At 47.1% G+C, this 72,089-nt stretch overlaps 2 protein-coding genes across 3 annotated transcripts in view; both read left to right on the forward strand.

Annotated features, from left to right (window-relative positions):
* The window catches only part of ddx6 (DEAD (Asp-Glu-Ala-Asp) box helicase 6), a 24,767-nt gene extending 17,745 nt beyond the window's left edge, over window positions 1-7,022 (forward strand). The window contains 6 exon segments of the mRNA XM_045724937.1: window positions 2,816-2,840; window positions 3,200-3,250; window positions 3,703-3,734; window positions 6,157-6,322; window positions 6,420-6,613; window positions 6,940-7,022. Coding sequence (XP_045580893.1) covers window positions 2,816-2,840; window positions 3,200-3,250; window positions 3,703-3,734; window positions 6,157-6,322; window positions 6,420-6,595 — 450 coding nt within the window. The 3' untranslated portion in view covers window positions 6,596-6,613; window positions 6,940-7,022.
* A 7,471-nt stretch (window positions 7,023-14,493) lies between these two features.
* treh (trehalase (brush-border membrane glycoprotein)) lies at window positions 14,494-37,371 on the forward strand. Of its 2 annotated transcripts, XM_045724938.1 has the most exons (15): window positions 14,494-14,767; window positions 15,167-15,267; window positions 15,706-15,850; window positions 16,633-16,720; window positions 18,711-18,811; window positions 25,563-25,655; window positions 28,286-28,402; window positions 30,228-30,350; window positions 30,505-30,554; window positions 30,679-30,879; window positions 31,430-31,647; window positions 35,275-35,386; window positions 35,516-35,628; window positions 36,061-36,114; window positions 37,010-37,371. In XM_045724938.1, exons 1-15 carry the CDS (start codon window positions 14,640-14,642, stop codon window positions 37,163-37,165), a joined length of 1,800 nt encoding a protein of 599 aa, XP_045580894.1. In that variant the 5' UTR covers window positions 14,494-14,639; the 3' UTR covers window positions 37,166-37,371. The 2 variants fall into 2 exon arrangements, with proteins under 2 accessions (XP_045580894.1, XP_045580895.1); XM_045724939.1 differs by lacking the exons at window positions 18,711-18,811; window positions 25,563-25,655; window positions 28,286-28,402 and adding an exon at window positions 28,849-28,910.
* Window positions 37,372-72,089: the final 34,718 nt, after the last annotated feature.

Below are 72,089 nucleotides of genomic sequence, written 5' to 3' on the forward strand. Positions count from 1 at the left end.
TGATGCACTTGAAGCTAGTGATTGAGGTGGTTTACTCAATGCCATCAGCAAAAGACTGGAACATATCCTGTCCTAGTTAAACCGTCCTGTAGCTTAGCATCTGCGTCATCTGACCACTTCCGTGCTGAGTGAGTCACTGGTACTTCCTGCTTTAGTTTTTCGCTTGTAAGCAAGAATCAGGAGGATAGAATTAGTCAAATTTGCCAAATGGAAGGCGAGGGAGAGCTTTGTGCAGGTCTTTGTGTGGTGTAAAGGTCTAGATTTTTCTCTCCTTTGCTTGCACATGTAACATGCTGGTAGAAACGAGGTAAACCAGTTTTTAGTTTTCCCTGCATTAAATTCTCCGACCACTAGGAGCGCTGCCTCTGGATGATCGCCTCTTTTCCTGAATCCACTCCTGTGTTGTCTTGGCAGTGTGCTTAGGGTTGTTGTCCTGTTGGAAGGTGAAACTTCGCCCCAGTTTGAGATCCCGAGTGCTCTGGAGCAGGTTTTCATCAAGGATCTCGCTGTACTTTGCTCCGTTAATCTTTTCAGAGTTCAATCTTGATTACATCAGACCAGAGTATCTTGTTTCTCATGGTCAGAGTCCATTAGGTGCCTTTTGGCAATCTCCAAGCGGGCTGTCGTGTGCCTTTTACTGAGGAGTGGCTTCCATCTGGCCCCTACCATAAAGTCCTGATTTAATGGAGTGCTATAGAGATGGTTGTCCTTCTGGAAGGTTCTCCCATCTCCACAGAGGAACTTTGGAGTTCTGTCAGTGACCATCGGGTTTTTGGTCACCTCCTTGACCAAGGCCCTTCTCCCCTGATCGCTCAGTTTGGCCGGGCGGCCAGCTCTGGGAAGAGTCCTGGCGGTTCCAAACTTCCATTTCAGAATGCTGGATGCACCTGTGTTCTTGGGGACCTTCAATGCCGCAGAAATGTTTTGGTACCCTTCCCCAGATCAGTGCTTAACACAATCCTGTCTTGGAGATCTGCGGACAATTACTTCAACCTCATGGCTTGGATTTTGCTCTGACATGCGCTGAGAACTTTGGGAACTTAAATAGACAGGTGTGTGTGCCTTTCCAAATCATGTCCAATCAATTGAATTTACCACAGGTGGACTCCAATCAATTTGTAGAAACATGTCAAGGATGATCAATGGAAACAGGAAGCACCGGAGCTGTGTCGAGTCTCATAGCAAAGGGTCTGAATACTTGTCACTTTTTTTTTTATACATTTGCAAACATTTCTAAACCTGTTTTTGCTTTGTTATTATGGGGTATTGTGTGTAGATTGATGATGAAAGAAATTCATTTAATCAGTTTTAGAATAAGATTGTCACATAACAAAATGTGGAAAAATTGAAGGGGTCTGAATACCTTCCGTAAAGTTACACTTCCATTAACTCCTCCAGATTAGAGGCAGTAGGGATGACCAGGGATGTTCTCTGTTTAGTGAGTCCTCCAGATTAGAGGCAGTAGGGATGACCAGGGATGTTCTCTGTTTAGTGAGTCCTCCAGATCAGAGGCAGTAGGGACGACCAGGGATGTTCTCTGTTTAGTGAGTCCTCCAGATCAGAGGCAGTAGGGATGACCAGGGATGTTCTCTGTTTAGTGAGTCCTCCAGATCAGAGGCAGTAGGGACGACCAGGGATGTTCTCTGTTTAGTGAGTCCTCCAGATCAGAGGCAGTAGGGATGACCAGGGATGTTCTCTGTTTAGTGAGTCCTCCAGATCAGAGGCAGTAGGGACGACCAGGGATGTTCTCTGTTTAGTGAGTCCTCCAGATCAGAGGCAGTAGGGACGACCAGGGATGTTCTCTGTTTAGTGAGTCCTCCAGATCAGAGGCAGTAGGGACGACCAGGGATGTTCTCTGTTTAGTGAGTCCTCCAGATCAGAGGCAGTAGGGATGACCAGGGATGTTCTCTGTTTAGTGAGTCCTCCAGATCAGAGGCAGTAGGGACGACCAGGGATGTTCTCTGTTTAGTGAGTCCTCCAGATCAGAGGCAGTAGGATACAGGGATGTTCTCTGTTTAGTGAGTCCTCAGATCAGAGGCAGTAGGGACGACCAGGGATGTTCTCTGTTTAGTGAGTCCTCCAGATCAGAGGCAGTAGGGACGACCAGGGATGTTCTCTGTTTAGTGAGTCCTCCAGATCAGAGGCAGTAGGGATGACCAGGGATGTTCTCTGTTTAGTGAGTCCTCCAGATCAGAGGCAGTAAGGATGACCAGGGGATGTTCTCTTGAAGTGTGTGAATTGGATCGTTTTCCTCTCCTGCTAAGCATTCAAAGTGTAACGAGTGCTTTTGGGGTCATGGAAAGATGTATGGAGTAAAAAGTACATGATTGTCTTTAGGAGTGTAGTGAAGTAAAAGTTTTAAATAATTTAAGTACGCATTTTTTTTTTAAATTGTTGCTTGTAGGCAATGTCATGTCGGCGCCGGCTGGGGAAAGGGGGGCGCCGGCTGGGGAAAGGGGCGCGCCGGCTGGGGAAAAGGGGCGCGCCGGCTGGGGAAAGGGGCGCGCCGGCTGGGGAAAGGGGCGCGCCGGCTGGGGAAAGGGGCGCGCCGGCTGGGGAAAGGGGGCCATCGGGTCTAACGGTTGTGTTGTGCAGAACTGCAGCTCTGTGGGAAGGCACTGCTTCCATACATTTGTTTATGACTAAAATGAAAACGTGTCCGTTTGTGCATCTCAACTTAATTCATTTTAAATTCAGGCTTTAACGAAACTAAATGTGAAAATTCAAGGGGTGTGAATACTTTCTAAAGCCACTGTGTGTATATACTTGTATGACTATTCAATTATTATTTTCTGTTTCCTCTCTCCCCATGCAGCTCCAGATCAACCAGTCTATAATCTGTTTCCTCTCTCCCCATGCAGATCAACCAGTCTATAATCTGTTTCCTCTCTCCCCATGCAGCTCCAGATCAACCAGTCTATAATCTGTTTCCTCTCTCCCCATGCAGCTCCAGATCAGTCTATAATCTGTTTCCTTTCTCCCCATGCAGATCAACCAGTCTATAATCTGTTTCCTCTCTCCCCATGCAGCTCCAGATCAACCAGTCTATAATCTGTTTCCTTTCTCCCCATGCAGATCAACCAGTCTATAATCTGTTTCCTCTCTCCCCATGCAGATCAACCAGTCTATAATCTGTTTCCTCTCTCCCCATGCAGCTCCAGATCAACCAGTCTATAATCTGTCCTGTCTCCCCATGCAGTCAATCAGAGTAATCTGCTGGCCAAGAAGATAACTCAGTCTGGGATAATCTGTTCTCTACCCATGCAGATAACAGATCAGATCAGGTCTATATCTGTTTAATATATCCCCATGCCAAGATCAGACAGGTCAGGTCTACGTGTGTTAATATATCCCATGCCAAGATGAGACGGTCAGGTCCTAGTCTGTTAATATCTCCCATGCCAAGATGAGACAGGTCAGGTCCTAGTGTGTTAATATATCCCATGCCAAGATGAGACAGTCTAGGTCCTAGTGTGTTAATATATCCCCATGCCAAGATGAGACAGGTCAGGTCCTAGTGTGTTAATATATCCCATGCCAAGATCAGACAGGTCAGCCTAGTGTGTTAATATATCCCATGCAGCAAGATGAGACAGGTCTATAGTCCTAGTGTCTCAGAGGGTGGATCCATGCCAAGATGAGACAGCTCAGGTGCTAGTGTGTTAATATATCCATGCCAAGATGAGACAGCCCAGGTCCTAGTGTGTTAATATATCCATGCCAAGATGAGACAGGTCAGGTCCTAGTGTGTTAATATATCCATGCCAAGATGAGACAGGTCAGGTCCTAGTGTGTTAATATATCCATGCCAAGATGAGACAGGTCAGGTCCTAGTGTGTTAATATATCCATGCCAAGATGAGACAGGTCAGGTCCTAGTGTGTTAATATATCCATGCCAAGATGAGACAGCCCAGGTCCTAGTGTGTTAATATATCCATGCCAAGATGAGACAGGCCAGGTCCTAGTGTGTTAATATATCCATGCCGAGATGAGGCAGGTCAGGTCCTAGTGTGTTAATATATCCATGCCGAGATGAGACAGGTCAGGTCCTAGTGTGTTAATATATCCATGCCAAGATGAGACAGCCCAGGTCCTAGTGTGTTAATATATCCATGCCAAGATGAGACAGCCCAGGTCCTAGTGTGTTAATATATCCATGCCAAGATGAGACAGGTCAGGTCCTAGTGTGTTAATATATCCATGCCAAGATGAGACAGGTCAGGTCCTAGTGTGTTAATATATCCATGCCAAGATGAGACAGGTCAGGTCCTAGTGTGTTAATATATCCATGCCAAGATGAGACAGGTCAGGTCCTAGTGTGTTAATATATCCATGCCAAGATGAGACAGGTCAGGTCCTAGTGTGTTAATATATCCATGCCAAGATGAGACAGGTCAGGTCCTAGTGTGTTAATATATCCATGCCGAGATGAGGCAGGTCAGGTCCTAGTGTGTTAATATATCCATGCCGAGATGAGACAGGTCAGGTCCTAGTGTGTTAATATATCCATGCCGAGATGAGACAGGTCAGGTCCTAGTGTGTTAATATATCCATGCCGAGATGAGACAGGTCAGGTCCTAGTGTGTTAATATATCCATGCCAAGATGAGACAGGTCAGGTCCTAGTGTGTTAATATATCCATGCCAAGATGAGACAGGTCAGGTCCTAGTGTGTTAATATATCCATGCCGAGATGAGACAGGTCAGGTCCTAGTGTGTTAATATATCCATGCCGAGATGAGACAGGTCAGGTCCTAGTGTGTTAATATATCCATGCCGAGATGAGACAGGTCAGGTCCTAGTGTGTTAATATATCCATGCCGAGATGAGACAGCCCAGGTCCTAGTGTGTTAATATATCCATGCCAAGATGAGACAGGTCAGGTCCTAGTGTGTTAATATATCCATGCCAAGATGAGACAGGTCAGGTCCTAGTGTGTTAATATATCCATGCCGAGATGAGACAGCCCAGGTCCTAGTGTGTTAATATATCCATGCCGAGATGAGACAGCCCAGGTCCTAGTGTGTTAATATATCCATGCCGAGATGAGACGGGTCAGGTCCTAGTGTGTTAATATATCCATGCCGAGATGAGACAGGTCAGGTCCTAGTGTGTTAATATATCCATGCCAAGATGAGACAGGTCAGGTCCTAGTGTGTTAATATATCCATGCCGAGATGAGACAGGTCAGGTCCTAGTGTGTTAATATATCCATGCCGAGATGAGACAGGTCAGGTCCTAGTGTGTTAATATATCCATGCCAAGATGAGACAGGTCAGCCCAGGTCCTAGTGTGTTAATATATCCATGCCAAGATGAGACAGGTCAGGTCCTAGTGTGTTAATATATCCATGCCAAGATGAGACAGGTCAGGTCCTAGTGTGTTAATATATCCATGCCGAGATGAGACAGCCCAGGTCCTAGTGTGTTAATATATCCATGCCAAGATGAGACAGGTCAGGTCCTAGTGTGTTAATATATCCATGCCAAGATGAGACAGGTCAGGTCCTAGTGTGTTAATATATCCATGCCAAGATGAGACAGGTCAGGTCCTAGTGTGTTAATATATCCATGCCAAGATGAGACAGGTCAGCCCAGGTCCTAGTGTGTTAATATATCCATGCCAAGATGAGACAGGTCAGGTCCTAGTGTGTTAATATATCCATGCCAAGATGAGACAGGTCAGCCCAGGTCCTAGTGTGTCTCTACTGCTTCCTCACTACCCCTGGAGCAGCTGACTAAGCTTAGCATCCCAAATGGACCCTACGTAGTGCACTACTTTAGACCACAGCCCTATGGGTAGTGCCAGGCTCGGCGGCCCCAGTCGTCGTGGTGTGCCGGACTCGGCGGCCCCAGTCGTCGTGGTGTGCCGGGCTCGGGGGCCCCAGTCGTCGTGGTGTGCCGGGCTCGGGGGCCCCAGTCGTCGTGGTGTGCCGGGCTCGGGGGCCCCAGTCGTCGTGGTGTGCCGGGCTCGGGGGCCCCAGTCGTCGTGGTGTGCCGGGCTCGGCGGCCCCAGTCGTCGTGTTTTTATTAGGACGACACCCTGGAGAACAAGCCTTTCTTAGGACCAGATTAGACAGTACCAGACTTTCATTCTGTTTTGACCCTACCCAACATGACCATGGTTAATTTAGTCTACTTGTCTGTCTCTCTACAGGAGCACCGTAACAGAGTGTTCCACGACTTCAGAAACGGCCTCTGCCGGAATCTCGTCTGCACAGACCTCTTCACGAGAGGTATCGACATTCAGGCTGTGAATGTTGTGATCAACTTTGACTTCCCCAAGCTGGGAGAGACGTACCTGCATCGCATTGGCAGATCTGGTGAGAAACCCTGGCTTTTCTCAAGCAGGACTTAATAAAATGTGATTTTGAAGGAGATCATCGGCAGTTTTAACCTTGACTACTCGCCCCCCTCCAGGTCGTTTTGGTCACCTGGGTCTGGCCATCAACCTGATCACATACGATGACCGCTTCAATCTCAAGGGCATCGAGGAACAGCTGGGAACAGAGATCAGGCCCATCCCCGGCAGCATAGACAAGAGCCTGTATGTTGCAGAGTACCACAGTGAGAATGGAGAGGAGGTCAAGCTGTGAGGAGGACGAGGAACAGAGGTGAGACGGTCTCTTCAATCAAATTTATTTTATGAAAGCCATTTTTTACATCGAATAGTTTTGAAAACCGCAAGCGAGGCAGAGGCACTGCTTGGAAATGAAGCGTTCATTTATTTATTTTGTTTATTTAACCGGACAAGTTCTTTTGAGGTTGAAATGTATTTTGAGGAATGCTTAGCAAGTATGATGTTAGCTACTTCACATGGGTTTGAGATGAATTGGTTGTACTCACTGAAAGCAGGAGGAGAAATGGCTTGGATGAAATGTTTTTGAGGGTATGTTTGTTTGACTAAACACAACAGTTATACTGTTTCTCTCCTCTGCAGATCAGATGAGAACCCCGTCCCCGTCGCCCCTCCCCTTTTGATGTTACTCCGCCCTTCTGTGTTTATTTTTTTTGGATATCCAACTTCCCGTCGGTCTTCCTTCCTGTTTTTGGGTGCCACCTCATGGAAACGTGTACGATCTGTGAGAGACAACAAACCTGCAGAGGAACTCGTGATGTCCCTGTTCTAGGGTCCTCTCTCTGCTGCGATGCACTGAAGACTACGGCTACTAACTACCACAGTACTGGGAGGAGGAAGGCGGGGAACGCGGAGGAACACAGTCTTTCAATGGAGATGGACTTGATCGTTTCCATCTTTCTCCTGCTCCAATCTACCCTGAGCACTTCCTGATCCCTCCCTCCCTCCCTCCTGAGCCCTCTCTCCCTCCCTCCCTGAGCCCTCTCTCCCTCCCTCCCTCCCTGAGCCCTCTCTCCCTCCCTCCCTCCCTGAGCCCTCTCTCCCTCCCTCCCTCCCTGAGCCCTCTCTCCCTCCCTCCCTCCCTGAGCCCTCTCTCCCTCCCTCCCTCCCTGAGCCCTCTCTCCCTCCCTCCCTCCCTGAGCCCTCTCTCCCTCCCTCCCTCCCTGAGCCCTCTCTCCCTCCCTCCCTCCCTGAGCCCCTCTCTCCCTCCCTCCCTCCCTGAGCCCTCTCTCCCTCCCTCCCTCCCTGAGCCCTCTCTCCCTCCCTCCCTCCCTGAGCCCCTCTCTCCCTCCCTCCCTCCCTGAGCCCCCTCTCTCCCTCCCTCCCTGAGCCCCTCTCTCCCTCCCTCCCTGAGCCCTCTCTCTCCTCCCTCCCTGAGCCCTCTCTCTCCCTCCCTCCCTGAGCCCTCTCTCCCTCCCTCCCTCCCTGAGCCCTCTCTCCCTCCCTCCCTCCCTGAGCCCTCTCTCCCTCCCTCCCTCCCTGAGCCCTCTCTCCCTCCCTCCCTCCCTGAGCCCTCTCTCCCTCCCTCCCTCCCTGAGCCCTCTCTCCCTCCCTCCCTCCCTGAGCCCTCTCTCCCTCCCTCCCTCCCTGAGCCCTCTCTCCCTCCCTGAGCCTCTCTCCCTCCCTGAGCCCCTCTCTCCTCCCTGACCCCCCTCCCTCCCTGAGCCCCCCCTCCCTCCCTGACCCTCTCTCCCTCCCTGAGCCCTCTCTCCCTCCCTGAGCCCTCTCTCCCTCCCTGAGCCCTCTCTCCCTCCCTGAGCCCTCTCTCCCTCCCTGAGCCCTCTCTCCCTCCCTGAGCCCTCTCTCCTTTCCAGTCCAGCACCTCTACCCACCTTTTATCTCATCCCTTAATTTCTCCACCTCTTTTATTTTGTCCTTTTTTTGTTTTTAGCTCTTTGTATGAAGTGCCTTAACAAGCAGCTGAACTTGTTCTGAAGTAATAACCCGTTCTCCGTCTCATCTCGTCCCTGCGGAAACATCCGTCCACCCACGGTGTGACTCCTCACGTAACAACACTTTTATGTTCCACACTTTGAATCAACACCCATCCTTACCCACCTTTTTGATGTTCAGTGAGACACATTGCATTAAGGCATCAAGGTTTAGGCTGTTTTTCTATAGTTGGATAAGAGGGTGGATGATGTATGTTCCGCTGTTGGCTTGGCTGCAGTGCCCCAGAATAAATGACAACTATATGAAGATAAACCGCGGTGGAGAAAAGCCCCTGCATGAAGATGACCAAGGAGCACGATGTTCAGAGGCTCCTATTGGAAGGCAGCCAGAGTGCAGACTAGTTCATTATAAGAACCCCTCTAACGTTCCTCCCCCTCCAAGCTTCACAATCAGAACACTAAGAACTGATCTATTCTAGAACTGGAACGTAAAGTAGCTCCACCCTTCCGGAGTCTCCGGGGATTCCTTCCTGTTCAGGAGGACTTTACCTACCTACCGTACGATGCAAAACGAGAAGAAATGGGTGTTGTCCCGTTGCAGTTTGACGTTCTTCTGGATGGGCAGTTGGTCACTCCACTTTATTCTCGTTGATGTGCCACCTGCTAAACCATCTTGGCACCCTGTACACTTTGTATATACTTAATTTCATTTTTAATAGATTGTTTTAAAAAAAAAAAACAAGTTTGAAAGGCTGGTTGACATGTTGAGGATGACGATGTGAGATTAAGCATCTTTTTTTAAGTTTTTGAATCTGGTCAGTACTGGAGGAGATGTTTTTCCCTTTACTCAAATCTCCCTTCACTGAATGAGCGGATTTCTGATTTTTATTTTTATTTTAGAAGGGCGCTCGGTGTTCATACAGTTTGGATGTAATCTACAACCATTTCACTGTCACACTGTGCACGATGAAATATGTTCCTTATGCTTTAGCCAAGCACGGATTAAACTACAGTTTCAGCCTAGAAATGTGATAAATCAACGCAGTTGTTCAAACACGTTACATTTTAGTTTTAGATTTATTGTTTAAATAATATTCCTCTTTATTTTCCTTCCAGTGTTGACAAGATGTCCCTCTAGTAGACAGGTGGAATAACGACCAGAGAAGCATAATGTTATTTTGATCACCAGCCTTTTCTTGTTCTACTGACTCAACAAGCCACTCCCCACAATTCCTGCAAAGAGAGTGACTGTTATTGTTATTATTATAAAAAAGAAGGTAAATGAATATTGTATCATGTAGTTGAAGCTACTTGCTGCAGTGCAGCTCAGACTGGCTACGAGGAGGAGTAATGTAAACGAATTGGGTATCTGATCTACACTGTAGCTGTTAGGTTGGTCTGTTGTGTGATGTCTTCGGCAATGGGAAGTCACTATAATAGCTGCAAAGTATTAGAGAAAATCAGACGTTTAGCTTTCTTCCCTTACAAAGCAACTGGTGTTTTTTTTTTTTTTTCATTTAAATTTATCTGAACCAACACATCAGACCCCAACTGTAGCAGGGAAATTAAGTGTTTCTGTGAGTCAGAATTACACACCAGTTAAACATTTTGTTGTTGTTGTACAATATGAAGTAAAAAATGATTTTGTAGTGTGGATGGACTGCGTTTCAGTGTAGTGTTGAGTTATTATGGTGACAGTCAGGGAAACAGGCCAACACACTGACTGCTAGCCTATCACTGCACTGAAACCAGCCTGCTGGGCTAAAGATATGCTTAGTGTTTACATGTTGTTTTTGTTGTGGCTGGGAGGGGAACCCTAAACAGGAGGATTATAGACTTGCAGTTTGGGAGAGGGGTGTATTTAAAACCCATGTTTTGACCTCTTTACACCAGAGTTGGGTGAAGATCCCTGTCGGGGCCGAGCTAAGGTGAAAGCCTGGAAGGATTTCTGATGTTGTAGGCCACATGGGGAGAATATTAGAGCTTTACGCTACAGCAGCTCTGAGCACAGCATCTAGGAGGGGTGGTCTCCTGGCCGAGGGGGGGGGTCTCCTGGCCGAGGGGGGGATTGGGGGGTTGGTCTCCTGGCCGAGGGGGGGAGATTGGGAGGGTTGGTCTCCTGGCCGAGGGGGGGAGATTGGGAGGGTTGGTCTCCTGGCCGAGGGGGGGAGATTGGGGGGGTTGGTCTCCTGGCCGAGGGGGGGATTGGGAGGGTTGGTCTCCTGGCCGAGGGGGGAGATTGGGGGGGTTGGTCTCCTGGCCGAGGGGGGAGATTGGGAGGGTTGGTCTCCTGGCCGAGGGGGGGAGATTGGGAGGGTTGGTCTCCTGGCCGGGGGGATGGGGGGGGGTCTCCTGGCCGAGGGGGGTTGGGGCGGGTCGGGGTCTACTGGCCGAGGGGGGGATTGGGAGGGTTGGTCTACTGGCCGAGGGGGGGTAGAGATTGGGAGGGTTGGTCTACTGGCCGAGGGGGGGGAGATTGGGAGGGTTGGTCTCCTGGCCGGGGGGGATTGGGAGGGGGGTCTACTGGCCGAGGGGGGATTGGGAGGGGGGGTCTACTGGCCCTGGGGAGGGGGGGGTCTATTGGGGTGGGGGGCATTGGGGAGGGGGGGGTCTACTGGCCCTGGGGAGGGCTGGGGGGGTCTACTGGCCCTGGGGAGGGGGTGGGGGGGGTCTACTGGCCCTGGGGAGGGGTGGGGGGTATTGGGGTGGGGGGGTCTACTGGCCCTGGGGAGGGGTGGGGGGGTCTACTGGCCCTGGGGAGGGGTGGGGGGGTCTACTGGCCCTGGGGTGGGGGGGTCTACTGGCCCTGGGGTGGGATGGGGGGTATTGGGGTGGGGGGGTCTACTGGCCCTGGGGTATTGGGAGGGGGGGGTCTACTGGCCCTGGGGATTGGGAGGGGGGGGTCTACTGGCCCTGGGGAGGGAAGGGGGGGTCTACTGGCCCTGGGGAGGGGTGGGGGGGTCTACTGGCCCTGGGTATTGGGAGGGGGGGGTCTACTGGCCCTGGGTATTGGGAGGGGGGGGTCTACTGGCCCTGGGTATTGGGAGGGGGGGTCTACTGGCCCTGGGGGGGTGGGGGGGGTCTACTGGCCCTGGGGAGGGGGTGGGGGGGTCTACTGGCCCTGGGTATTGAGGGGGGGGTCTACTGGCCCTGGGGAGGGAAGGGGGGGGTCTACTGGCCCTGGGTATTGGGAGGGGGGGGGTCTACTGGCCCTGGGGAGGGGTGGGGGGGTCTACTGGCCCTGGGGAGGGTCTACTGGCCCTGGGGAGGGGTGGGGGGGTCTACTGGCCCTGGGGAGGGGTGGGGAGGGTCTACTGGCCCTGGGGAGGGGTGGGGGGGGTCTACTGGCCCTGGGGAGGGGTGGGAAGGGAAGGTGGGTGTTTGTCATAGCTCTTGGTATTGTAATTTCTAAACTTTCCCCAGAACAACCTCTGAACAGTCTAGTCCACAAGGTTGTGTGTTTAGCTGGTTAATGTTGCTTTGGGGATCCCTGAAAAACAAGATGTTGAGATGCTCTTTCTGGTTCGCTTCTTTTCCAATGACGAATATCAGATGTCTACAAATGTCTGTATCTTACATGCTGTTGTCCAAAAGAAATTCAATCTGTACCAGAGTTTTGAACTACAGTGTTGTGGGAGAGTCTACATGCTGCGGTCATTCTGCTTTCTCTGGTGTTTTATTCTGGGGCTACAATAAAGACATCTAGCTTTTGGGATGATTTTTAAGGGTTATATTGGAAAGGGTTGGGCACTGTGTGCAGTAAGGGGGTTAAATTAAATGTCTATGTGACTGTAGGTGAGAAAACAGGGGTCAAACCACAGGCACTTTGGCAGCTGCCTCTTTTTTTTGTTTTTATTTAATTAATTTTTCTTCCCCTCTGGCAACGGTAGCCACAGCCCATCCCCCTAGTCCATCACCTGGTTGTGTCCCTACACATAGTGCACAAAACCATAGGGCTCTGGTCAAATGTAGTGCACTACATAAAGAATTGGGGCGCTATTTGGCAAGCAGCCTCTGACATGCTCTCGTTTTACCGTGACTCTACTGTGATTGGCTGTGGCTGTCCCTCCCAGTGGAGTAGGGTTTCTGATCTTGAAGGAGGAGACGAGGAGCATCTTGCCTTATTTTTTATTTTTTAAAGATATGATACACCAGGAAATGGTCTCCTCCTTCAAGGGGTTTTTATTTTGGGGTTGGGAGGGTTACTGCTAGCTGCCCTGATGCATCAGTTAACACCCCCCTTCACGTAATACCACGTCCCCCTTCCAGAATCAACCCCTAACTGTACCCCCCCTCCCTCTCGGCGATAGCCTGGTTACCAGTCTGTTCCTGCTCAGGTTTAGGAGTGATGAGTAGACCGGGGGCAGAAACAGGTCTTGGACCAGGCTCTCCTCTACCCTTGTGCAGGTCTGAACATGGCAGGACAGGTGTTGGTGAAGCTCAGTAGCTGTTTGGGGTTGAGTTTCACGTCGTTCTAAATCACTGTCAGATGTACAGATAGGAGGTAGCCTGTGATTGGTTCTGGACAGGGTTGTACACTATTGCTGGATATGTTGTCTTGTAAGATCACTAGCCTGTCATGGAGAGGGGGAAACCTTTATCGTGTCCCAAATGGCACCCTATTCCCTATATGGTGCACTACTTTTGACCGGAGGTCTATGGTTAGTAGTGCGCTATATAGGGAGTAGGGTTCCGTTTGGGACGCTGGTGGTGATTCCTCTGACTAGATGCATCAGTTTTATTTCAGGGTGGGATGGAATGGGGTCTTATGTTTGGATATTTAAGCAATTAGAATATCCACAAGCAAGGTTCTGGGTAGACAACTTGTTTCATGAAACTGTTCCCTTAAATTTGAACCTTTTTTTGTTTGTTTATTTTGTAACTCGACGTCAGTTGAATTAGAAGTTTGTTAAATTCAAAAACCAAATTTAAGTGAGAGAAAGCATTTAATTTTTTTGAATTGGCCATTTCACAGTGGAGCTGTGTTTAATAATAATAATAATAAATATCTTCTGTGTTGTGGACATGTCCTGGTGGTTCATATCAGAAATGACACTTTTGGTTCAAAAATAAAGCTCACTGAAGTTCTTCTCTTTCCTGTTGTTTTTCTTAAAGGAATACCTTGAGGTTTTTGACAACTTAATCCCGTGATGTACTTCCCCAGAGTCAGATGAACTTGTGGATACCGTTTTCTAGAAAATTATATTCACTGGTTCCTCTGACTGAGGAAGTAGATAACTTGGGATTTTGGTAATGAGGCCCTTGATCATTTTAAACTGTTGATTTGTTTCTATTAACTTCTACAATTTAGTCGTGGAAATTAGTATTTTCTCTTGAAATGGTGAGAACCATGATTGAGGTTGTCCCAACATGCACCCTATTCCTGATATAGTGCACTGCTTTTGACCTTGACCTATGATCCAAGGTTCTTGTAAACACTGTCTTAAGAGGGACACTGCTTTGACGGGTTAGTAGTGACTAGCCACAACTCAAATGTCCCAAATGGCATTCTATTCCCTACATGTAGTGCATTTATGGGCCCTGGTCAAGTGGTACACTATATAGGGAATTAGGGTGCCATTTGGGACGAGTACTGAACAATGAACCAATTTTTTATATTTTTTTAACTAATTGACCAACAGCAGCAGTTCAATGCTTTGAATTAAAACATTTTAAAGTCTGTGCATAATGCGCAGTTTCTCTGGATCAAGCCCCAACTGTGAGCTCTAGTCGGAATTTGTCGTGTCCAACAGGCCAACATTAAACACAGTTTAGTTCAAGAAAACATGGTTATTAACTACAATGACCACAATCCATTGCGTTCCTCATTGTGCAGTCTGTTTGTTTTATGCCTGTTATGTAATAGACGGAAGAATGAGGGATCTCTACCTGAAAATACATAATCTACAGAAGTGATTGATAGTTGGTATTCAGCAGTCTTAAAAGGAGGCTTTATTTTTGGAACAAATCAATAGTGATTTTTGTCAAGACAGCAGCTCTATGGAGATCAGATGACTTGGGATGAAATCAGGCATCAAATAAACGAACACTGAAATATTTGATTCAACTAATGTGAATAAATGATGGTTACATAATGAGCAGTCACTCACTACTATCATGGGACTTAATATTTTATTCTGTGTTACAGCGTTCAAACTACATAATACATTGTGTATTTAACCTTTTTAAAAAAAAAATATATATATATCTTGTAATAATTGAACTGAAACCGACCTTAAAAAGCGCTAATCGCTCATCTCTATTTGGGACAGACATTATCGCTCAGGAGGAGCTGTAACTGTAGAGATCTCATCCTGTTATTTCCCCTCTTTGGATAGTGAATGTGTTATGTGATCATCAATATGCACTTTGACCCGTATGTAATTCTAGATGAGTGCCAGTGCTTCCGTTCTAAATGCGAGAGCAGGGTTTCCAGCAGCGGTGATGTGTTTGTGGATCCGTTTCGTGCTGTTCCTCTGTCCTCTCTACTGGTGTGCCTTGCCTCCACCTTGTGACAGGTAACACACTATTCTTTTGTTGTTGTTGCTACATTGACATTTTTTTTGGGGGGGGGGCTTTTTATGAACCTATTATAAATGATCTCGAACTATGTTGCTCTGTTTCAAAAGCTGAACTTTTGGTTCCTTGGGGAAGTGTGTTTTGTGACTGAATTGATGCGTGGCGTTTTGACAGAACTCAGCAAACTGTCTGAAGTTGGATTTGCTCTATTGAAAGAGGCTTAAACATTAACACAGACTTTTTAGAAATTGGACTTGATTGGGATTTTAAATGCACTTTATTTAAAGTTTGATTTGACCTGCATCTTATTGCTGTATTCTAGGTTTTGATGCAGGTTATTTTATGGGTATTGTTTAACCTGTCATCCAGATAACCTTATTTAATTATTAACTTCTCAGCGAGATCTACTGTTATGGGGACGTCCTAAAGCAGGTTCAGATGGCCAAACTGTTTGATGATGACAAGTACTTTGTGGATATGAAGCTGAAGTCGGCCCCTGGTAAGTCTTGTAGGGGAATCATTTGGCCCCTAGTAAGTCTTGTAGGGGAATCAGTCAGCCCCTGGTAAGTCTTGTCGGGGAATCAGTCGGCCCCTGGTAAGTCTTGTAGGCGAATCATTTAGCCCCTGGTAAGTCTTGTAGGGGAATCAGTCCCAATACAGGCTTTGTGCCTCCAATGTCTGCTGTTTCTTTGCTTGAGGTCTGGGGCCGTATTTATCAAGCGTCTCAGTAGGAGTGTTGATAAAGTATCAGGTCTCTCCTGTCCATGTAGTGATATAAAACAACTGATCTGAGTTCACTCCGATCTCTCCACACACCTAATCAGATGTCAACATTTCATTCCAGTCCATTGAGGAAGTAAAGTGAAAATATCCGTTTATTTTCTCTATTGAAAATGGAATTGACCCCAGAACCGTACACCTCCCTTCATACCCTCAGATATTATCCTGACAGCGTTTCACAACCTGACACACGGAGATCCTAACTCTGTCCCGCCTGCCGTACTGAGAGACTTCCTTCACAAGTACTTTGAAGAACCAGGGAAGGAGTTTGAGCCATGGTCCCCATCTGACTGGCATGACAAGTGAGAGAGAGAGAGAGCCAATCATACTGATTGATCCTGACCAAACTGAGGCGTTGATATAGAATTTTGTTATCAATGTTCATAAACTTCAATTAATCTACTCAAGTCTGCAACCCAGAGTTTGTAAAATTCTGGTTTAAATGAAAGACAGAATTCCCAGCTTTACAATAGTCAAAATGTTTATTCACGAGGGCACTCTAAAGTCATAAATGAGGACCCAGTCCTTTTATAATACACACACACACACACACACACACACACACACACACACACACACACACACACACACACACACACACACATACACACACACACACATTCCTATATGTAGACTACTACTTGCTCAAACAACCAGTACTTTTCCACTAACCAAAAAAACATGAATTTGGTCACATCCTTCAAGGCTTTCACCTCCCCTCCCTCCATTGGGACCCTCTTGGTTTGAAAACCTCTAATGATTTTCTATTATCTGTTCTACAACTTCACTCTGCTTACATCTCTACTAAAGAATATAATACCCTAGTATTACAATTCTAACTGATCTACACACATCCTGGTTTTATCTTCTCAAACATTTCACTCTTATCCTACAATTTCAGAGTGGAACACTTTAGCCATTATTCTAAAACAGAGAATAATTTATATCAGGCATGAAATGTTTTTGAGTCCAAAATGGCTCTCTCTTCCCTATAAGTAGTGCACTCTGTAGGGAATAGTGTGCCATTTTGGACTCAAGAAGGTAGTCTGTTCTGTCCAATACAAGTCATGTTTTCTGTGTGCAGGCCACAGTTCCTGACTGGAATAGCAGACGCAGAACTGCGTAGCTGGGCCGAGAAGCTGCATCAGCTGTGGAAGTCTCTTGGGAGAAAGGTGGTCGCATAGGCTATGGCCTGTGGTTAGATTTACTCACCTCCTGTTGTCCTCTGTCACCTCCTGTTGTCCTCTGTCACCTCCTGTTGTCCTCTGTCACCTCCTGTTGTCCTCTGTCACCTCCTGCTGTCCTCTGTCACCTCCTGTTGTCCTCTGTCACCTCCTGTTGTCCTCTGTCACCTCCTGTGTCCTCTGTCACCTCCTGTTGTCCTCTGTCACCTCCTGTTGTCCTCTGGTACCTCCTGTTGTCCTCTGGCACCTCCTGCTGTCCTCTGGTACCTCCTGTTGTCCTCTGTCACCTCCTGTTGTCCTCTGTTACCTCCTGTTGTCCTCTGGTACCTCCTGTTGTCCTCTGTCACCTCCTGTTGTCCTCTGTCACCTCCTTTTGAATAACGTCTAAGTTAAGGAAGCAGAGTGAGTCTGGATGAAAATGCGCTTGTTTGAAATGAGAAGATTCTCCGCTCGCGAGCCGTTAGGCGACTGGTATTTTACAGGGGTGGATCCCACAATAGATGTGTAAAAGTGTTCAAAAAACACATTAAGTTAGTCGTGCAAGACAATTCATAGATAAATGATAAGTAGCATATCGTTTTAAATGAGTGCATTTTTTTTCCTGATGAAACAAAAGCTAATTCAAAAGGAGATGTGCCAGATATTCAAACTTTTCAGCGGGCAGGATACGCTTGTGCTTCCTCGCCTAAAGTAGTCTAGCAGGAAGAGAGGACCGACCGTCTTCCATTTTCCTTCTAACATAATTGACACAGGAGGAGGCACAAGTGTATCTGAGTCGTCCAGAGATGATAGATTTGCTAGCAAGATGCATGTCTCTCCCCCCCGTGACAATGGGAGTCGTTGTCCGCAAAGCGTCATGGCGGACTGTCCAGCTCCTCCCCCCATCCCATTCTTTGGATTGGTGGATACATTTTCATTATTGTAAATCCTTTTTTCTGAATATTCAGATGTGGGTTGTTGATGTGAAGTGCCTGTATTGAAAGGAGAGTATGCTACTAATCTCATGCTCTGAATATGCATCTGATATAAAATGTTTTTTTTTTTTTCTTTCTCCAAGTGGCTGGGACGTCACCTATCCTACTTATATCAGTACACTGGTAACAACTTAAGTGTTACGAAAAATCTATTTGAGCAAATAAACCTCACGTAGCAAAAAATGCCATTCACTTTTTTGTTGTTGTTGACCAAATTCAACACTCTCATTGACCTCCTTGCTGGGTGGGAGAAACAGCACATCGCCATCTGCTGGCGGGAGACAGATTTTCCACCGAGCTGGAGCCTCTTTCCTTCCTCTCTGGTCCTTTGCTGAAGTTTTTGAAACCCTTTTTAAAATAAGCTATTATTTTCTCACTGGAGAAAAAGCGTGCAAACTTTTAAAAATGATATGCTACGTATTCCTTTATCTATAAAACGTCTGGCACAACTAGAAACATTTGTTTATCACATGCCGGATGATGTGCAATTGGAGGAGAGTCTCATTTTCATTAAAGCGCATTTTCGTCCACTTTTTCCTCTCCTCGCCTCGCCTCGCCTCTCCTCGCCTCGCCTCGCCCCTCCTCTCCTCTCCTCGCCTCGCCTCGCCTCGCCTCGCCTCGCCTCGCCTCGCCTCGCCTCGCCTCTCCTCTCCTCTCCTCGCCTCGCCTCGCCTCGCCCCTCCTCTCGTCGATTTACCTTCTTTTTTGTAGTTGCCTTTTTTCAAATTGAGAAGAGTGTCTAGGATCAGTCCATCTCTGGGCAGCCATATGTATCTACTGTGGTGAAACAGCGGACAAGGCCTAGGATCTATTGGTCCAATTTGGGGCTCCTCATACATTCCGTATTCTACGTAGTGTTTTCATAGTTTGATAGTACTGTAGTGTACTTACAGTAAGTCTGGTAAAATATGATGTGGTAGTCAACAATGATGACGTGTGTGTGTGTGTGTGTGTGTGTACCAGAGCAGTGCTAACGTGAATTCAGTTGTTTGTGTGTGTACCAGATCAGTAGTGATGCTTTGGCCCACCCGGAACAGTACTCTCAGATCTTCACCCCCCACCCTTTCGTCGTACCTGGAGGACGCTTCAGGGAACTGTACTACTGGTCAGTGAAGCTGGCACTCTATCTGGACTGCTCTCTCTGGGGTTTTTTCCCTTCTCCTCTGTCTGCATTGCAGACCTTGGTTCAAATACTATTTCAAATCATTTTCAAATCATTTTATCTGGGATTGATTGAGCTTGCCTGGTGCTTATGGGACTAATGGAATAGATGCAGAAAGTCAAGGTCAACCCATCTGGCACCCCAGGGCTGATAAAGCAGAAAGGGAGTTAAACTGAGGAACCCATCTGGCACCCCAGGGCTGATAAAGCAGAAAGGGAGTTAAACTGAGGAACCCATCTGGCACCCCAGGGATGATAAAGCAGAAAGGGAGTTAAACTGAGGAACCCATCTGGCACCCCAGGGCTGATAAAGCAGAAAGGGAGTTAAACTGAGGAACCCATCTGGCACCCCAGGGATGATAAAGCAGAAAGGGAGTTAAACTGAGGAACCCATCTGGCACCCCAGGGCTGATAAAGCAGAAAGGGAGTTAAACTGAGGAACCCATCTGGCACCCCAGGGCTGATAAAGCAGAAAGGGAGTTAAACTGAGGAACCCATCTGGCACCCCAGGGCTGATAAAGCAGAAAGGGAGTTAAACTGAGGAACCCATCTGGCCAATAGATGCTTTTCGGTTGTAAGTAAATGAATGATTGAAACGTGTCCTTTCGGAGAGCTCTCCTGTCCATTTCATTGTATATATATGTTTGGGGTCATCCAGGCTTTTTGAGCGTGGCAGGTCACAAGCCCAAGCTATAGCCAGGACTACCAAAGGGTCTGACTACTAGCGGCTAGGGCTACACAGACTGGGCAGGTTAGGGGGTCTGACTAATGCTGGCCCTCTATGGGGACAGACTGGCCTGTTCATTCAGAGACCTTACCTCTCAGAGCCCTCTATGGGGACAGACTGGCCTGTTCATTCAGAGACCTTACCTCTCAGAGCCCTCTATGGGGACAGACCGGGCCTGTTCATTCAGAGACCTTACCTCTCAGAGCCCTCTATGGGGACAGACTGGGCCTGTTCACAGAGGTCTTACCTCTCAGAGCCCTCTATGGGGACAGACTGGCCTGTTCATTCAGAGACCTTACCTCTCAGAGCCCTCTATGGGGACAGACTGGCCTGTTCATTCAGAGACCTTACCTCTCAGAGCCCTCTATGGGGACAGACCGGCCTGTTCATTCAGAGACCTTACCTCTCAGAGCCCTCTATGGGGACAGACTGGCCTGTTCATTCAGAGACCTTACCTCTCAGAGCCCTCTATGGGGACAGACTGGCCTGTTCATTCAGAGACCTTACCTCTCAGAGCCCTCTATGGGGACAGACTGGCCTGTTCATTCAGAGACCTTACCTCTCAGAGCCCTCTATGGGGACAGACTGGCCTGTTCATTCAGAGACCTTACCTCTCAGAGCCCTCTATGGGGACAGACTGGCCTGTTCATTCAGAGACCTTACCTCTCAGAGCCCTCTATGGGGACAGACTGGCCTGTTCATTCAGAGACCTTACCTCTCAGAGCCCTCTATGGGGACAGACTGGCCTGTTCATTCAGAGACCTTACCTCTCAGAGCCCTCTATGGGGACAGACTGGCCTGTTCATTCAGAGACCTTACCTCTCAGAGCCCTCTATGGGGACAGACTGGCCTGTTCATTCAGAGACCTTACCTCTCAGAGCCCTCTATGGGGACAGACTGGCCTGTTCATTCAGAGACCTTACCTCTCAGAGCCCTCTATGGGGACAGACCGGCCTGTTCATTCAGAGACCTTACCTCTCAGAGCCCTCTATGGGGACAGACTGGCCTGTTCATTCAGAGACCTTACCTCTCAGAGCCCTCTATGGGGACAGACTGGCCTGTTCATTCAGAGACCTTACCTCTCAGAGCCCTCTATGGGGACAGACTGGCCTGTTCATTCAGAGACCTTACCTCTCAGAGCCCTCTATGGGGACAGACTGGCCTGTTCATTCAGAGACCTTACCTCTCAGAGCCCTCTATGGGGACAGACTGGCCTGTTCATTCAGAGACCTTACCTCTCAGAGCCCTCTATGGGGACAGACTGGCCTGTTCATTCAGAGACCTTACCTCTCAGAGCCCTCTATGGGGACAGACTGGCCTGTTCATTCAGAGACCTTACCTCTCAGAGCCCTCTATGGGGACAGACTGGCCTGTTCATTCAGAGACCTTACCTCTCAGAGCCCTCTATGGGGACAGACTGGCCTGTTCATTCAGAGACCTTACCTCTCAGAGCCCTCTATGGGGACAGACTGGCCTGTTCATTCAGAGACCTTACCTCTCAGAGCCCTCTATGGGGACAGACTGGCCTGTTCATTCAGAGACCTTACCTCTCAGAGCCCTCTATGGGGACAGACTGGCCTGTTCATTCAGAGACCTTACCTCTCAGAGCCCTCTATGGGGACAGACTGGCCTGTTCATTCAGAGACCTTACCTCTCAGAGCCCTCTATGGGGACAGACCGGCCTGTTCATTCAGAGACCTTACCTCTCAGAGCCCTCTATGGGGACAGACCGGCCTGTTCATTCAGAGACCTTACCTCTCAGAGCCCTCTATGGGGACAGACTGGCCTGTTCATTCAGAGACCTTACCTCTCAGAGCCCTCTATGGGGACAGACTGGCCTGTTCATTCAGAGACCTTACCTCTCAGAGCCCTCTATGGGGACAGACTGGCCTGTTCATTCAGAGACCTTACCTCTCAGAGCCCTCTATGGGGACAGACTGGCCTGTTCATTCAGAGACCTTACCTCTCAGAGCCCTCTATGGGGACAGACTGGCCTGTTCATTCAGAGACCTTACCTCTCAGAGCCCTCTATGGGGACAGACTGGCCTGTTCATTCAGAGACCTTACCTCTCAGAGCCCTCTATGGGGACAGACTGGCCTGTTCATTCAGAGACCTTACCTCTCAGAGCCCTCTATGGGGACAGACTGGCCTGTTCATTCAGAGACCTTACCTCTCAGAGCCCTCTATGGGGACAGACTGGCCTGTTCATTCAGAGACCTTACCTCTCAGAGCCCTCTATGGGGACAGACTGGCCTGTTCATTCAGAGACCTTACCTCTCAGAGCCCTCTATGGGGACAGACTGGCCTGTTCATTCAGAGACCTTACCTCTCAGAGCCCTCTATGGGGACAGACTGGCCTGTTCATTCAGAGACCTTACCTCTCAGAGCCCTCTATGGGGACAGACTGGCCTGTTCATTCAGAGACCTTACCTCTCAGAGCCCTCTATGGGGACAGACTGGCCTGTTCATTCAGAGACCTTACCTCTCAGAGCCCTCTATGGGGACAGACTGGCCTGTTCATTCAGAGACCTTACCTCTCAGAGCCCTCTATGGGGACAGACTGGCCTGTTCATTCAGAGACCTTACCTCTCAGAGCCCTCTATGGGGACAGACTGGCCTGTTCATTCAGAGACCTTACCTCTCAGAGCCCTCTATGGGGACAGACTGGCCTGTTCATTCAGAGACCTTACCTCTCAGAGCCCTCTATGGGGACAGACTGGCCTGTTCATTCAGAGACCTTACCTCTCAGAGCCCTCTATGGGGACAGACTGGCCTGTTCATTCAGAGACCTTACCTCTCAGAGCCCTCTATGGGGACAGACTGGCCTGTTCATTCAGAGACCTTACCTCTCAGAGCCCTCTATGGGGACAGACTGGCCTGTTCATTCAGAGACCTTACCTCTCAGAGCCCTCTATGGGGACAGACTGGCCTGTTCATTCAGAGACCTTACCTCTCAGAGCCCTCTATGGGGACAGACTGGCCTGTTCATTCAGAGACCTTACCTCTCAGAGCCCTCTATGGGGACAGACTGGCCTGTTCATTCAGAGACCTTACCTCTCAGAGCCCTCTATGGGGACAGACTGGCCTGTTCATTCAGAGACCTTACCTCTCAGAGCCCTCTATGGGGACAGACTGGCCTGTTCATTCAGAGACCTTACCTCTCAGAGCCCTCTATGGGGACAGACTGGCCTGTTCATTCAGAGACCTTACCTCTCAGAGCCCTCTATGGGGACAGACTGGCCTGTTCATTCAGAGACCTTACCTCTCAGAGCCCTCTATGGGGACAGACTGGCCTGTTCATTCAGAGACCTTACCTCTCAGAGCCCTCTATGGGGACAGACTGGCCTGTTCATTCAGAGACCTTACCTCTCAGAGCCCTCTATGGGGACAGACTGGCCTGTTCATTCAGAGACCTTACCTCTCAGAGCCCTCTATGGGGACAGACTGGCCTGTTCATTCAGAGACCTTACCTCTCAGAGCCCTCTATGGGGACAGACTGGCCTGTTCATTCAGAGACCTTACCTCTCAGAGCCCTCTATGGGGACAGACTGGCCTGTTCATTCAGAGACCTTACCTCTCAGAGCCCTCTATGGGGACAGACTGGCCTGTTCATTCAGAGACCTTACCTCTCAGAGCCCTCTATGGGGACAGACTGGCCTGTTCATTCAGAGACCTTACCTCTCAGAGCCCTCTATGGGGACAGACTGGCCTGTTCATTCAGAGACCTTACCTCTCAGAGCCCTCTATGGGGACAGACTGGCCTGTTCATTCAGAGACCTTACCTCTCAGAGCCCTCTATGGGGACAGACTGGCCTGTTCATTCAGAGACCTTACCTCTCAGAGCCCTCTATGGGGACAGACTGGCCTGTTCATTCAGAGACCTTACCTCTCAGAGCCCTCTATGGGGACAGACTGGCCTGTTCATTCAGAGACCTTACCTCTCAGAGCCCTCTATGGGGACAGACCGGCCTGTTCATTCAGAGACCTTACCTCTCAGAGCCCTCTATGGGGACAGACTGGCCTGTTCATTCAGAGACCTTACCTCTCAGAGCCCTCTATGGGGACAGACCGGCCTGTTCATTCAGAGACCTTACCTCTCAGAGCCCTCTATGGGGACAGACTGGCCTGTTCATTCAGAGACCTTACCTCTCAGAGCCCTCTATGGGGACAGACTGGCCTGTTCATTCAGAGACCTTACCTCTCAGAGCCCTCTATGGGGACAGACTGGCCTGTTCATTCAGAGACCTTACCTCTCAGAGCCCTCTATGGGGACAGACTGGCCTGTTCATTCAGAGACCTTACCTCTCAGAGCCCTCTATGGGGACAGACTGGCCTGTTCATTCAGAGACCTTACCTCTCAGAGCCCTCTATGGGGACAGACTGGCCTGTTCATTCAGAGACCTTACCTCTCAGAGCCCTCTATGGGGACAGACTGGCCTGTTCATTCAGAGACCTTACCTCTCAGAGCCCTCTATGGGGACAGACTGGCCTGTTCATTCAGAGACCTTACCTCTCAGAGCCCTCTATGGGGACAGACTGGCCTGTTCATTCAGAGACCTTACCTCTCAGAGCCCTCTATGGGGACAGACTGGCCTGTTCATTCAGAGACCTTACCTCTCAGAGCCCTCTATGGGGACAGACTGGCCTGTTCATTCAGAGACCTTACCTCTCAGAGCCCTCTATGGGGACAGACTGGCCTGTTCATTCAGAGACCTTACCTCTCAGAGCCCTCTATGGGGACAGACTGGCCTGTTCATTCAGAGACCTTACCTCTCAGAGCCCTCTATGGGGACAGACTGGCCTGTTCATTCAGAGACCTTACCTCTCAGAGCCCTCTATGGGGACAGACCGGCCTGTTCATTCAGAGACCTTACCTCTCAGAGCCCTCTATGGGGACAGACTGGCCTGTTCATTCAGAGACCTTACCTCTCAGAGCCCTCTATGGGGACAGACCGGCCTGTTCATTCAGAGACCTTACCTCTCAGAGCCCTCTATGGGGACAGACCGGCCTGTTCATTCAGAGACCTTACCTCTCAGAGCCCTCTATGGGGACAGACTGGCCTGTTCATTCAGAGACCTTACCTCTCAGAGCCCTCTATGGGGACAGACTGGCCTGTTCATTCAGAGACCTTACCTCTCAGAGCCCTCTATGGGGACAGACCGACCTGTTCATTCAGAGACCTTACCTCTCAGAGCCCTCTATGGGGACAGACTGGCCTGTTCATTCAGAGACCTTACCTCTCAGAGCCCTCTATGGGGACAGACTGGCCTGTTCATTCAGAGACCTTACCTCTCAGAGCCCTCTATGGGGACAGACTGGCCTGTTCATTCAGAGACCTTACCTCTCAGAGCCCTCTATGGGGACAGACTGGCCTGTTCATTCAGAGACCTTACCTCTCAGAGCCCTCTATGGGGACAGACTGGCCTGTTCATTCAGAGACCTTACCTCTCAGAGCCCTCTATGGGGACAGACTGGCCTGTTCATTCAGAGACCTTACCTCTCAGAGCCCTCTATGGGGACAGACTGGCCTGTTCATTCAGAGACCTTACCTCTCAGAGCCCTCTATGGGGACAGACTGGCCTGTTCATTCAGAGACCTTACCTCTCAGAGCCCTCTATGGGGACAGACTGGCCTGTTCATTCAGAGACCTTACCTCTCAGAGCCCTCTATGGGGACAGACTGGCCTGTTCATTCAGAGACCTTACCTCTCAGAGCCCTCTATGGGGACAGACTGGCCTGTTCATTCAGAGACCTTACCTCTCAGAGCCCTCTATGGGGACAGACTGGCCTGTTCATTCAGAGACCTTACCTCTCAGAGCCCTCTATGGGGACAGACCGGCCTGTTCATTCAGAGACCTTACCTCTCAGAGCCCTCTATGGGGACAGACTGGCCTGTTCATTCAGAGACCTCCAGTGTGTATTATTACCAGGGACAGTGAGGTGGATCTGCTCTCTGTTCCTCCCAGGGACTCCTACTGGGTGATCAATGGTCTCCTGCTCTCTGAGATGACAGACACCGCCCGTGGGATGATCCTCAACTTTATCCACCTCATCGACCGGTGAGCTGCACCTGCTGGCTGGCTGGCTGGCTGGCTGTCTGTCCATCTGCCTGTCCATCTGCCTGTCTGTCCATCCGTCCGTCATGTCTGTCATGTCTGTCTGTCTGTCCATCCGTCCATCAGCTTGTCATGTCAGGTCAGGTCAGGTCAGGTCAGGTCAGGTCAGGTCTGGTCTGGTCTGGTCCGTCGGTCAGCCTGTCGGGTCTGGTCCGTCGGTCAGCCTGTCGGGTCTGGTCCGTCGGTCAGCCTGTCGGGTCTGGTCCGTCGGTCAGCCTGTCGGGTCTGGTCCGTCGGTCAGCCTGTCGGGTCTGGTCCGTCGGTCAGCCTGTCGGGTCTGGTCCGTCGGTCAGCCTGTCGGGTCTGGTCCGTCGGTCAGCCTGTCGGGTCTGGTCCGTCGGTCAGCCTGTCGGGTCTGGTCCGTCGGTCAGCCTGTCGGGTCTGGTCCGTCGGTCAGCCTGTCGGGTCTGGTCCGTCGGTCAGCCTGTCCGGTCTGGTCCGTCGGTCAGCCTGTCCGGTCTGGTCCGTCGGTCAGCCTGTCCGGTCTGGTCCGTCGGTCAGCCTGTCCGGTCTGGTCCGTCGGTCAGCCTGTCCGGTCTGGTCAGCCTGTCCGGTCTGGTCCGTCGGTCAGCCTGTCGGTCTGGTCAGCCTGTCCGTCCTGGTCCGTCCGTCAGCCTGTCCGTCCTGGTCCGTCCGTCAGCCTGTCCGTCCTGGTCCGTCCGGTCTGGGCCGTCCGTCAGCCTGTCCGGTCTGGGCCGTCCGTCAGCCTGTCCGTCCTGGTCCGTCCGTCAGCCTGTCCGTCCTGGTCCGTCCGGTCTGTCTGTCCGGTCTGTCCTGGTCCGTCCGTCAGCCTGTCTGGTCTGTCCATCAGCCTGTCCTGGTCTGTCCATCAGCCTGTCTTGGTCTGGTCTGTCTTGTCTGTCCATCAGCCTGTCTGGTCTGTCCATCAGCCTGTCTTGGTCTGGTCTGTCTTGTCTGTCCATCAGCCTGTCTGGTCTGTCTTGTCTGTCCATCAGCCTGTCTGGTCTGTCCATCAGCCTGTCTGGTCTGTCCATCAGCCTGTCTTGTCTGGTCTGGTCAGTCTGTCTGTCCATCAGCCTGTCTGGTCTGTCTTGTCTGTCCATCAGCCTGTCTGGTCTGTCTGGTCTGTCTGTCTTGTCTGTCCATCAGCCTGTCTGGTCTGTCTTGTCTGTCCATCAGCCTGTCTTGTCTGTCCGTCAGCCTGTCTGGTCTGTCCGTCAGCCTGTCTGGTCTGTCTGGTCGGTCTGTCTTGTCTGTCCATCAGCCTGTCTGGTCTGTCTGGTCGGTCTGTCTTGTCTGTCCATCAGCCTGTCTTGTCTGTCCATCAGCCTGTCTTGTCTGTCCATCAGCCTGTCTTGTCTGTCCATCAGCCTGTCTTGTCTGTCCATCAGCCTGTCTGGTCTGTCCGTCAGCCTGTCTGTCTGGTCTGTCTGTCTGTCTTGTCTGTCCATCCGTCCGTCTGTCTGGTCTGTCTGTCTTGTCTGTCCATCCGTCCATCTGCCTGTCATGTCTGTCCATCCGTCCATCTGCCTGTCATGTCTGTCTGTCCATCTGTCTGTCATGTCTACTCACCACCAAAGAGGTAGGTCATGCCAACTCCCTGAATATTAAGGACTCCCTCCATGAACCCGGATGCTGTGTGTGATAGATGCTAGAACTGACTCCTGAATCTCTGATTGGCTCAGGGACAGCCATTAACAGTATAGTCAGATTATTCAGGCCTCTTGACTTTTTCCACATTTTTTTTATGTTACAGCCTTATTCTAAAATGGATTCCCTCATCAATCTTCACACAATACCCCATAATAACAAAGCAAGAACTGTTTTTCTTTTGTTGTGCAAATGTATTAAACATAAAAACAGATACCTTATTGACATAAGTATTCAGACCTTTTGCTTTGAGAAAATTGAACTCAGGTGCTTCCTGTTTCCATTGATCATCCTTGAGATGTTTCTACAACTTGATCTTCCAAGAGGACATCAACCCTAAGCACACAGGACAAGTCTCTGAATGTCCTTGAGTGGCCCAGCCAGAGCCCGGACTTGTACCCAATCAAAAATCTCTGGAGAGACCTGAAAATAGCTGTGCAGCAACGCTCCCCATCCAACCTGACAGAGCTTGAGAGGATCTGCAGAGAAGAATGAGAGAAACTCCCCAAATACAGATCGGGCAAGCTTGTAGCGTCACACCCAAGAAGACTCGAGGCTGTAATCGCTGCCAAAGGAGCTTCAACAAGGTGCTGAGTCAAGGCTCTGAATACTTACGTAAATGTTTTATTTTTAATACATTAGCAAAAATGTCTAAAAACCAGTTTTTGCTTTGTTATGGGGTATTGTGTGTAGATTGATGAGGGGGAAAAAAAACAACAATTTAATCGATTTTAGAATAAGCCTGTAATGTGGAAAAAGTCAAGTGGTCTGAATACTTTCCGAATGCAGTGTATACAATACGATTTTATATGATTTTGTTTGACAATTTAAAAAAAAACACAATTACAACCAAAAATCTGGATACAATGCATTTTAAAATCATCAAATGAAAGATGCAAAACGGATGGAATTGAGCCAGTATGTCTTTTTGTAATATCTAGATTTTATTTTTTCCTCTCCAGATATGGTTTCATCCCCAATGGGGCCAGAGTTTACTACGAGCGTCGCAGTCAGCCCCCCTTCCTGTCTCTGATGGTGGAGAGTTACTATCAGACCACTAACGACAAAGATTTCCTCAGGTAGTTCATATCAGACCGCTAAACACAAAGATTTCCTCAGGTACCGATTCCTTTTTGCCCACCATTTTGTTTCTGACTAGAGCTTGTCATGAATGGATGTGATTACAATGGCGTCCATTTTAAAAGATGGCGGAACTCTCTGTTCAGGTTGGAACGGTTTTGACTTGAGGTTGTTGTTTGTAGGGGAGACACGTAGGTTGTGCCTACCAGAGAAAATATAGATTTCTCCTTTTTGTTTGGGAGGGAATGAGTCCTGTCTGGTCCTTCCAGTCTACACCAATACGAAGGACTCATGTACAAGTCAGAATGGAAATACTCTATTCATTAAACCCTTAAAAGATTGGAAATAACTTCAAAACAACTGTGTTCTTTTGCGTGGGTTGTATTGATAACAGAAATGATCACACACATAATGACATAACAAACCATGAGCTCTGGTTCCTCAGGAAAAGTCCCGTGCCTCGAGCCAACGAGAGTCCAGCCCGGGAAAAGGAGTCATGCACTGTTTGTCCGTTCATATCATACTATCAAAATATCAACTCTTTTACCACACAACCGAAAAAAGAGTATCAAATCTCAGTAGTCTTCCATTTGGATTATAATCCCAACCTACTCTACTGTGTAGGACTGCTCTGCCAGCCCTAGATTATAATCCCAACCTACTCTACTGTGTAGGACTGCTCTGCCAGCCCTAGATTATAATCCCAACCTACTCTACTGTGTAGGACTGCTCTGCCAGCCCTAGATTATAATCCCAACCTACTCTACTGTGTAGGACTGCTCTGCCAGCCCTAGATTATAATCACAACCTACTCTACTGTTTAGGACTGCTCTGCCAGCCCTAGATTATAATCCCAACCTACTCTACTGTGTAGGACTGCTCTGCCAGCCCTAGATTATAATCCCAACCTACTCTACTGTGTAGGACTGCTCTGCCAGCCCTAGATTATAATCACAACCTACTCTACTGTTTAGGACTGCTCTGCCAGCCCTAGATTATAATCCCAACCTACTCTACTGTGTAGGACTGCTCTGCCAGCCCTAGATTATAATCCCAACCTACTCTACTGTGTAGGACTGCTCTGCCAGCCCTAGATTATAATCCCAACCTACTCTACTGTGTAGGACTGCTCTGCCAGCCCTAGATCATAATCCCATCCTACTCTACTGTGTAGGACTGCTCTGCCAGCCCTAGATTATAATCCCAACCTACTCTACTGTGTAGGACTGCTCTGCCAGCCCTAGATTATAATCCCATCATACTCTACTGTGTAGGACTGCTCTGCCAGCCCTAGATTATAATCCCAACCTACTCTACTGTGTAGGACTGCTCTGCCAGCCCTAGATTATAATCCCAACCTACTCTACTGTGTAGGACTGCTCTGCCAGCCATAGATTATAATCCCAACCTACTCTACTGTGTAGGACTGCTCTGCCAGCCCTAGATTATAATCCCAACCTACTCTACTGTGTAGGACTGCTCTGCCAGCCCTAGATTATAATCCCAACCTACTCTACTGTTTAGGACTGCTCTGCCAGCCCTAGATTATAATCCCAACCTACTCTACTGTGTAGGACTGCTCTGCCAGCCCTAGATTATAATCCCAACCTACTCTACTGTGTAGGACTGCTCTGCCAGCCCTAGATTATAATCCCAACCTACTCTACTGTGTAAAACTGCTCTGCCAGCCCTAGATTATAATCCCATCCTACTCTACTGTGTAGGACTGCTCTGCCAGCCCAAGATTATAATCCCAACCTACTCTACTGTGTAGGACTGCTCTGCCAGCCCTAGATTATAATCCCATCCTACTCTACTGTGTAGGACTGCTCTGCCAGCCCTAGAGAAGGAGTACCTGTTCTGGATGCAGAACCGCTCTGTGGCCGTTGAAGTGAATGGGATTAAGCATGTTCTGAACCGCTTTGATGTACAGGTCGGCCTGCCCAGGTATGTAACACAACAGGAAAATTACCCTCATCCCAACACAATACACACCTTTATTTGTCCGTCTGTTACAACACAAAATCCAACCCACGTGCATGTATTTTTGGAGGTGATTTGTTTGTGTGTGTCTGTGTTGTGTCTGTTACTTTACTTCCAGACCAGAGTCCTACAGTGATGATGTAGAGCTGGCTGAAGGTCTGACCCAAGGTAAACGTTCTCCCCTACTTCATGAACACACTGTCTATTGGGTTGGTCTGAAGCGGTGTACTTTAGAATAGAGTGAAGCCCTTTGAGACCCTGCCTTTACCTGCGTCCTCCTCTCTGTGCTCAGATGCTGCAGAGAGGCTGTGGAAAGAGCTGCATTCAGGAGCGGAGTCCGGGTGGGACTTCTCGTCTCGCTGGTTTGTGGACGGCTTGGGGAACAACAACGGATCTCTGAGAGACACCAGAACCACTCTGCTCATTCCTACAGACCTCAACGCTCTGCTCTGTCGCAACGAGAGGACACTGGCTCACTTCTACAGGACGCTGGGTGAGGAGAAAGACTTGCAGCTTATCACCTTTGACTAGCTAGCGGCAGGAATTTTCTTTACCACCTGTCCTAGTTATAACCTCTGGGTCCTAGTTATAACCTCTGGGTCCTAGTTATAACCTCTGGGTCCTAGTTATAACCTCTGGGTCCTAGTTATAACCTCTGGGTCCTAGTTATAACCTCTGGGTCCTAGTTATAACCTCTGGGTCCTAGTTATAACCTCTGGGTCCTAGTTATAACCTCTGGGTCCTAGTTGTAACCTCTGGGTCCTAGTTGTAACCTCTGGGTCCTAGTTGTAACCTCTGGGTCCTAGTTATAACCTCTGGGTCCTAGTTGTAACCTCTGGGTCCTAGTTGTAACCTCTGGGTCCTAGTTATAACCTCTGGGCCCTAGCTGTTTCCTCTGGGCCCTAGCTGTTTCCTCTGGGCCCTAGCTGTTTCCTCTGGGCCCTAGCTGTTTCCTCTGGGCCCTAGCTGTAGCCATAGGCCCAGAGATATTTGTCAGCAGGTCATGTGGTCCTGTAAAAGTCCTGTATAATCTGTTGTTCCAGGTAATGAGCCTGAAGCAACGCGCTATGACAAAGCTGCGTCAGCCAGACAAGAGGCCATAGAGGCAGTGCTGTGGGATGAGGAGATGGGAGTCTGGTTGGACTACAGCCTTGTAACCAACACCTCCCACCCTGCATTCTACCCCACTAACCTGGCCCCGATCTGGGCAGGCTGCTACTCCCAGCCTTCCATGGGACAGAAGGCAGTACACTATCTACAGGTTAGTTAGCTTGCTGGTGCCGAGATCTCTCACTCTCTGTGAAAAAAAATCATTGTCCTGTTGAAATACTGTGACTGAAAGAGTATGTACATTGATTTGTCACTGAACAATACACACACCCATTGAGTTACTGTAGCGATGTGTGTTTATAATAGTTAGTGTTAACTTCCTCCCTATGGTGATAGGTGGGATGGGCTGAGGGGTGGGATTAAAGAGCTGAGGTCTATGGTGATAGGTGGGATGGGCTGAGAGTGGCTGAGGGGTGGGATTAAAGAGCTGAGGTCTATGGTGATGGGTGGGATGGGCTGAGAGTGGCTGAGGGGTGGGATTAAAGAGCTGAGGTCTATGGTGATAGGTGGGATGGGCTGAGAGTGGCTGAGTGGTGGGATTAAAGAGCTGAGGTCTATGGTGATAGGTGGGATGGGCTGAGAGTGGCTGAGTGGTGGTATTAAAGAGCTGAGGTCTATGGTGATAGGTGGGATGGGCTGAGAGTGTCTGAGGGGTGGGATTAAAGAGCTGAGGTCTATGGTGATAGGTGGGATGGGCTGAGAGTGGCTGAGGGGTGGGATTAAAGAGCTGAGGTCTATGGTGATAGGTGGGATGGGCTGAGAGTGGCTGAGGGGTGGGATTAAAGAGCTGAGGTCTATGGTGATAGGTGGGATGGGCTGAGAGTGGCTGAGGGGTGGGATTAAAGAGCTGAGGTCTATGGTGATAGGTGGGATGGGCTGAGAGTGGCTGAGGGGTGGGATTAAAGAGCTGAGGTCTATGGTGATGGGTGGGATGGGCTGAGAGTGGCTGAGGGGTGGGATTAAAGAGCTGAGGTCTATGGTGATAGGTGGGATGGGCTGAGAGTGGCTGAGGGGTGGGATTAAAGAGCTGAGGTCTATGGTGATAGGTGGGATGGGCTGAGAGTGGCTGAGGGGTGGGATTAAAGAGCTGAGGTCTATGGTGATAGGTGGGATGGGCTGAGAGTGGCTGAGGGGTGGGATTAAAGAGCTGAGGTCTATGGTGATGGGTGGGATGGGCTGAGAGTGGCTGAGGGGTGGGATTAAAGAGCTGAGGTCTATGGTGATAGGTGGGATGGGCTGAGGGGTGGGATTAAAGAGCTGAGGTCGATGGTGATAGGTGGGATGGGCTGAGAGTGGCTGAGGGGTGGGATTAAAGAGTTTGTTTGGTAATGTATTGTTGTTATATATAAAAGTACCATGTATGTAAAATGTACAGGTAACGTATGTACAGTAGAAGTCATAAGTCTACGTACACTGAGGTTGGAGTCATTAAAACTCGTTTTTCAACCACTCCACACATTTCTTGTTAACAAACTATAGTTTTGGCAAGTCGGTTAGGACATCTACTTTGTGCATGACACAAGTAATTTTTCCAACAGTTGTTTACAGACAGATTAATTCACTTATAATTCACTGTATCACAATTCCAGTGGGTCAGAAGTTTACATACACTAAGTTGACTGTGCCTTTAAACAGCTTGGAAAATTCCAGAAAATTATGTCATGGCTTTAAAAGCTTCTGTTTGGAGGAAGAAGGGGGAGGCTTGCAAGCCGAAGAACACCATCCCAACCGTGAAGCACGGGGGTGGCAGCATCATGTTGTGTGGGTGCTTTGCTGCAGGAGGGACTGGTGCACTTCACAAAATAGATGGCATCACGAGGGAGGAAAATTATGTGGATATATTGAAGCAACATCTCAGACATCAGTCAGGAAGTTAAAGCTTGGTCTTCAATGGGTCTTCCACATGGACAATGACCCCAAGCATACTTCCAAAGTTGTGCCAAAATGGCTTAACCTGTTAGGGCTAGGGGGCAGTATTGACACAGCCGGATAAAAAACGTACCCGATTTAATCTGGTTACTAATCCTGCCCAGTAACTAGAATATGCATATAATTATTGGCTTTGGATAGAAAACACCCTAAAGTTTCTAAAACTGTTTGAATGGTGTCTGTGAGTATAACAGAACTCCTATGGCAGGCCAAAACCTGAGAAGATTTCATGCAGGAAGTGGCCTGAGAAGTAGTGTTTCATCTTGGCTCTTTTTATTGAAGACTGAGGATCTTTGCAATAACGTGACACTTCCTACGGCTCCCATAGGCTCTCAGAGCCCGGGAAAAAGCTGAACGATATCGAGGCAGGCTCTGGCTGAAACACTTTATCGCTTTTGGCAAGTGGCCGATCAGGGTACTATGGGCTTAGGCGCGTGCCCGAGTCGACCGAATGCTTTCTTTTCTTTTGTCTGTTTACCTAAACGCAGATTCCCAGTCGGAATATTATCGCTTTTTTATGAGAAAAATGGCATAAAAATTGATTTTAAACAGCGGTTGACATGCTTCGAAGTACGGTAATGGAATATTTAGAATTTTTTTGTCACGAAATGCGCCATGCTCGCCACCCTTATTTACCCTTTCGGATAGTGTCTTGAACGCACAAACAAAACGCCGCTGTTTGGATATAACGATGGATTATTTTGGACCAAACCAACATTTGTTATTGAAGTAGAAGTCCTGGGAGTGCATTCTGACGAAGACAGCAAAGGTAATAACATTTTTCTTATAGTAAATCTGACTTTGATGAGTGCTAAACTTGCTGGGTGTCTAAATAGCTAGCCCTGTGATGCCGGGCTATCTACTGAGAATATTGCAAAATGTGCTTTCACCGAAAAGTTCTTTTAAAATCGGACATATCGAGTGCATAGAGGAGTTCTGTATCTATAATTCTTAAAATAATTGTTATGCTTTTTGTGAACGTTTATCGTGAGTAATTTAGTAAATTCACCGGCAGTGTTCGGTGGGAATGCTAGTCACATGCTAGTCACATGCTAATGTAAAAAGCTGGTTTTTGATATAAATATGAACTTGATTGAACAAAACATGCATGTATTGTATAACATAATGTCCTAGGGTTGTCATCTGATGAAGATCATCAAAGGTTAGTGCTACATTTAGCTGTGGTTTGGGTTTATGTGACATTATATGCTAGCTTGAAAAATGGGTGTCTGATTATTTCTGGCTGGGTACTCTGCTGACATAATCTAATGTTTTGCTTTCGTTGTAAAGCCTTTTTGAAATCGGACAGTGTGGTTAGATTAACGAGAGTCTTATCTTTAAAATGGTGTAAAATAGTCATATTTTTGAAAAATTGAAGGTTTTGCATTTCTAAGGTATTTGAATAACGCGCCACGGGATTACACTGGCTGTTGAGTAGGTGGGACGCAAGCGTCCCACCTAGCCCATAGAGGTTAAGGACAACAAATTCAAGGTATTGGAGTGGCCATCACAAAGCCGTGACCTCAATCCTATAGAACATGTGTGGGCAGAACTGAAAAAGTGTGTGCCAGCAAGGAGGCCTACAAACCTGACTGTTACACCAGCTCTGTCAGGAGGAATGGGCCAAAATTCATAAATGTATTTGGCTAAGGTGTATGTGAACTTCTGACTTCAACTCTATCTGTAGCAAAAAAGCAGTAAAAAACAAAAAAATATTCGTCCTCCAAAGTGGAGGGGTTAAATAAAATATAATAAAAATTCTCCCCTCCCTCCCTCCCTCCCTCCCTCCCTCCCTCCCTCCCTCCCTCCCTCCCTCCCTCCCTCCCTCCCTCCCTCCCTCCCTCCGTAGACTAGTGGCGGTCTTGCGTTTCCTAACGGTGTCCCTACGTCCCTGGTTGACAGTGGTCAGCAGTGGGACTACCCCAACGCATGGCCCCCTCTGCAACACATACTCATCCAAGGTAGGACCTAGTTAACCCTGATATGGGTTACGTGTTTGCATCTGCAACATCCCAAATGACAACCCCCATTCCCTAATAAGGTGCACTATCATGCCTGTGTAATCTGTAACTCTGTTATCTTCCAATCAGGCCTGTCCAGTCTACCCTCACAGGAAGCTAGAGAGCTGGGGTTTGATTTGGCTCAGCGCTGGATCAGAACCAATTGGCTGACCTATGTCAAGTACGAAGCCATGTTTGAGAAGGTGATTTAAGGTTTCATCTTGTGTGTGACCACAATGAGGTGCAGGGTGATGTTGCCCCTAGACGAGGGTTGGTAATAGGGCCTGGCCCCGCGGTCCAAAACCAGCCCGCAAATATATATATATATATTTCCCCACCACAAAGTTTTAGGTGGCTAAATCTATTTGCCTCCCCCTAGATGTTGTTCATGTGTCGGTTTAGCATTTCCCCCCACTAATGGTTGGGATTAGGGGAGGGAAATGCTGATCCCTAAATCTGCATCGCAGTTGTAAATGAGAAATTGTTCTCAACTTGCCTACCTGGTTAAATAAAGGTGAAATAAATCAATAAAAATCTAGGAGAGTCCACAATGACAGTATATCCACAACACGTACACATTGTGCCTTTTAATAAAAGCTCAACATATGTGGGGTTTGTTTTTCTCTCTCTGTCAGTATGATGTGAACGGAGATGGGAAGCCGGGCGGAGGAGGAGAATATGAAGTTCAGGTATAATATCTCATCTCATCTTAAAAAGTTGCTCTGGATAAGAGCGTCTGCTAAATGACTCAAATGGCAAAATGGAAACGTTGATCTCTTATCTAGTCTTTTGTATGTGTCTGTCTCTCTCTGTGTGTCTGTCTCTCTCTGTGTGTCTGTCTGTCTCTGTGTGTCTGTCTGTCTCTCTTTGTGTCTGTCTGTCCTCTGTGTGTCTGTCTGTCCTCTGTGTGTCTGTCTGCCTCTGTGTGTCTGTCTGCCTCTGTGTGTCTGTCTGCCTCTGTGTGTCTGTCTGCCTCTGTGTGTCTGTCTGCCTCTGTGTGTCTGTCTGCCTCTGTGTGTCTGTCTGCCTCTGTGTGTCTGTCTGCCTCTGTGTGTCTGTCTGCCTCTGTGTGTCTGTCTGCCTCTGTGTGTCTGTCTGCCTCTGTGTGTCTGTCTCTCTCTGTCTCTCTCTGTCTCTCTCTGTCTCTCTCTGTCTCTCTCTGTCTCTCTCTGTGTCTCTCTCTGTCTCTCTCTGTGTCTCTCTCTGTGTCTCTCTCTGTGTCTCTCTCTGTGTCTCTCTGTGTCTCTCTCTGTGTCTCTCTCTGTGTTCTCTCTCTGTGTGTCTCTCTGTGTCTCTCTCTGTGTGTCTCTCTGTGTGTCTCTCTGTGTGTCTCTCTCTGTGTGTCTCTCTGTGTGTCTCTCTGTGTGTCTCTCTCTGTGTCTCTCTCTCTGTGTCTCTCTCTGTGTCTCTCTCTCTGTGTCTCTCTCTCTGTGTCTCTCTCTCTGTGTCTCTCTCTCTGTGTCTCTCTCTCTGTGTCTCTCTCTCTGTGTCTCTCTCTCTGTGTCTCTCTCTCTGTGTCTCTCTCTCTGTGTCTCTCTCTCTGTGTCTCTCTCTCTGTGTTCTCTCTCTGTGTCTGTGTTGTAGTTGGGATTTGGCTGGACTAATGGTGTGGCCCTCCAGCTCCTGTCTCAGTATGGTGACCGGCTCACCTCTGGTAGCAGTGGAAACGGCTTCACCTCGTGTTTAAGCATCAGCGTCTCTGTGGCCCTGCTCTGCTCAGCCCAAACTCTGTTCCTATGAAATACAACGGGTGGAGTTGCCCCTAGACGCTGATCTCGGGTCAGTTCTCCCAGCTAATCGTTAGGATCGTGGCGGAGTAAGCTGATCCTAAATCTGTACGTTCGTTGGAAACTTCACTTCGGGAGCTTTTAAAATGTTAATGCTTAGAGGAGGATGATGATGGTTAAAACTGGACAGAGTCTGAAAATAAAGATCATTTAAACTGTCTCGGTTTCCCCTGCTAACTATCATAGTGAAGGGTGTGTGTGTGTGTGTGTGTGTGCGCGCGCCAATATCTATCGTAGGCTATGAGTGTTCTCACTGCTTGATATTAAACTGACACACACACACACACACCTTACACACATGATTATCATGGTAGCTGATATTGAACTGAAATCACAAACAGTAATTATTTTCATCCAAGTAAAGGGTATTTCCCTGTAGCTGAACTCCCGGTGTGTCAGGAAGCATTTCCATTACGAACTGCAAGTCAAATGGAACCCCGTTCCCTTATAGGGTGAACTACTCTCGACCAGGGCCCCAGGGCCCTAGTAAAGAGGATAGTGAGTTATTTAGGACGTAGACAGAGTATGAGATGGGCAGTGATTTGGTTTAAAGGTAATCCAATCAGATCTGGTGGTGTGAGATGTGCAGTGATTGGTTTAAAGATAATCAGATCTGGTGGTGTGAGATGTGCAGTGATTGGTTTAAAGGTAATCCAATCAGGTCTAGTGGTGTGAGATGTGCAGGGATTGGTTTAAAGATAATCCAATCAGGTCTGGTGGTGTGAGGTGCAGGGATTGGTTTAAAGATAATCCAATCAGATCTAGTAGTGTGTTTTGTGCAGTGATTGGTTTAAAGATAATCCAATCAGGTCTAGTGGTGTGAGATGTGCAGTGATTGGTTTAAAGATAATCAGATCTAGTAGTGTGAGATGTGCAGTGATTGGTTTAAAGATAATCCAATCAGGTCTAGTGGTGTGAGATGTGCAGTGATTGGTTTAAAGATAATCAGATCTGGTGGTGTGAGATGTGCAGTGATTGGTTTAAAGATAATCCAATCAGGTCTAGTGGTGTGAGATGTGCAGTGATTGGTTTAAAGATAATCCAATCAGGTCTAGTGGTGTGAGATGTGCAGTGATTGGTTTAAAGATAATCCAATCAGGTCTAGTGGTGTGAGATGTGCAGGGTTTGGTTTAAAGATAATCCAATCAGGTCTGGTGGTGTGAGATATGCAGTGATTGGTTTAAAGATAATCAGATCTGGTGGTGTGAGATGTGCAGTGATTGGTTTAAAGATAATCCAATCAGGTCTAGTGGTGTGAGATGTGCAGTGATTGGATTATCTTTAAACCAATCAGGTCTAGTGGTGTGAGATGTGCAGTGATTGGTTTAAAGATAATCCAATCAGGTCTAGTGGTGTGAGATGTGCAGGGATTGGTTTAAAGATAATCCAATCAGGTCTGGTGGTGTGAGATGTGCAGTGATTGGTTTAAAGATAATCAGGTCTAGTGGTGTGAGATGTGCAGTGATTGGTTTAAAGATAATCCAATCAGATCTAGTAGTGTGTTTTGCGTGACTCATGTCTAAGTGAATCAATTGTCTCCTATTCTGCCTGTTTTGAAGGAGAAACTGGAGGAACGATATGACTTTAATACCTCTTGGAACATTTGGCAACAGACAATAAATGTCCTGTCATTTAATGCAGTCACTATGGACAGTGTTGTTCATAGTTTGAGTTGAATGAATGTATGAACAGCTCTCTGTTTATTATAAAATGTATTTCTGTTTGTTCACCTGACTGAATTTTTCACTGTCAGTCTTTGCCAGTGTTTGTCTGGAGAAAATGTGCACTACTCTTGAAAAGTGCAATAGGTTTACCCTAATTGGCTGTCTGCAGACACTGGTCTCTTCTATCTCAATATAACAAACACATAGAGATATGCGAAAGGTCATCAGATGAGAGGTTTGGGCGAATCTGCTCCTCAAAGAGAAATGCCACTGAGCCGACCTTGGAGATATGAGGATGGAGCAGCCCAGGAGGAGCAGCCCTGGAGGCAGGAGGAGCAGCCCTGGAGGAGCAGCCCTGGAGGCAGGAGGAGCAGCCCTGGAGGAGCAGCCCTGGAGGCAGGAGGAGCAGCTCTGGAGGCAGGAGGAGCCCAGGAGGAGCAGCCCTGGAGGCAGGAGGAGCAGCCCTGGAGGCAGGAGGAGCAGCAGCCCTGGAGCAGCAGCCCTGGAGCAGCAGCCCTGGAGGAGCAGCCCAGGAGGAGCAGCCCTGGAGGCAGGAGCAGCAGCCCTGGAGGCAGGAGGAGCAGCCCTGGAGGCAGGAGGAGCAGCCCTGGAGGCAGGAGGAGCAGCCCTGGAGGCAGGAGGAGGAGCCCCTGAGGAGGAGCCCTGGAGGCAGGAGGAGGAGCCCTGGAGGCAGGAGGAGGAGCCCTGGAGGCAGGAGGAGCAGCAGCCCTGGAGGCAGGAGGAGCAGCATGTAGTGTATTTATGGGCCCTGGTCAAGTGGTTGACTATATAGGGAATTAGGGTGCCATTTGGGACGAGTACTGAGCGATGAACTGAAATGTTATTATTTTTTTTAACTTATTGACCAACAGCAGTTCAATGATTTGAATTCTTGTAGGGGAATCAGTCGGCCCCTGGTAAGTCTTGTAGGCGAATCATTTAACCCCTGGTAAGTCTTGTAGGGAAATCAGTCCCAATACAGGCTTTGTGCTTCCAATGTCTGCTGTTTCTTTGCTTGAGGTCTGGGGCCGTACTTATCAAGCGTCTCAGTAGGAGTGTTGATAAAGTATCAGGTCTCTCCTGTCCATGTAGTGATATAAAACAACTGATCTGAGTTCACTCCGATCTCTCCACACACCTAATCAGATGTCAACATTTCATTCCAGTCCATTGAGGAAGTAAAGTGAAAATATCCGTTTATTTTCTCTATTGAAATGGAATTGACCCCAGAACCGTACACCTCCCTTCATACCCTCAGATATTATCCTGACAGCGTTTCACAACCTGACACACGGAGATCCTAACTCTGTCCTGCCTGCTGTACTGAGAGACTTCCTTCACAAGTACTTTGAAGAACCAAATCAAATGAAATTTCATTGGTCATACACATGGTTAGCAGATGTTAATGCGAGTGTAGCGAAATGCTTGTGCTTCTAGTTTCGACAGTGCAGTAATATCTAACAAGTAATCTAAGAATAACACAACAACTACTTAATACACACAAATATAAGTAAAGGGATAGAATGAGAATATGAACATGGAAATATATGGTTGAGCGATGACCGAGCGGCATAGGCAGGATTGTTTAAAAATACAGCATGTACATTTGTATTTATTATGGATCCCCATTAGTTCCTGCCAAGGCAGCAGCTACTCTTCCTGGGGTTTATTATGGATCCCCATTAGTTCCTGCCAAAGCAGCTGCTACTCTTCCTGGGGTTTATTATGGTTCCCCATTAGTTCCTGCCAAGGCAGCAGCTACTCTTCCTGGGGTTTATTATGGATCCCCATTAGTTCCTGCCAAAGCAGCAGCTACTCTTCCTGGGGTTTATTATGGATCCCCATTAGTTCCTGCCAAGGCATCAGCTACTCTTCCTGGGGTTTATTATGGATCCCCATTAGTTCCTGTCAAGGCATCAGCTACTCTTCCTGGGGTCCAGCAAATTTAAGGCAGTTTATACAATTTGAAAAACATTACAATACATTGACTGTGTGCCCTCAGGCCCCTACTCCACCACTACCACATATATACAGTACAAAATCCTTGTGTACATGTGTCTATAGTGCGTATGCTATTGTGTGTGTGTATGTGTCTGTGCCTATGTTTGTGTTGCTTCACAGTCCCCACTGTACCATTCGGTGTTTTGTAATCTGTTTTTGAAATCATATTTCTAAAACTACTGCTTGCATGAGTTGCCTGATGTGGAACAGAGTTCCATGTAGACATGGCTTTATGTAGTACTGTGCGCCTCCCATAGTCTGTTCTGGACTTGGGGGCTGTGAAGAGATCTCTGGTGGCATATCTTGGGGGGTATGCATGGGTGTCCGAGCTGTGTGCCAGTAGTTCAATCAGACAGCTCGATGCATTCAACATGTCAATACCTCTCATAAATACAAGTAGTGATGAAGTCAATCTCTCCTCCACTTTCAGCCAGGAGAGATTGACATGCATATTATTAATATTATCTCTCTGTATACATCCAAGGGCCAGCTGTGCTGCCCTGTTCTGAACCAATTATAATTTTCCTAAGTCATTTTTTTGTGGCACCTGACCACACTACTGAACAGTAGTCCAGGTGTGATAACACTAGGGCCTGTAAGACCTGCCTTATTGATAATGTTGTTAAGAAGGCAGAAACTAGGGCCTGTAGGACCTGCCTTGTTGATAGTGTTGTTAAGAAGGTAGAAACTAGGGCCTGTAGGACCTGCCTTGTTGATAGTGCTGTTAAGAAGGCAGAGCAGTGCTTTATTATAGACAGACTTCTCCCCATCTTAGCTACTGTTGTATCAATCTGTTTTGACCAGGACAGTTTACAATCCAGGATAACTCTAAGCAGTTTAGTCACGTCAGCTTGCTCAATTTCCACGTTATTTATGACAAGATTTAGTTGAGGTTTAGGGTTTAGTGAATGATTTGTCCCAAATACAATGCTTTTGGTATTACAAATATTTAGGACTAACTTATTCCTTGCCACTCATTCTGAAACTAACTGCAGCTCTTTGTTGAGTGTTGCAGTCATTTCATTCGCTGTAGTAGCTGACGTGTATAGTGTTGAGTCATCCTCATACATAGACACACTGGCTTTATTCAAGGCCGGTGGCATGTCATTAGTAAAGATTGAAATAAGTAATGGGCCTAGACAGCTGCCCTGGGGAATTCCTGATTCCACCTGGATTATGTTGGAGAGGCTTCCATTAAATAACACCCTCTGTGTTCTGTTAGACAGGTAACTCTTTATCCACATTATAGCAGGGGGTGTAAAGCCATTATAGCAGGGGGTGTAAAGCCATTATAGCAGGGGGTGTAAAGCCATAACACATACATTTTTCCAACAGCAGACTATGATCGATAATGTCAAAGGCTGCACTGAAGTCTAACTAAACAGCCCCCACAATCTTTTCATCATCAATTTCTCTCAGCTAATCATCAGTCATTTGTGTAAGTGCTGTGCTTGTTGAGTGCCCTTCAAGCATGCTGAAATTCTGTTGTCAATTTGTTTACCGTAAAATAGCATTGTATCTGGTCAAACACAATTTTTTCCAGAAGTTTACTAAGGGTTGGTAACAGGCTTTTTCCTAGGGGGGTCGACCAATCAGCTGCTTGGGGGAATTCAGGAAGCCGCCCTGAAACACACACACACAAACAAAATCACAACACAGAAACTGGGGAACGTAACACCACCGTACTTCTACACCTGCATTGCTTGCTGTTTGGGGTTTTAGGCTGGGTTTCTGTACAGCACTTTGAGAATATCAGCTGATGTAAGAAGGGCTTTATAAATACATTTGATTTTGATTTGTTTGGTCGGCAATTTGAGCCAGTAAAGGGGGTTTTACTATTCTTAGGTAGCGGAATGACTTTTTTTTTCGCCGAGCCTGAGGGCAACACACTTTCTAGGAGCCTTAAATTGAAGATGTGGAAAATAGGAGTGGCAATATCATCTGCTATTATCCTCAGTAATTTTCCATCCAGATTGTCAGAACCCGGTGGCTTGTCATTGTTGATAGACAACAATACTTTTTTCACCTCTTCCACACTGACTTTACGGAATTTAAAATTACAAGTCTTTCATAATTTGGTCCGATATACTTGGATGTGTAGTGTCAGCATTTGTTGCTGGCATGTTATGCCTAAATTTGCTTATCTTGCCGATTAAAAAGTCATTAAAGTAGTTGGTAATATCAGTGGGTTTGGTGATGAATGATCCATCTGATTCAATAAATGAGTCGAGTTGACTTTTTTTTCCCAAAATTTAATTTAAGATGCCCCAAAGCTTTTTACTGTCATTCTTTATTTAATTTATCTTAGTTTCATAGTGTAGTTACTTCATTTAATTTAGTTTAGTCACATGATTTCTCAATTTGCAATAAGTTTGCCAATCAGTTACGCAGCCAGACTTATTTGCCATACCTTTTTCCTCATCCCTTTCAAACATACCATTTTTGAATTCCTCATCAATCCAAAGGGATTGGACAGTTTTTACAGTCATTTTCTTAATGAGTGGGTGCTTATTAGTAACTGGAATAAGTAGTTTCATAAAAGCGTCAAGTGCAGCGTCTGGTTGCTCCTCATTACACACCACAGACCAGCAAATATTATTTACATCATCAACATATGAATCACTACAAAACTTATTGTATGACCTCTTATACACTATATTAGGCCCAGCCTTTGGGACTTTGGTTTTCCTAGATATGGCTACTATATTGTGATCACTACATCCGATGGATTTGGATACTGCTTTAAAGCACATTTCTGCAGCATTAATAAAGATGCGATCAATACATGTTAATGATATCCTTCCTGTGCTGTTTGTAACTACCCTGGTAGGATGACTGATAACCTGAACCAGGTTGCAGGTTCTGATTACAGTTTGAAGCTTTTTCCTGAGTGGGCAGCTTGATGATACCCAGTCAATATTTAAAATCACCCAGAAAATATACTTCTCTGTTGATATCACATACATTATCAAGCATTTCACACATGTTATCCAGATACTGACTGTTAGCACTTGGTGGTCTATAGCAGCTTCCCACCAGAATGGGCTTTAGGTGAGGCAGATGAACCTGTAGCCATATTACTTCAAATGTATTTGACATGAAATCCTCTCTAATCTTTACAGGAATGTGGTTCTGAATATAATGTGTTTTGAATATAATATAATATACAATGTGTTTTATTGTAATGTATTCAGGGCTCCCTTGTAAAAGATATGTTTAATCTCAATGTGTCTCCCTGTTTAAATAAAGGTTAAAACAAAAAACAACACAAAAATATTTGTCCGTGATAAGGTCGATGTCCTCATCATAATACAAAAATCCCCATAAAAATCTGTCAGTTTAAGCTAGAGAGATATGTTATTTTAATTGGATGTGTCTAAATCCACCACATCCACCTATGTAACACATCTGCGGTGAAAGGTGACGGAGCTAGAGCTGTGTTTGTCAGAGCATGAGACATCCTGAAATTCTCAACGACCCCCACAAACGTCTTGGGACTCGTCTGAAGTCGGAACAGCCAACTTCTGTCTGTAGCGTCCCAACAGTTTGGGCTACACACTGATATGACGCCTCTGTGGAAAGGCGAGACTCTCGGGTTTTGCTCTAGGACGCCAACTGGCCTCAGAAGTATCGTCTGAAGGTCCCCCGGTACCAGTTGAAAATGGAATGGAAGTACAGTACCAGTCAAAAGTTTGGATGCACCTAGTCATTCAAGGGTTTTTCTTTATTTTCATTCTTTTCTACACATCCGCATCTACGGTGAAACGTGACAGAGCTAGAGCTGTGTTTGTCAGACACATCCTGAAAACCAGTCTTCTCACCAGTGTCCGAACGGTTTGGCCTTTTATGGAGAGATGAGATTCTTACGAACACGATGGTGTTCTCCATCTTGGGACTTGTCTGAAGTCGTTACAACTTATCTGCCAACTTCTGTCTGTAGCATCTGAACAGTTTGGGTAAGGTGAAACACTCACGAACACGTACATATCGGTTGTTTTGCTTTAGGACAACCACAGGCCTCACAAGATTCTTCTGAAGGTCCCCTGGTACCAGTCCAAAAAAATTATAGAAGTAGATATGGAGACCGTTTAGTACCAAAAAATAAATGGGTTAAATACAAGTTAAAAAAAATATATATTATTCAGACATAGGACAGAAACTAAAAAACAAATTTCCTTTTTGGGAATATCTGTTGTTCCATGTAGTGAATCTGTTATTCAATGTGTCGGGATACGTTATCCGAGTCGGTTCAGCCACCTGGTAACTTCACGCATCGCGCCGACAGAAACAAACCTCTCTCTGGTAAGAAAGAAGGGCAGGGGTGTATGCCTTATGATTAACGAGTCGTGGTGTAATCTGATTCCACGCTGCAAGATTCACGAGGACTGGGATATGTTCCGGATAGCGTCAAACAACAACATTGATGTATACTCTGATTTGGTGAGCGAGTTTATTAGCAAGTGCATTGGTGATGTTGTACCCACAGCGACTATTAAAACCTTCCCCAACCAGAAACCGTGGATTGATGGCAGCATTCGCGCAAAACTGAAAGCGTGAACCACTGCTTTTAATCGGGGCAAGGTGACCGGAAACATGACCGAATACAAACAGTGTAGCTATTCCCTCCGCAAGGCAATCAAACATGCTAAGCGTCAGTACAGAGACAAAGTAGAGTCACAATTCAACGGCTCACACACGAGAGGTATGTGGCAGGGTCTACAGTCAATCACGGACTAAAAAAAGAAAACCAGCCCCGTCGCGGGCCACGATGTCTTGCTCCCAGACAAACTAAACAACTTCTTTGCTCGCTTTGAGGACAATACAGTGCCACCGACATGGCCCGCTACCAAAACCTGCGGCCTCTCCTTCACCACAACCAACGTGAGCAAAACATTTAAACGTGTTAACCCTCACAAGGCTGCCGGCTCAGACGGCATCCCTAGCCGCGTCCTCAGAGCATGCGCAGACCAGCTGGCTGGTGTGTTTACGGACATATTCAATCAATCCCTATCCCAGTCTGCTGTTCCCACGTGCTTCAAGAGGGACACCATTGTTCCTGTACCCAAGAAGGCTAAGGTCACTGAGCTAAACGACTATCACCCCGTAGCACTCACTTCTGTCATCATGAAGAGCTTTGAGAGACTAGTCAAGGATCATATCACCTCCACCCTACCTGACACCCTTGACCCACTCCAATTTGCTTACCGCCCCAATATGTCCACAGACAACGCAATCGCAATCACACTGCGCACTACCCTAACACATCTGGACATGAGGAATACCTATGTAAGAATGCTGTTCATCGACTACAGCTCAGCATTCACCACCATAGTACCCTCCAAGCTCATCATTAAGCTGGAGGCCCTGGGTCTCAACCCCGCCCTGTGCAACTGGTTCCTGGACTTTCTGATGGACCGCCCCCAGATGGTGAAGGTAGGAAACAACATCTCCACTTCGCTGATCCTCAACACTGGGGCCCCACAAGGGTGCGTTCTCAGCCCTCTCCTGTACTCCCTGTTCACCCACGACTGCGTGGCCATGTACGCCTCTAACTCAATCATCAAGTTTGCAGACGACACTACAGCGGTGGGATTGATTACCAACAACGACGAGACGGCCTACAGGGAGGAGGTGAGAACCGTCTGGTATGGCAGCTGCTCCGCCCATAACCGGAAGGCTCTCCAGAGGGTAGTGAGGTCTGCACAACGCATCACCGGGGGCAAACTACCTGCCCTCCAGGACACCTACACCACCCGATGTCACAGGAAGGCCAAAAAGATCATCAAGGACAACAACCACCCGAGCCACTGCCTGTTCACCCCGCTATCATCCAGAAGGCGAGGTCAGTACAGGTGCATCAAAGCTGGGACCGAGAGACTGAAAAACAGCTTCTATCTCAAGGCCATCAGACTGTTAAACAGCCATCACTAACATTGAGTGGCTTCCTTCAACATACAGACTCCCTCTCTAGCCACTTTTATAATTAACATCTGGATGTAATAAATGTATCACTAGTCACTTTAAACAATGCCACTTTATATAATGTTTACATACCCTACATTACTCATCTCATATGTATATACTGTACTCTATACCATCTACTGCATCTTGCCTATGCCGTTCGGCCATCGCTCATCCATATATTTATATGTACATATTCTTATTCATTCCTTTACACTTGTGTGTGTAAAAGGTAGTTGTTGTGAAATTGTTAGATTACTTGTTAGATATTACTGCACAGTCAGAACTAGAAGCACAAGCATTTCGCTACACTCGCATTAACACCTGCTAACCATGTGTATGTGACATTTGATTTGATTTGTTTGTTTGGGCTAATAGCAGCAAGGCCAAAAAAACTGGTTCATTTTCTTTTTTGATACTTCAAAATCAGATTATCCTTGGTATGAACTAAAAACAATCCCCCCCAGTTAAGACAGGGTTTAGACTTTTATGGGTTAAGAGAGTTTCTCTAGAAGCTCTGAAGAGATCTCACTCTGCTCTGATCTCACTATACTCTGCTCTGATCTCACTATACTCTGCTCTGATCCTACCCCACTATACTCTGCTCTGATCCCACCCTGCTATACTCTGCTCTGATCCCACCCCACTATACTCTAATCTGATCCCACCTCACTATACTCTGCTGTGATCCCACCCTGCTATACTCTGCTCTGATCCCACCCCACTATACTCTGCTCTGATCCCACCTCACTATACTCTGCTCTGATCCTACCCCACTATACTCTGCTCTGATCCCACCCTGCTATACTCTGCTCTGATCCCACCCCACTATACTCTAATCTGATCCCACCTCACTATACTCTGCTGTGATCCCACCCTGCTATACTCTGCTCTGATCCCACCCCACTATACTCTGCTCTGATCCCACCCCACTATACTCTGCTCTGATCCCACCTCACTATACTCTGCTCTGATCCCACCCCACTATACTCTGCTCTGATCCCACCCCACTATACTCTGCTCTGATCCCACCCTGCTATACTCTGCTCTGATCCCACCCCGCTATACTCTCCTCTGATCCCACCTCACTATACTCTGCTCTACAGGGATAATAATCTTCCCCACTGTCCTTGGATAGGTACATCCCAGATCAGTCTCTGAGGTCTCTCATCTGTCTCTTTTAATCCTGTTCCAATCAATAGTTCATATTGTGGGATCATCATGGCCTACACTATATTTCCCTAATGATGAAGCTTGAAAACTGGAGAGAAAAAAAAAACGTCCTCTCTCGCTGCCTTGATGACTTTTCAGCTAAATTGTTCATTGACTCTCTTCGCTCCTTGACCTCTTAACTGTAGGATTGGATAACTGCAGACTGCATTACCCTGAGATATGAGATGGATTAGGGTTATTGATCTGTCTCTGTCCTGATATCAGGAGGGTTTATGATCGATAACTATGATTCAGGCCTTCACTGTATCTACCGCTCAACCAAAAAAAAATCACATTTCTATCATTCCATAAAACCCAATTTGATCTGAGCTGAATGTTCGGTGGTGGATTTAATATTGATACATTTTATTGATCACTATCTGCCCTTGAACTCTGGATTGTAGAAAGACATTTATCAAAATCAGATGATTATTATAGTATGGCAAGTATTAAACACATCAAGATTTAATGCCACTTTACCAAGACTGAAGACCCAGAGACAATGCAGCATGACCAGTGGTGGAAAAACTACCCAAAAGTCATACATGAGTAAAAAATAAAGATACCTTCATAAAAAATGACTCAAGTGAAAGTGAAAGTCATCCAGTAAAATACTACTTCAGTAAAAATATTTGGTTTTATATATATTGACGTATCAAAAGTAAATGCATTTGCTAAGATATACTTAAATATCAAAAGTAATAGTATAAATAATTTAAATTTCCTTACATAAAGCAAACCAGACAGCACTAGTTTCTTGTTTTTGTAGCCAGGGGCACGCTCTAACACTCAGACCTCATTTACAAACTAAGCATGTGTGTTTAGTGAGTCTGTCAGATCAGAGGCAGTAAGGACGACCAGGGATGTTCTCTGTTTAGTGAGTCCTCCAGATCAGAGGCAGTAAGGACGACCAGGAATGTTCTCTGTTTAGTGAGTCCTCCAGATCAGAGGCAGTAGGGATGACCAGGGATGTTCTCTGTTTAGTGAGTCCTCCAGATCAGAGGCAGTAGGGAGGACCAGGGATGTTCTCTGTTTAGTGAGTCCTCCAGATCAGAGGCAGTAGGGATGACCAGGGATGTTCTCTGTTTAGTGAGTCCTCCAGATCAGAGGCAGTAGGGATGACCAGGGATGTTCTCTGTTTAGTGAGTCCTCCAGATCAGAGGCAGTAGGGACGACCAGGGATGTTCTCTGTTTAGTGAGTCCTCCAGATCCGAGGCAGTAGGGATGACCAGGGATGTTCTCTGTTTAGTGAGTCCTCCAGATCAGAGGCAGTAGGGACGACCAGGGATGTTCTCTGTTTAGTGAGTCCTCCAGATCAGAGGTAGTAAGGATGACCGGGGATGTTTTCTTGATGTGAAGTGTGTGTGAATTGGACCCATTTTCCTGTCCTGCTAAGTATTCAAAATGTAGCAAGTACTTTTGGGTGTCACAGGAAATGTAAGGAGTAAAAAGTACATGATTTTCTTTAGGAATCTAGTGGAGTAAAAATAGTAAAGAATATAAATAGTAAAGTACAGATAATCAACAACAAAAAACCGACTAAAGTAAAAGTAATTTAAATGACTACTTTACACCACTGTGTATGACCCTGTTATTGTCCCAGGGTGAATGGATATTATCACATTGCAGGATGCATCACGTGTAAATCTCTCATTGTCGTCACTGAGACAATGTTTCCAAATGTTCCTGATTGGAAAAACATTGGTATTGGTATTGCAATTTTAGTTCACTTCATGAATTGAAATGGATTGGCCACAACCCTGGCTTGTATCCCATGACCATTTCAACTACATATCCTTACCCTTCTGCCCGTTCCATCAGTCTGGCACCAGATTCATGACCTCTGAACCCCATATCCTTACCCTTCTGCCCGGTCCATCAGTCTGGCACCAGATTCATGACCTCTGAACCCCATATCCTTACCCTTCTGCCCGGTCCATCAGTCTGGCTCCAGATTCATGACCTCTGAACCCCATATCCTTACCCTTCTGCCCGGTCCATCAGTCTGGCACCAGATTCATGACCTCTGAACCCCATATCCTTACCCTTCTGCCCGGTCCATCAGTCTGGCACCAGATTCATGACCTCTGAACCCCATATCCTTACCCTTCTGCCCGTTCCATCAGTCTGGCACCAGATTCATGACCTCTGAACCCCATATCCTTACCCTTCTGCCCGGTCCATCAGTCTGGCACCAGATTCATGACCTCTGAACCCCATATCCTTACCCTTCTGCCCGGTCCATCAGTCTGGCACCAGATTCATGACCTCTGAACCCCATATCCTTACCCTTCTGCCCGGTCCATCAGTCTGGCTCCAGATTCATGACCTCTGAACCCCATATCCTTACCCTTCTGCCCGGTCCATCAGTCTGGCACCAGATTCATGACCTCTGAACCCCATATCCTTACCCTTCTGCCCGGTCCATCAGTCTGGCACCAGATTCATGACCTCTGAACCCCATATCCTTACCCTTCTGCCCGGTCCATCAGTCTGGCACCAGATTCATGACCTCTGAACCCCATATCCTTACCCTTCTGCCCGGTCCATCAGTCTGGCACCAGATTCATGACCTCTGAACCCCATATCCTTACCCTTCTGCCCGGTCCATCAGTCTGGCACCAGATTCATGACCTCTGAACCCCATATCCTTACCCTTCTGCCCGGTCCATCAGTCTGGCACCAGATTCATGACCTCTGAACCCCATATCCTTACCCTTCTGCCCGTTCCATCAGTCTGGCTCCAGATTCAGTCAGATTTGAAGGTGGATCTCATCACTGACTAGGAGCATCATGTCTGTGTCAGTCTCTCAGTACTCTGCTTAGCAGGGATCTCCCATAATGTTATCCTATAGCTCTATAAACATAGAGAGCCATGTACTGTACGGATTCCAAATGGCCCCCTATTTTACCTAAGGGTCCTGGTCGAAAGTAGTGCACTAGAAAGGGAATAGGGCCCTGGTCCAAAGTAGTGCACTAGAAAGGGAATAGGGCCCTGGTCGAAAGTAGTGCACTAGAAAGGGAATAGGGTTCCATTTGGAACACACAAACACACATGCCATGCATAGCTACCGTTATGGCCTCACCTACACTTCTACACTTCATCCTGCGTTATGTGACATCACTCTGTTGTCTTCTCTTAATTTTTGTTTCGTACATTTTTTTTCCTAAATTTTGACGACCACACAAGGGGCTAGGGGAAGTAACTAGGGGCTGGGGTCTGTTTGTGGACAGGGCCTCTCTGGGGTCTGTTTGTGGACAGGGCCTCTCTGGGGTCTGTTTGTGGACAGGGCCACTCTGGGGTCTGTTTGGGGACAGGGCCTCTCTGGGGGTCTGTTTCTGGACAGGGCCTCTCTGGGGTCTGTTTGGGGACAGGGCCTCTCTGGGGTCTGTTTGTAGACAGGGCCTCTCTGGGGTCTGTTTGGGGACAGGGCCTCTCTGGGGTCTGTTTGGGGACAGGGCCTCTCTGGGGTCTGTTTGTGGACAGGGCCTCTCTGGGGTCTGTTTGTGGACAGGGCCTCTCTGGGGTCTGTTTGTAGACAGGACCATTCTGGGGTCTGTTTGTGGACAGGGCCTCTCTGGGGTCTGTTTGGGGACAGGGCCTCTCTGGGGTCTGTTTCTGGACAGGGCCACTCTGGGGTCTGTTTGTGGACAGGGCCTCTCTGGGGTCTGTTTGTGGACAGGGCCTCTCTGGGGTCTGTTTGTAGACAGGGCCTCTCTGGGGTCTGTTTGTGGACAGGGCCTCTCTGGGGTCTGTTTGGGGACAGGGCCTCTCTGGGGTCTGTTTGTGGACAGGGCCTCTCTGGGGTCTGTTTGTGGACAGGGCCTCTCTGGGGTCTGTTTGTGGACAGGGCCTCTCTGGGGTCTGTTTGTGGACAGGGCCTCTCTGGGGTCTGTTTGGGGACAGGGCCTCTCTGGGGTCTGTTTGTGGACAGGGCCACTCTGGGGTCTGTTTGTGGACAGGGCCACTCTGGGGTCTGTTTGTGGACAGGGCCTCTCTGGGGTCTGTTTGTGGACAGGGCCTCTCTGGGGTCTGTTTGTGGACAGGGCCTCTCTGGGGTCTGTTTGTAGACAGGGCCACTCTGGGGTCTGTTTGTAGACAGGGCCACTCTGGGGTCTGTTTGTGGACAGGGCCTCTCTGGGGTCTGTTTGGGGACAGGGCCTCTCTGGGGTCTGTTTGTGGACAGGGCCTCTCTGGGGTCTGTTTGGGGACAGGGCCTCTCTGGGGTCTGTTTGTGGACAGGGCCTCTCTGGGGTCTGTTTGTGGACAGGGCCTCTCTGGGGTCTGTTTGGGGACAGGGCCTCTCTGGGGTCTGTTTGTGGACAGGGCCTCTCTGGGGTCTGTTTGGGGACAGGGCGACTCTACCATCTCCAACGCACCTGACAGTGCGTTTCCCGACTTGCCCACAGTGAGGCAGCAGCGCCCCATGGATGTATGGGTGTATGGATGTATGGATGTATGTGTGTGTGTGTGTGTGTGTGTGTGTGTGTGTGTGTGTGCGTGCGTGCATTAGTGCCATTATGACTTCATTTTCATCCAGCTATGCCACTTTGTTCAGGTGGTGACATGATCAATATGTGCTGCCGGCCACCGTAGTCGAAGCCACAGAACATGTGTCCTCATCTGCAACTTTTTGTACATCGTCCTTGTCGTTTGTTCACTCCTGCCATGGCAACCTTCGGCTGACATTTACAAGGCACTTCACTTTAACAAAGGTAAAGTAAAACACAGTGGGGAATAGCTGTAGTCTCTCCGTGGGCTTCTCTCGTCATCTTTTTAACACGTCGATGTTGTTGATGTTATTGTTTGTAGAGCTGGATATATTAGAGATGCTGTAGAATCAGAGGAAACCAAGTCATTCATTCATTGCAACACATTGATTTGTCACCTATTCCCTACGCAGGGGAACACTGGTGGTGCCATTTGGGATGCACCCTTGAAATCTTAAAAAAAATGTCTAATCAAATCAAATTGTATTTGTCAACAGGATACAGCAGGTGTAAACGATCCAGCTGAAAGCTATTCCTTCACAATGCAGAGTTCAGTATCAAAGGTAGGAAAATAGAATGTCCAGAATAGGATCTTAAAGATGCGTTATAAAGGTTTATAGCGGGACGTGGACGGACGTGTGTCTGATACGTTACGACCTGCGGGGCGTGGACGGACGTGTGTCTGATACATTACGACCTGCGGGACGTGGACGGACGTGTGTCTGATACGTTATGACCTGCGGGGCATGGACGGACGTGTGTCTTATACATTACGACCTGCGGGACGTGGACGGACGTGTGTCTGCTACATTATGACCTGCGGGACGTGGACGGACGTGTGTCTGATACGTTATGACCTGGGGGCGTGGACGGACGTGTGTCTGATACATTACGACCTGCGGGACGTGGACGGACGTGTGTCTGCTACATTACGACCTGCGGGACGTGGACGGACGTGTGTCTGATACATTATGACCTGCGGGACATGGACGGACGTGTGACTGATATGTTATGACCTGCGGGGCGTGGACGGACGTGTGTCTGATACATTACGACCTGCGGGACGTGGACGGACGTGTGTCTGATACATTATGACCTGCGGGACGTGGACGGACGTGTGTCTGATACATTACGACCTGCGGGACGTGGACGGACATGTGTTTGATACATTATGACCTGCGGGACGTGGACGGACGTGTGTCTGCTACGTTAGGACCTGCGGGACGTGGACGGACGTGTGTCTGATACATTATGACCTGCGGGACGTGGACGGACGTGTGTCTGCTACATTATGACCTGCGGGACGTGGACGGACGTGTGTCTGATACGTTATGACCTGCGGGGCGTGGACGGACGTGTGTCTGATACATTACGACCTGCGGGACGTGGACGGACGTGTGTCTGATTCGTTATGATCTGCGGGACGTGGACGGACGTGTGTCTGATACATTACGACCTGCGGGGACGTGGACGGACGTGTGTCTGCTACATTACGACCTGCGGGGACGTGGACGGACGTGTGTCTGATACATTATGACCTGCGGGGACGAGGACGGACGTGTGACTGATATGTTGCGACCTGCGGGGCGTGGACGGACGTGTGTCTGATACATTACGACCTGCGGGGACGTGGGACGGACGTGTGTCTGATACATTATGACCTGCGGGGACGTGGACGGACGTGTGTCTGATACATTACGACCTGCGGGGACGTGGACGGACGTGTGTCTGATACATTATGACCTGCGGGACGTGGACGGACGTGTGTCTGCTACATTATGACCTGCGGGACGTGGACGGACGTGTGTCTGCTACGTTACGACCTGCGGGGCGTCGACGGACGTGTGTCTGCTACGTTACGACCTGCGGGGCGTCGACGGACGTGTGTCTGCTACGTTACGACCTGCGGGACGTGGACGGACGTGTGTCTGCTACGTTATGACCTGCGGGACGTGGACGGACGTGTGTCTGCTACGTTAGGACCTGTGGGACGTGGACAGACATGTGTCTGATATGTTATGACCTGCGGGACGTGGACGGACGTGTGTCTGATACATTACGACCTGCGGGACGTGGGCGGACGTGTGTCTGCTGGCTTGTCTGATACGTTACGACCTGCGGGGCGTGGACGGACGTGTGTCTGATACATTACGACCTGCGGGACGTGGACGGACGTGTGTCTGATACGTTATGACCTGCGGGGCATGGACGGACGTGTGTCTTATACATTACGACCTGCGGGACGTGGACGGACGTGTGTCTGCTACATTATGACCTGCGGGACGTGGACGGACGTGTGTCTGATACGTTATGACCTGGGGGCGTGGACGGACGTGTGTCTGATACATTACGACCTGCGGGACGTGGACGGACGTGTGTCTGCTACATTACGACCTGCGGGACGTGGACGGACGTGTGTCTGATACATTATGACCTGCGGGACATGGACGGACGTGTGACTGATATGTTATGACCTGCGGGGCGTGGACGGACGTGTGTCTGATACATTACGACCTGCGGGACGTGGACGGACGTGTGTCTGATACATTATGACCTGCGGGACGTGGACGGACGTGTGTCTGATACATTACGACCTGCGGGACGTGGACGGACATGTGTTTGATACATTATGACCTGCGGGACGTGGACGGACGTGTGTCTGCTACGTTAGGACCTGCGGGACGTGGACGGACGTGTGTCTGATACATTATGACCTGCGGGACGTGGACGGACGTGTGTCTGCTACATTATGACCTGCGGGACGTGGACGGACGTGTGTCTGATACGTTATGACCTGCGGGCGTGGACGGACGTGTGTCTGATACATTACGACCTGCGGGACGTGGACGGACGTGTGTCTGATACATTATGACCTGCGGGACATGGACGGACGTGTGACTGATATGTTATGACCTGCGGGGCGTGGACGGACGTGTGTCTGATACATTACAACCTGCGGGACGTGGACGGACGTGTGTCTGATACATTATGACCTGCGGGACGTGGACGGACGTGTGTCTGATACATTACGACCTGCGGGACGTGGACGGACATGTGTTTGATACATTATGACCTGCGGGACGTGGACGGACGTGTGTCTGCTACGTTAGGACCTGCGGGACGTGGACGGACGTGTGTCTGATACATTATGACCTGCGGGACGTGGACGGACGTGTGTCTGCTACATTATGACCTGCGGGGACGTGGACGGACGTGTGTCTGATACGTTATGACCTGCGGGGCGTGGACGGACGTGTGTCTGATACATTACGACCTGCGGGACGTGGACGGACGTGTGTCTGATTCGTTATGATCTGCGGGACGTGGACGGACGTGTGTCTGATACATTACGACCTGCGGGACGTGGACGGACGTGTGTCTGCTACATTACGACCTGCGGGACGTGGACGGACGTGTGTCTGATACATTATGACCTGCGGGACGAGGACGGACGTGTGACTGATATGTTATGACCTGCGGGGCGTGGACGGACGTGTGTCTGATACATTACGACCTGCGGGACGTGGACGGACGTGTGTCTGATACATTATGACCTGCGGGACGTGGACGGACGTGTGTCTGATACATTACGACCTGCGGGACGTGGACGGACGTGTGTCTGATACATTATGACCTGCGGGACGTGGACGGACGTGTGTCTGCTACATTATGACCTGCGGGACGTGGACGGACGTGTGTCTGCTTCGTTAGGACCTGCGGGACGTGTGTCTGATATGTTACGACCTGCGGGACATGGACAGACGTGTGTCTGCTACATTACGACCTTACGGGACGTGGACGGACGTGTGTCTGCTACGTTATGACCTGCGGGACGTGGACGGACGTGTGTCTGCTACATTACGACCTGCGGGACGTGGACGGACGTGTGTCTGCTACATTACGACCTGCGGGACGTGGACGGACGTGTGTCTGCTACATTACGACCTGCGGGACGTGGACGGACGTGTGTCTGATTCGTTATGACCTGCGGGACGTGGACGGACGTGTGTCTGCTACATTATGACCTGCGGGACGTGGACGGACGTGTGTCTGCTGGCTTGTCTGCTATGTTATGACCTGCGGGGCGTCGACGGAACGTTTTGTCCGCTGCTTTTTGTGATTTCCTTTCAATTCATGTTCAATTAGACAACCAGGTGAGGCGCGTTCTGAACAAATCAATTGCTTTAATTAATCAACCAAGTAACCTGAACCTGCACACACCTGGCCCTCAAGGAATTGAGTTTAAGGGATCTGGAGGGATGCACTCTATCCCAATCTGACTGCCAGGGTTCTTCAGTCGGCTGTGGGACACAAACAGGGATAAGGAACTAAATAACCTGAATGGAGAGGAAAGGGGGGGCAGGGAAGATAAGACTGGAGGGAGAGGAAAAACGAGAACAGTGCTCTGCTTATCACAACTGCACAGATGGTGAAACAGATGAGATGGGATAGATGGGAGAGAGAGGGGAGGGGAGGGGAGGAGAGAGAGAGAGGGGAGGGGAGGTAGGAAAGAGAGCGTAGAGGGGAGGAGAGAGGGGAGGAGAGAGAGAGAGGGGAGGGTTGGTAGGAGAGAGAGCGTAGGGAGGAGGAGGAGGGAGGAGAGAGAGGAAAGGAAGAGGAGGGAGGAGAGAGGGAGGGATTAGAACATTGAGAGGAGGGAGAGAAATGGTTCTGGAGCACGTGTGTGACAGTGTACATAAGGAGGAGGCTACGGGAGTCCTTCCAAGGGAAATGCTTGAGTATTTATTGTTCTGGAGATGGTCGGAAACTTTCCTTCCACCCCTGATTCGTCAGGAAGAAAAATGGTGCTGGGACCTGCTGTGAAATATTAATCTTATAACAGAGAAAGAGAGTGTGGTGGAGAGGGAGTAAGAGGAGGAACGAGAAGGTGGGGGGTGGGGGGGGGGGGGGGGAGAAGACGAGGGCAGCATATGGTGCAAGGTCCTTAGGGAAGACAGACTGAGTTCACATCGACTAAAGAGGTGGAAAGGGAGGATGCAAGAGAGAAAGAAGTGAAAGAGAAGGCGGGCTCAGTGCAGTTTTATTAGACAGGCATTTGGTTGAGAGACATTTCTAGAACATCTGAGCCATTTTGTGTTGTTTCGCTGACTGTGACCTTGGCTTATTTCTCTCTGTACTCTGTGCCATGGATATTACGTTAGCGTGCCAGGTTAGCCTCCAGGTTAATAACTCACTATTTGGCATGGGCCTTTTGGATCCTTCGAAACTTATACAGCTGCATCATCGAGACCATCTTGACTGGCTGTATCGCTGCTTGGTATGGCAAAGCGCGTCAGAGGTGACGTGGCCAAGCTCCCTGCCATCCAGGACCTCTATATCAGGCGGTGTCAGAGGAAGGCCTGACAAATTGCCAAAGACTCCAGCCAACCAAAGCCATAAGACTGCTAAATAGCCAGTTAGTGGTACCCGAACTACACTGAGTGTAAAATAAGCAACGAGAACATCTCCCTACTGTTGAGTTGCACCCCCTTTTGACCTCAGAACAGCCTCAATTTGTCAAAGCCTGGTCAGTATGTCATGGAAAGAGGTGTTCCTAATGTTTTGTACCCACAGGGTATCTGCACTGACTGACTCACACTGATCCTAAACACACTCACTAGGCTATATATACTCACTATATACACACTATATACACACTCACTAGGCTATATATACACACTACATACACACTACATACACACTCATTAGACTATATATACTCACCATATACACACTATATACACACTCACTAGGCTATATATACACACTATATACTCACTATATACACACTATATACACACTAACTAGACTATATATACACACTATATACACACTATATACACACTATATATACACTATATACACACTAACTAGGCTATATATACACACTATATACACACTCACTAGACTATATATACACACTATATACACACTCACTAGGCTATATATACTCACTATATATACACTATATACTCACTATATACACACTATATACTCACTATATACACACTATATACACACTATATACACACTATATACACACTATATACACACAATATACACACTATATACACACCCACCAGACTATATATACACACTATGTACACACTATATTGTCACGAGCGGAATGAACAGTTTAAGGAGTGAGTCAAACGCAGGAGACTGAGGTCCGTTGGAACAATCTTAATTTAATAAATCCACGGGTAAGTTTCACATACGGCTGGCAGCATAACAGTCAGAAAGATGGACAAAAAGAAGCTCCGCTCAGAAGGCAGATGGGGCGCAGCCCGGCAACCCTAATGCCTAGATAATAAAAGTAACACCACACGTAACAACGAACAATCCTAGCTAAACACAGACAGACTAAATAACCCCCCCACTAATGACAAAACACAAAACAGGTGCGAACAAAAACCAGACATAACTAATAGACACTGAAACACAGATCGGTGGCAGCTAGTAGGCCGGCGACGACGACCGCCGAGCGCCGCTCGACCGAGGAGAGGCGCCCCCTTCTGTGGATGTTGTGACATATATACACACTATATACACACTCACTAGACTATATACACACTATATACACACACTACACACACTATATATACACACTATGTACACACTATATACACACTATATACACACTCACTAGACTATATACACACTATATACACACTACACACACTATATATACACACTATGTACACACTATATACACACTATATACACACCCACTAGACTATATATACACACTATATACACACACTATATACACACTATATACACACTCACTAGACTATATATACACACTATATACACACTCACTAGACTATATATACACACTATATACACATTCACTAGGCTATATATACACACACTCACTAGGCTATATATACACACTATATACACACTATATACACACTCACTAGACTATATATACACACACTCACTAGGCTATATATACACACTATATACACACTCACTAGGCTATATATACACACTATATACACACTATATACACACACTCACTAGACTATATATATACACACTCACTAGACTATATACACACTATACACACACACTATACACACACTATATACACACTCACTAGACTATATATACACACTATATACACACTATATACACACATACACACTCACTAGGCTATATATACACACTATATATACACACTCACTAGACTATATATACACACTATACACACACTATATACACACTATAGACACACTCACTAGGCTATATATACACACTACATACACACTCACTAGACTATATATACACACTATATACACACACTCACTAGACTATATACACACTATATACACACTCACTAGACTATATACTCACATTATATACACACTATATACACACACTCACTAGACTATATATACACACTATATACACATTCACTAGACTATATATACACACTATATACACACTATATACACACACTCACTAGACTATATATACACACTACATACACACACACTAGACTATATACACACACTATATACACAATACATACACACTATATACACACACTCACTATACTATATACACACTATATACACACTATATACACACACTCACTAGACTATATATACACACTACATACACATTCACTAGACTATATATACACACTATTTACACACATTCACTAGACTATATACACACACTATATACACACTACATACACATTATATACACACACTCACTAGACTATATACACACACTATATACACACACTATATACACACACTAACTAGACTATATATACACACTATATACACACACTCACTAGACTATATACAGACTATATACACACTATATACACACTAACTAGACTATATATACACACTATATACACACACTCACTAGACTATATACACACTATATACACACTCACTAGACTATATATACACACTATATACACATTATATACACACTATATACACACTATATATACACACTCACTAGACTATATATACACACTATATACACACTAACTAGACTATGTACACACTATATACACACTAACTAGACTATATATACACACTATATACACACTCACTTGACTATATATACACACTATATACACACTAACTAGACTATGTACACACTATATACACACTCACTAGACTATATATACACACTATACACACACTATATACACACTATAGACACACTCACTAGGCTATATATACACACTACATACACACTCACTAGACTATATATACACACTATATACACACACTCACTAGACTATATACACACTATATACACACTCACTAGACTATATACTCACATTATATACACACTATATACACACACTCACTAGACTATATATACACACTATATACACATTCACTAGACTATATATACACACTATATACACACTATATACACACACTCACTAGACTATATATACACACTACATACACACACACTAGACTATATACACACTATATACACAATACATACACACTATATACACACACTCACTATACTATATACACACTATATACACACTATATACACACACTCACTAGACTATATATACACACTACATACACATTCACTAGACTATATATACACACTATTTACACACATTCACTAGACTATATACACACACTATATACACACTACATACACATTATATACACACACTCACTAGACTATATACACACACTATATACACACACTATATACACACACTAACTAGACTATATATACACACTATATACACACACTCACTAGACTATATACAGACTATATACACACTATATACACACTAACTAGACTATATATACACACTATATACACACACTCACTAGACTATATACACACTATATACACACTCACTAGACTATATATACACACTATATACACATTATATACACACTATATACACACTATATATACACACTCACTAGACTATATATACACACTATATACACACTAACTAGACTATGTACACACTATATACACACTAACTAGACTATATATACACACTATATACACACTCACTTGACTATATATACACACTATATACACACTAACTAGACTATGTACACACTATATACACACTCACTAGACTATATATACACACTATATACACACTCACTAGACTATATATACACACTATATACACACTCACTTGACTATATATACACACTATATACACACTAACTAGACAATGTACACACTATATGCACACTATATACACATTCACTAGACTATATATACACACTCACTAGACTATATATACACACTATATACACACTCACTTGACTATATATACACACTATATACACACTAACTAGACTATGTACACACTATATATACACACTAACTAGACTATGTACACACTATATACACACTCACTTGACTATATATACACACTAACTAGACTATGTACACACTATATACACACTATATATACACACTAACTAGACTATATACACACTATATACACACTATATACACACTCACTAGACTATATATACACACTCCTTAGACTACATATACACACTATATTTCTACACTATATACACACTCACTAGACTATATATACACAGTCTTCTTAAACTAATAACACTCAAACAATTCTACGTTTTCATGTCTTTATTAAACACTGTGTAAACATTCACAGTGCAGGGTGGAAAAAGTATGTGAACCCTTGGATTTGATAACTGGTTGACCCTCCTTTGGCAGCAATAACCTCAACCAAACGTTTTCTGTAGTTGCTGATCAGACCTGCACAACGGTCAGGAGGAATTTTGGACCATTCCTCTTTACAAAACTGTTTCAGTTCAGCAATATTATTGGGATGTCTGGTGTGAACTGCTCTCTTGAGGTCATGCCACAGCATCTCAATCGTGTTGAGGTCAGGACTCCAGAAGGTGTATTTTCTTCTGTTGAAGCCATTCTGTTGTTGATTTACCTCTTTGTTTTGGGTCGTTGTCCTATTGCATCACCCAACTTCTGTTGAGCTTCAATTGGCCGGACAGATAGCCTTACATTCTCCTGCAAAATGTCTTGATGAACTTGGGAATTCATTTTTCTGGTGATGATAGCAAGCTGTCCAGGCCCTGAGGCAGCAAAGCAGCCCCAAACCATGATGCCCCCTCCACCATACTTCACAGTTGGGATGAGGTTTTGATGTTGGTGTGCTGTGCCTTTTTTTTCACCACACATAGTGCTGTGTGTTCCTTCCAAACAACTCCACTTTAGTTTAATCTGTCTACAGAATATTTTGCCAGTAGCGCTGTGGAACATCCAGATGCTCTTTTGCGAACTTCAGACGTGCAGCAATATTTTTTGGGGACAGCAGTGGCTTCTTCCGTGGTGTCCTCCCATGGAACACCATCCTTGTCTAAAGTTTTACATATTCTGGACTCGTCAACAGAGATGTTAGCATGTTCCAGAGAATTCTGTAAGTCTTTAGCTGACACTCTAGGATTCTTAACCTCATTGAGCATTCTGCGCTGTACTCTTGCAGTCATCTTTGTGCTTCTACACCTGCATTGCTTGCTGTTTGGGGTTTTAGGCTGGGTTTCTGTACAGCACTTTGAGATATCAGCTGATGTAAGAAGGGCTTTATAAATAAATTTGATTTGATCTTTGCAGGACGGCCACTCCTAGGGAGAGTAGCAACCGTGCTGAACTTTCTCCGTTTATAGATAATTTGTCCTTCCGTTAACTGATGAACATCAAGGCTTTTAGAGATAATTTTGTAATCCTTTCCAGCTTTATGCAAGTCAACAATTCTTAATCTTGGGTCTTCTGAGATCTCTTTTGTCCGAGGCATGGTTCACATCAGGCAATGCTTCTTGTGAATAGCAAACTCAGATTTTGTGAGTTTGTTTTATAGGGCAGGGAATCTTTAACCAACATCTCCAATTTCGTCTCGTTGATTGGACTCCAGGTTAGCTTTTGGGAGAAGTCTTTAGCCTAGGGGTTCACATACTTTTTCCAACCTACATTGTGACTGTTTAAATGATGTGTTCAGTACAGACAAGAAAAACACAATGATTTGTGTTATTAGTTTAAGCTAATAACTAACTTAGAAGATCAGATCAAATTTTATGACCAGTTAATGCATAAATATTATATACACATTCACTAGACTATATATACACACTATATACACACTAACTAGACTATATATACACACTATACACACACTATATACACACTAAATAGACTATATATACACACTATATACACACTAACTAGACTATGTACACACTTTTTACACAATAACTAGACTATATACACACTAACTAGACAATGTATACATACTATAGACACACTATATACACACTAATTAGACTATATATACACACACTAACTAGACTATATATACACACTATATACACACTAACTAGACTCTATATACACACTATATACACACTCACTAGAGTATGTACATACTATACTGCTCAAAAAAATAAAGGGAACACTACAATAACACATCCTAGATCTGAATTAATGAAATAATCTTATTAAATACTTTTTTCTTTAGTAGTTGAATGTGCTGACAACAAAATCACACAAAAATAATCAATGGAAATCTAATTTATCAACCCATGGAGGTCTGGATTTGGAGTCACACTAAAAATTAAAGTGGAAAACCACACTACAGGCTGATCCAACTTTGATGTAATGTCCTTAAAACAAGTCAAAATAAGGCTCAGTGTGTGTGGCCTCCACGTGCCTGTATGACCTCCCTACAACGCCTGGGCATGCTCCTGATGAGGTGGCGGATGGTCTCCTGAGGGATCTCCTCCCAGACCTGGACTAAAGCATCCGCCAACTCCTGGACAGTCTGTGGTGCAACGTGGCATTGGTGGATGGAGCGAGACATGATGTCCCAGATGTGCTCAATTGGATTCAGGTCTGGGGAACGGGCGGGCCAGTCCATAGCATCAATGCCTTCCTCTTGCAGGAACTGCTGACACACTCCAGCCACATGAGGTCTAGCATTGTCTTGCATTAGGAGGAACCCAGGGCCAACCGCACCAGCATATGGTCTCAAAAGGGGTCTGAGGATCTCATCTCGGTACCTAATGGCAGTCAGGCTACCTCTGGCGAGCACATGGAGGGCTGTGCGGCCCCCCAAAGAAATGCCACCCCACACCATGACTGACCCACCGCCAAACCGGTCATGCTGGAGGATGTTGCAGGCAGCAGAACGTTCTCCACGGCGTCTCCAGACTCTGTCACGTCTGTCACGTGCTCAGTGTGAACTTGCTTTCATCTGTGAAGAGCACAGGGCGCCAGTGACGAATTTGCCAATCTTAGTGTTCTCTGACAAATGCCAAACGTCCTGCACGGTGTTGGGCTGTAAGCACAACCCCCACCTGTGGACGTCGGGCCCTCATACCACCCTCCTGGAGTCTGTTTCTGACCGTTTGAGCAGACACATGCACATTTCTGGCCTGCTGGAGGTCATTTTGCAGGGCTCTGGCAGTGCTCCTCCTGCTCCTCCTTGCACAAAGGCGGAGGTAGCGGTCCTGCTGCTGGGTTGTTGCCCTCCTACGGCCTCCTCCACGTCTCCTGGTGTACTGGCCTGTCTCCTGGTAGCGCCTCCATGCTCTGGACACTACGCTGACAGACACAGCAAACCTTCTTGCCACAGCTCGCATTGATGTGCCTTCCTGGATGAGCTGCACTACCTGAGCCACTTGTGTGGGTTGTAGACTCCGTCTCATGCTACCACTAGAGTGAAAGCACCGCCAGCATTCAAAAGTTACCAAAACATCAGCCAGGAAGCATAGGAACTGAGAAGTGGTCTGTTGTCCCCACCTACAGAACCACTCCTTTATTGGGGGTGTCCTGCTAATTGCCTATAATTTCCACCTGTTGTCTATTCCATTTGCACAACAGCATGGGAAATTTATTGTCAATCAGTGTTGCTTCCTAAGTGGACAGTTTGATTTCATGGAAGTGTGATTGACTTGGAGTTACATTGTGTTGTTTAAGTGTTCCCTTTATTTTTTTGAGCAGTGTATATACACACTATATAAACTATATATACACACAGTATATACACACTAACTAGACTATATACACACTATATACACACTCATTAGACTATGTACACACTATATACACAGTATATACACACTAACTAGACTATTTACACACTATACACACTAACTAGACTATGTACACACTATATACACACTAACTGGACTATATACACACTATATACACACTAACTAGACTATATATACACACTATATACACACTAACTAGACAATGTATACATACTATATACACACTATATACACACTAACTAGACTATTTACACACTATATACACACTAGACTATATACACTAACTAGACTATATATACACACTATATACACACTAACTAGACTATATACACACTATATACACACTAACTAGACTATATACACACTATATACACACTAACTAGACTATGTACACACTATATACACACTAACTAGACTATATATACACACTATATACACACTCACTAGACTATTGCTCTTCCTCCCGGGGAAGGACTGCCCGTTCCATGATCTCGCCATCACGGTTGACAACTCCCTTGTGTCCTCCTCCCAGAGTGCTAAGAACCTTGACGTGATCCTGGACAACACCCTGTCGTTCTCCACTAACATCAAGGCGTAGGTTCATGCTCTACAACATTCGCAGAGTACGACCCTGCCTCACACAGGAAGCGGCGCAGGTCCTAATCCAGGCACTTGTCATCTCCCGTCTGGATTACTGCAACTCGCTGTTGGCTGGGCTCCCTGCCTGTGCCATTAAACCCCTACAACTCATCCAGAACGCCGCAGCCCGTCTGGTGTTCAACCTTCCCAAGTTCTCTCATGTCACCCCGCTCCTCCGCTCTCTCCACTGGCTTCCAGTTGAAGCTCGCATCCGCTACAAGACCATGGTGATTGCCTACGGAGCTGTGAAGGGAATGGCACCTCCATACCTTCAGGCTCTGATTAGGCCCTACACCCAAACAAGGGCACTGCGTTCATCCACCTCTGGCCTGCTGGCCCCCCTACCTCTGAGGAAGCACAGTTCCCGCTCAGCCCAGTCAAAACTGTTCGCTGCTCTGGCACCCCAATGGTGGAACAAGCTCCCTCACGACGCCAGGACAGCGAAGTCAATCACCACCTTCCGGAGACACCTGAAACCCCACCTCTTTAAGGAATACCTGGGATAGGATAAAGTAATCCTTCTAACCCCCCCCCTTAAAAGATTTAGATGCACTATTGTAAAGTGGTTGTTCCACTGGATATCATAATTTGTAAGTCGCTCTGGATAAGAGCGTCTGCTAAATGACTTAAATGTAAATGTACTATATACACACTATATACACACTCACTAGACAATATACACACTAACTAGACTATATATACACACTAACTAGACTATGTACACACTATGTACACACTATATACACACTATATGAACACTAACTAGACTATGTACACACTATATACACTATATACACACTATATACACACTAACTAGACTATATACACACTATATACCCACTAGACAATGTATACACACTATATACACACTAACTAGGCTATGTACACACTATACACACTAACTAGACTATATATACACACTATATACACACTAACTAGACTATATATACACACTATGTACACACTATATACACACTAACTAGACTATATATACACACTATATACACACTAACTAGACTATATATACACACCATAGACACACTCACTAGACTATGTACAGTTGAAGTCGGATGTTTACATACAGCTTAGCCAAACTCAGTTTTTCACAATTCCTGTCACGTCCTGACCAGCAGAGGGAGTAACTGTATTAGTTTTGGTCAGGACGTGGCAGAGAGTTTGTGTTTTTGTATGTATTTCTACGTTCTATCTAGTTTAGTTTTTCTATGTTTAGGTTTGGGTGTTGGACTCTCAATTGGAGGCAGGTGTTTCTAGTTGCCTCTGATTGAGAGTCCTAGAAATTAGGTGTGTGTTTGGTTTGGGTTTTGTGGGTAGTTGTATTTTGCACTGCTAGTTAGTGAAACGGTCCTTCGTCGTTCTAACTGTTTTGTTGTTTTTCGTGGTCTCTTTATTGAATAAATATAAAGATGAGCATCGACATTCCCGCTGCGTATTGGTCCTCCCTTCAACACAACGACAACTGTGACAATTCTTGACATTTAATTAGAGTAAAAATTCCCTGTCTTAGGTCAGTTAGGATCAAAACTTTATTTTAAGATTGTGAAATGTCAGAATAATAGAGAGAACAATTTATTGCAGCTTTTATTTCTTTCATCACATTCCCAGTGGGTCAGAAGTTTACATACACTCAATTAGTATTTGGTAGCATTGTCTTTAAATTGTTTAACTTGGGTCAAACATTTCGGGTAGCCTTCCACAAGCTTCCCACAATAAGTTGGGTGAATTTTGGCCCATTCCTCCTGACAGAGCTGGTGTAACTGAGTCAGGTTTGTAGGCCTCCTTGCTCGCACACACTTTTTCAGTTCTGCCCACAAATTTTGTATAGGTTTGAGGTCAGAACTTTGTGATGGCCACTCCAATACCGTGACTTTGTTGTCCTTAAGCCATTTTGCCACAACTTTGGAAGTATGCTTGTGGTCATTGTCCATTTGAAAGACCCATTTGTGACCAAGCTTTAACTTCCTGACTGATGTCTTGAGATGTTTCGTCGCAGAAGACTCCGGGCTGAGGAGCGTCGCTGGAGGCTCCGGGCTGAGGAGCGTCGCTGGAGGCTCCGGGCTGAGGAGCGTCGCTGGAGGCTCCGGGCTGAGGAGCGTCGCTGGAGGCTCCGGGCTGAGGAGCGTCGCTGGAGGCTCCGGGCTGAGGAGCGTCGCTGGAGGCTCCAAACTGGGGAGCGTCGCTGGAGGCTCCGGACTGGGGAGCGTCTCTGTAGGTTCCGGACTGGGGCCCTTCGCTGCAGGCTCTGTGCCATGGATCATCACTGGAGGCTTTGTGCCATGGATTATCACTGGAGGCTTTATGCCATGGATTATCACTGGAGGCTTCGTGCCATGGATTATCACTGGTGGCTTCGAACCATTGATCATCGCTGGAGGCTTTCTACAGGGAGCTGGAACCGGTCTCACCAGACTGGGGAGACGCACAGGAGACTGGGTGCGCAGAGCAGGCACAGGGCACACTGGGCCGTGGAGGTGCACCGGAGGTCTGGAGCTCAGGGCTGGCACACCCCGTCCTGGCTGGATGGGTACTGTAGCCCAGCAAAGGTGGGACGCTGGCACAGGACGAACTGGGCTGCGCTGGTGAATGGGGGGGGGTACCGTGCGTAGAGCTGGCGCAGGATAACCGGGACCGAAGAGACGCACTGGAGACCAGGAACGCTGACTCTAGCACGGAAACTGTGAGGAGCTTGCACTGAGCGCACCGGCGACACAGTGCGCATCACCGCATAATACGGTGCTTGCTCGGTCACTCGCTCAGGTCTCAACCCCGACCTCGCCAATCACCCCCCCAAGAAAAATCTTGGCGCTGCCTCTCGGGCTTCTGTCGTTGATTCTGCCCGGTCCAGCTCTTCTTCCCAGTCAGCGCACGCTGCTTGGCCTTCTTGTGGTGGGTTATTCTGTCACGTTCTGAATCTTCAAATTCCCTGTCATAAAGGAGCCAAGGCGCAGCGTGCCGGTAATTCCACATCTTTATTGACAGAAACCGAAACCAAAACAAAAGACAGCAATAAACGTAACGCACTGTGCCGTACACACACAGGTAATAACAATAACCCACAAACACAGGTGGGGAACAGGCTGCCCAAGTATGATTCCTAATTTAGAGACAACGGTAGACAGCTGCCTCTGATTAGGAACCATACTCGGCCCAAAACAAAGAAATGCAAAAACAACATAGACATACAACACATAGAATGCCCACTCCATGTCACACCCTGACCTAACCAAACAGAGAAAAACAACTCTCTCAGGTCAGAGCGTGACAAGAGTACTCCTGATGCACTGTGAAATTATACTGAACAAAAATTTGTAGGTCCAATGTTTCATGAACTGAAATAAAAGATCCTTGAAATTTTCCATGTGATCAAAAATCTTATTTCTGCTTCTGCTTCTGCTCTAGATCCAAGATGGCATTGCAGTCAGACGTCTTTGTCCTTCGTCTTGTCGTGTCCCATGTATTTATCTTTTCATCTATTTTTCTTCGCATATCTTTTTTATATTTTTTTCTAAACCTCAACTTCAAAATACTCTCCTGCAACACGCCTCACGTGGTGTGGAACTGTTTTTTCAAAAGTATTTTTATTACAGAGTCACTGGCTTGCTAGTGCTATTCCATGTCGTCCCTAGGAGGGGTGTTTCACGTCTTGACAGGATTTTTTCTCTATACTCAACTTGAGTGGGTTGAGTCACTGATGTTATCTTCCTGTCCGGTCTTGCACCATCCCAGGCGTGTGTGGTGGGGGAGACATTTGTGGGCTATTCTCCACTTTATCTCTGGTTAGTAAGTTGGTGGACAGTTGATAACCCTCTGTTGGTGTAAGGGCTATGCTTTGGCAAGTAGGTGAGGTTATACCCTGCCTGCTTGGCCTTGTTCGGGGGTATCTTTGGACGGGGCCACAGTCTCAGTCCTCAGTATCTATTCTGCAGTAGTCTATGGGCCGGGGGGCTGGGGTCAGTCTGTCCTATCTGGTGAATTTCTCCTGTCTTCTCTGGTGTCCTGTGTGATCTTAAGTATGTTCCCTCTAATTCTCCCATCTCACCCTCCCCTCCCACAGGACCTGAGCCCTAGGACCATGCCTCAGGACTACCTGGCCTGACGACTCCTGGCTGTCCCTGTCCCCAGTCCACCTGGTCGTGCTCCTGATCCAGTTTCTGCTGTTCTGCCTGCGGCTATGGAACCCTGACCTGTTCACCGGAACTGCTACCTTATCCCGGACCTGCTGTTTCCATCCTCTGTCTCTCTCTCTCTCTCTCTCTCTCTGTCTCTCTCTGTCTCTCTCTGTGTCTCTCTCTCTGTCTCTCTCTGTCTCTCTCTATGTCGATCTCACTCTCTCTGTCTCTCTGTCTTTCTGTCTCTCTATCTCTCTGTCTCTCTCTCTCTCTGTATCTCTCTCTCTGTATCTCTCTGTCTCTCTCTCTGTATCTCTCTGTCTCTCTCTCTGTCTCTCTCTGTCTCTCTCTCTCTATGTCGATCTCACTCTCTCTGTCTCTGTATCGCTCTTTCTGTCTCCCTGTCTCTCTGAATTTCTCTCTCTGTATCTCTCTCTCTCTCTGTCCCTCTCCGTCTCTCTCTCTCTCTCTCTCTCTCAACCGCATCTACTGTTTTGACCTCTGAATGTTTGGCTATGAAAAGCCAACTGTCATTTACTCCTGAGGTGCTAACCTGTTGAACCTTCTATAAGCACCGTGATTATTATTTAACCCTGCTGGTCATTTATAAACATTTCAACATCTTGAAAAACGATCTGGCCTTAAGGGCCATTAACTGTTATAATCTCCACCCGACACAGCCAGAAGAGGACTGGCCACCCCTCAGAGCCTGGTTCCTCTCTAGGTTTCTTCCTAGGTTCCCACCTTTCTAGGGAGTTTTTCCTAGCCACCGTGCATCTACATCTGCATTGCTTGCTCTTTTGGATTTTAGGCTGGGTTTTTGTGTAAGCACTTTATGACATCTGCAAACTAGTGCTCTCAAAATGTATCCTGATGTTGACAGCACATGGGAGTTATATTAACAACATGGCTAACTTAGCTAGCTAACATACATTTTGAGAAAACAACTTACATTAAGCGGCAAGCTAGCTAGCAAGCAACACTTGGTGTTCAATGAGACTGAGAACGAGCTAACCAGAAAATACTCCAAAAGGCTCCGTGTGGAATCACAGTAGAGTGCTCCTGATGCACTGTGAAATTATACTGAACAAAAGTACGTAGGTCCAATGTTTCATGAGCTGAAATAAAAGATCCTCAAAATTTTCCATATACACAAAAGGCTTATTTCTGCTTCTGCTCTAGATCCAAGATGGCATAGCAGTCAGACGTCTTTGTCCTTCGTCTTGTCGTGTCCCATGTATTTATCTTTTCATATATTTTTCTTCGCATATCTTTTTTATATATTTTCTAAACCTCAACTTCAAAATACTCTCCTGCAACCAATGTGGTGGGGATCTGTTTTTTCTAAAGTACTTTTATTAACCTCGGAACTGGAATCCCCCAACAGAAGCTAGCCAGCTCATTAGCTAGTAATCAGCTAACCACTGCAAGCGGTTATCAGCTAACCTTTAGCTCGGAAAGCTCTCACCAGTTTGTACAACGCGACTCAAACCAGAGCATACCGGACCTACTTTCTCTCCATATCCCTGGATTCCCACCGCAAGCTCTGGATATTTTTACCTGGATCATCGCAGCTAGCTAGCTGCTACCCAAGTGACTACTCCTGGCTAACGTCTGTCCCGAAGCAAGCACCAATTAGCATGGCACTAGCCCATGCTAGGCACATCCTCCCGGCTAGCTGAAGAGGCCCACTCCTGGGCTAC

The sequence above is a fragment of the Salmo salar genome, chromosome ssa09 (assembly GCF_905237065.1).
Source record: "Salmo salar chromosome ssa09, Ssal_v3.1, whole genome shotgun sequence".
In the NCBI taxonomy this organism is placed as follows: domain Eukaryota; kingdom Metazoa; phylum Chordata; class Actinopteri; order Salmoniformes; family Salmonidae; genus Salmo; species Salmo salar.

Coding starts and splice junctions, on each gene's coding strand:
- treh (XM_045724938.1), top strand. CDS start 14,640: ATGAGTGCCAGTGCTTCCGTTCTAAATGCGAGAGCAGGGTTTCCAGCA. Junction 18,812..25,562: donor TTCAGGGAACTGTACTACTG/GTCAGTGAAGCT, acceptor TGTTCCTCCCAG/GGACTCCTACTGGGTGATCA. Junction 28,403..30,227: donor AACGACAAAGATTTCCTCAG/GTAGTTCATATC, acceptor TCTACTGTGTAG/GACTGCTCTGCCAGCCCTAG.